The following is a 72089-nucleotide window of genomic DNA, read 5'->3' on the forward strand; positions in this document are numbered from 1 at the left end:
CAACACACTACCAAATGATAAGATATGATAAGCTCAGTGTAGCCTTAGTGTCTACTCTCAAAATCAATGTCAATAATGCAATCAGTACGTGAGAGTGTAAGTGACAAGATTTTTGTGTCAAAATAATTTTCTCAATCACAGTGCGCTAGCAAAGACCACTAGTATGCTCCAAATATCTCAATAGAAGTTTTTATTAAAGTAAACCACAAGACATATTCAACAATGGTTTGTAAAAATAGTTGTTTGATCTTTGTATTAAAATAATGATCTTAATCAAAGGTATAGCAACAAAGATCTTTTGACACTCAATCTCAAAATATATATTTCTCAAATATAAGCGCAAGAGATATTATGAGAATGATTTGTAAAATATTTTAGCAATCAAAATCCAAAGTGAACTCCTTGAGTATTGCAATGACAATGCAAAACTCAAACGCTCAATGAAGTATTCCTAGGGAAGGCTTATTAACAAAGTCTCCTAGGTAAACTTTAAGTTTAGCTCTCTAATAAAATAATCTCAATCAACAATAACTAGAGAGAGTTTAAGCCTAATAAGATGAGCACTCAATCAGACTTATAAAGATATTTGAGCAATAAAATTTGGTAAGAATGAGTGTTGGAGGCTTAAAAATGAGTATAAGAGATTTTCGAATTTCAAAAGATTTGTCCTAATTAAGATTGCTAATTCGATGCTAATTATTTCAAATGAGGGAATATATATAGACTTCCCCAAAAATATAACCGTTCAGAACACATATAGAATTATTATAAATATTTTAATACAATTAACCTCGTTTTATTATTTTAACCACGGTAAAAATATTGGGGCAACCCGAGAGCACCGGTCGATCGAAGGAGGGTTCAGTTGACCGAGCTATGGAAGTTCGGTCGACCGGGCATGATTTGAACTAAAAGTTCGGTCGACCAGACATGGCGCCCCAAAGGCAATTTTTCTTTTCTTCGCAGTTCGGTCGACCAAAAGCTTTTGAACTGAATAGTTTGGTCAACCGGAGCGTTGAGTTCTCACACGTGAAAACTCGATTGACCAGGGTGTTGGCTTACGTTTTAGGTTCAGTCGACCATATGGTCAAATAGTTGACTCAGGGGGAGTTTGGTCGACCGGGTGAGAATGAACTGGCAAGTTCGGTCGACCAGGTAGTGGTCAAATTGTTGACCCGACACTAGTTCGGTCGATCAAGAGATGTTGTACTTGAGCAGTACGGTCAACCAAACATGCAACTTAAGTTCATTTCAGTTCTGTTTAATCATGTGATCACCTATTCCATTTAACCAAACATATATATATATATATGCATGTGTGGGTGTCCTAGGGTCATTCTAGGCCTTTTTCGTTTTGAGCTTACCTATCATACCATATAGGTGATGCATATAATTATTACAGCCCAAGAGCCTATTTACTATTACAAACCCATAATGAATAGATACTTTAAATACAACATAAATAAGATCTTCATGGCCTTTAACTTTTACTCCTTATGCCATCATTTTTATCTAGCGAACAGTATACCTGCACATATCCTCAAACACCCATCAAATACAACCAGTATTTGTCATTTATCAAAACTGGGTGTGACCTATAAGGTCAACACACTTGGATCTTGTACTATTTATATTTGTATGCTTCCTCATTATCTCCATCCCCTCCCACATTTCCCTTTCTCCCCTTTTTTTTCCCTCATTAGCTCCACGCCTTTCCACATTTCCCCTTCTCATTTTCCCCCTTTTTTCATCCTTTAGTTTGGCGCATCACACTTCAAAAGGTTTTTTTTTTTTTTAATCAAATATCTTTTGACACATCGCACAAGACACTTTATGCTGTCAACTATTAGAGGTGCAAGTAAATTCATAATGTTGCTGAAGCCAATGAATCTTACAAATTATGACTTGGCAATGATTCACCAATAATTAATTAAAGGAAGTTTTCATGTGGCATCACTCACACCTCTTAAGAGATAACAAAGTGATAAAAATGCTTTATATGGGACAGAGCCCAACCCAAAACTTCCTAGCAGTCGAGGCATAGACTATCATGGGTCATCTACAAAATTGAGATGAGATCTTGGATGGAGAACATGTGAAGAGATATGTTCAAAAATTAAAGACTTACAACAAAAATTCCCCTGAAAGCCTCCATCAAAATTCCCTCACAATTCTTCTATAAGCGTGGCCTAACCATCGCATGATGGAGTCTGCCAACATATTCTTTTGCAATATGACTTTCGGGGGGGGGGGGGTGAGGGAATCTATTCGCGCCACAATTGCCTTATGGCCAAATCATTGTTTATGATAAGTTTTTCCAGACTTAATAACATAGGAGACAACAGATTATTTTCATAGAAAATATCAAATTTGAAGATCATGTGAATGATGTATTAGTCGATTGTATAGAAGAAGATGAAGGGATTGAGCCCACCATCATCCAAAATTATGAAAACACCTTTGTGGCTGGATGTACTAAAGAGAAGGTGGATTCCTACTTGACTCAGTATGAAGAGCGTAAAATCTCATTTTTGGTCTAGTCTAAAAAATACGAAGACTCTTTAGTGGCCAATTACATTACGGAGGAGAAGGATTCTTACTCGACCAAATATGAAGAATACCAAAAATCCTCTTGGTCAAGGATTTAAAGCTTGTCGAAGAAGGCCAAAATGATCTTGAAAACGTATGCATATAATCTCAAGCATGATCTAAAGGTTGGCAAGATCACAGGTGAAAACATTGAGCCAGGTGATGACTTTCCTTTAGCTTGGCTAAATTTGGTATCAAGTGGTTCTTTTCCATCCATCACTCTCAGTCAGTCGAAACATACTCTAGGTCTAATATGCTAGGCATATCACTTACAAATAATTTGACCGACCGTTGTTCGGCCTAGGAAAGGTAATACACTCTTCACAAAAGAAATGTCAAAAAATAAAAATAAAAAGCAACTTTGTTGGAAAAAAAAAAAAAAAAAGTCATAATTACCTAGTCTCAATATTTTACCTTGTTAAAATAGGGTTTTGAGCACCTAAAACCCTATTTTGACTTATTTTGTAGGTCTTACAATTAAAACTTGGAACCGTTGGCTCATTTCACACACGACTAGTTCCTATGGCTCATTTTACTTAAGAGCGTGGTGGCAATAGTTGGTTTATGAGATAAACATGCATAGTTCACGTTTGGGGTGTCTAAAACCCCATTTTGACTTGTTTTATAGGTCCTATAATTCAAACCTGGAAACTGTTGGCTTATTTGATGCAGGGCTTGTTCTAACGAGTCATTTTATTCCCAAGCATGGTGTTGGTAGTTGGTTTTTGTCCTAAACATGCATATTTCATGTTTTAGGCACATAGAGTCCCATTTTGACTTGCTTTGTGGGTCTTGCATTTCAAAGTTGGGAAATGTTGGCTTGTTTGATGCATAAGTAGTTCACATGGGTCATTTTACTCAAGAGCATGGTGGTAGTAATTGGGTTTTTACCAAAACATGTATATTTCAAATTTTAGGTACTTGGAACCCCATTTTTGACTTGTTTCGTTGGTCCTACGGTTTAAACTTAGGAACATGTTGTGTTTTGTGGCTCATATCTTTGAGTGGTTGATTTACAAAAGGAAGAAAAGCATAAGGGAATTAGTACTGGAGGGAAACCACCGACAATTTAGCTCTAACCATCGATGGTTTGGCTAAATTTCAGAAGACCTGCTCTTCGCTTTTATCCGTCGAAGGTTTCATCGATGGTTTGTCTGACCATGTAGAGAAGGATTTGCTCTTGGTATCTTTCCATTGACGTTTTGACCATAAATCGTCAACACTTTCGCTTGGGAAACCAACGCTGATTTTAAATTTTGAATACAAACGTTAGTGTAGTCGGGTGTTTGGAGGGAAACCTCCGTAGTGTTTTGAATATATAAATCTGGGTGTATCCTGAATGTAAAAAGATCATTGTATTATGTCCTTTGACACCAAGATAGTGAAACTTTTCTGATTGCTCCCGTGGATGTAGACATTACTGGACCACATAAATTCTCATGTTCTTGTGTTGATTTCTATTTGCTGTCATATATATATAAAAACTGTGTGGTGTGTTCCCTATTTGGTTCTTCAATGATTGTTGTGATGTTATTCCACTGTGCAATACGATAGTATACACAACAAATTGGTATCAGAGTGATGGTTGTTATGACATTGGGTATATATATATATAAACATGCACACAAACAAACATATTATGATACTATTTTCTAAAGTTCTATTGTGTATTCTACTTTATTTTTAGGATTTTAACTATGATTTTAATTTTTGAAATTTAAAATTGAAATTTTTAGCACCAAATTATAATTTCTAAAATTATAGTGATTTTGTGATGTAATTTGCACAAGTGTATAAATTATTTACAAATGATTAATATAAAATAATTGTGTATATATATTGTGCCTATTCCTAATAATTTTTTATTTTATTTGCTGTTTGGTGAAAAAGAGTTTAATATTTATATATTAAATTACAAATATCTAATGTCAACTTTTTCGATTCAGTTGACGTAACAATTTGGATTCTCTCAAATTTTGTAAAAATAAAATTATTATTTAGTAGAAGTTTTAAAAGCTAAACTATGTTAGCTAATGATGAACCTAATTGAAACATTTTCCCGTATGATAATTAATATTTTAAGGTCTTGGCATTCAATGTACTAAAAATAGTCCAATATCTTAAACTATAAGTTATACATAATGATGATATCCATACTCTTGAAGAACCGTTGATACCATTTATACTTTTCTTTTTTTGGTTCTGTTGCAAGTGAAAATGCAAGTTACTACAATATATTTATTTAATTTACTAATTTTTAATTTTGTTACTAAATTTTATAATTTCCAAGTTTAGTTAGAAATATGTTGTCAAATTACTTTAATACCTAGAATTGACTTTGTTGATTAAATCACTGCACAAATAATTTTATTAAGTAAAATAACAGCGACATGAAATTTAAAATAAAATACAAATGAAGACCCCCAATGTGCAAAATGTGTATAGACCCACAACCAAATGCTAGGATACAACTTAATGTATATTTTACTTACGTACTTATAGACAAATGTCAAGTTGAAATTTAGTTCGACACCTTGACTTGTTGCTTCTCTATGTTAGATTATTTATTTATTTTTTATTTTTTAATGGAGATGATAGGTTGGTTGATCATTTGATACATGCCCCTAAAAGAGGAACAGACGATGAAAGGGCTCCAAATTGAAATTTTCTTCAATGCTTAAGCCAGTAGAGTTATATAAAGTATTAGAAAGAAAGCACAAGAGAATTAGGGCAATTTTGTGATGACTAGCTTACCTCTCTATCTTATTCTTATTTACCATTATTGTTTCCCATTCAATTATGAGTTTTTCACAATTAATGAATCAAGTGACAATTTTTTCTGATCATCGATGGTTCTCCATATCCTCTCCCTGTCAATCATGAAAATCATGCATTCAACTAGTTTTCAACCCACAATTATTGACTTAGCCTTTAATCTAAGCAATTCGCATCCCTTCTCCTACAAAGGTAGTTGATTTTGGATTTTTTTTTTTGTTATTTAGTTTTTATATGATAATTCAAGTTGGATCTATGGTTAATCAGTCTTTGACCTTTTAAATGTCTAGTTAATTTAGTGTGCTTGCATATAACCATTGATTTTAATGTTTGATTTTTTATTAAAAAATTTTATCATATTGTTTCATTTGCGAACTTATAATATTTTTCTTTTTTGAATAAGATTTTTTTTACCTTTTAAAAACAAAAAGCTCATGCATTACACATTGAGAGTGGCATAGAATATCTTGTTTTGTCCCCTCCGCACTAATATAGCAAAGAAGACAAAGTCATCTAACTCAACCTCATTTTTCCCCACTAGGCCACCACTCACTTAAATTGAGAATAATAGGGCAAGTTCGGTCATTGAAATCGAAATAACTAACCAAGTAGCATTTTAGTTTCAAATATATATCCACAAATAATTGATACATTAATTGACTTGCCTAACCTCTCAGCTCATAGATAACTACTTAATTTTCAAAACTAACCAACGTTAATTTGCACAACTTGACCAATTTTGGTCTTTGATGAGTATGTAGATTGTTGTTTTCACATTTTAAATAACTTAATTTTAGCCCAAAACAAATTCAACTCAACTTGAGACTGTCTCTACTTCATAAAAAATTAGAAGAAATTCTAAATTGAATTAGTTACTAAATAGTTCTAAAATTCTATAATAGAATCAAATCTATTAATTCATACATACATACATACACAAACACACACATTATTTTTTCTTTAATCGTGTGACACTTGGATCTTGTACTATATATATAAATTTCTATGCTTCCTCATTATCTCCACCCCCTCCCACATTTCCCTTTCTCCCCTTTTTTCCCTAATTAGCTCCACGCCTTTCCACATTTCCACTTCAAAAGGTTTTTTTTTTTTATCAAATATCTTTTTGACACACTTGAGCAAGACACTTTATGCTGTCAACTACTAGAGAAGTAAGTAAATTCATAATGTTGCTGAAGCCAATGAATCTTACAAATTCTGACTTGGCAATGATTCATCAATAATAAATTAAAGGAAGTTTTCATGTGGTCACTCACACCTCTTACAAGATAACAATGTGATAGAAATGCTTCATATGGGACAAAGCCCAACCCAAAACTTCCTAGTTTTCAAGGCATAGACTATCATGGGTCATCTACAAATTGAGATGAGATCTTGGATGGAGAGCATGTGAAGAGACATGTTAAGAAATTAAAGACCTACAGCAAAAATTCCCATGAAAGCCTCCATCACAATTCCCTCACAATTCTTTTATAAGCATGACCTCACCATCGCATGATGGAGTCTACCAACATATTCTTTTGCAATATGACATTGGAGGGGGGGGGGGGGGTGAGGGAATCTATTTGCACCACAATTGCCTTATGGCCGAATCATTGTTCATGATAAGTTTGTCCAGACTTAGTAGCATGGGAGACAGCAGGTTATTTTCATAGAAAATATCGAATTTGAAGATCATGTGAATGATCTATTAGTCGATTGTATAGAAGAAGATGAAGTGATTGAACCCACCATCATCCAAAATTATGAAAACTCCTTAGTGGTTGGATGCACTAAAGAGAAGGTGGATTCCTACTTGACTCAGTATGAAGAGCGTAAAATCTCATTTTTGGTCAAGTCTAAAAAATATGAAGACTCTTTAGTAGCCAATTACATTACGAAGGAGAAGGATTCTTACTCGACCAAATATGAAGAATACCAAAATTCCTCTTGGTCAAGGATTTAAAGCTTGCCAATGAAGGCCAAAATGATCTTGAGAACGTACGCATATAATCTCAAGTATGATCTAAAGGTTGGCAAGTTAATAGGTGAAAACATTGAGCCAGGTGATGACTATTTTTTAACTTGGCTAAATTTGGTATCAAGTGGTTCTTTTCCATCCTTCACTCTCAATTAGTCAAAACATACTCCAGGTCTAATATGCTAGGCATATCACTTACAAATAATTTGATCAACCGTTATTCGGCCTAGGAAAGGCAATACACTCTTCACAAAAGAAATGTCAAAAAAAAAAAAAAAATGCAACTCTATTTTTTTTTTTTAAAAAAAGTCATAATTACCTAGTCTCAATATTTTACCTTGTCAAAATAGGGTTTCGAGCACCTAAAACCCTATTTTGACTTATTTTGTAGGTCTTACAGTTAAAACTTGGAACCGTTGGCTCATTTCACACACGACTACTTCCTATGGCTCATTTTACTTAAAAGTGTGGTGGCAATAGTTGGTTTATGAGATAAACATGCATAGTTCACGTTTTGGGTGCCTAAAACCCCATTTTGACTTGTTTTGTAGGTCCTATAATTCATACCTGGAAACTGTTGGCTTATTTGATACAGGGCTTGTTCTAACGAGTCATTTTATTCCCGAGCATGGTGTTGGTAGTTGGTTTTTGACCTAAATATGTATATTTCACATTTTAGGCACATAGAATCCCTTTTTGACTTGCTTTGTAGGTCTTGCATTTCAAAGTTGGGAAATGTTGGCTTGTTTGATGCATAAGCAGTTCACATGGGTCATTTTACTCAAGTCCATGGTGGTAGTAATTAGGTTTTTACATAAACATGTATATTTCACATTTTAGGTAACCCCATTTTTGACTTGTTTCATTGGTCCTACTGTTTAAACTTAGGAACATGTTGTATTTTGTGGCTCATATCTTTGAGTGGTTGATTTACACAAGGAGGAAAAGCATAGGAGAATCAGTACTGGAGGGAAACCATCAACAATTTAGCTATAACAGTCGATGGTTTGGCTGAATTTCAAAAGACCTGCTCTTGGCTTTTATCCGTTGAAGGTTTCATCAAAGGTTTGTCTGAACATGCAGAGAAGGATTTGCTCTCGGTATCTTTCCGTTGACAATTTGACCATAAACCAACAACACTTTCGCTCGGGAGACCAGCGCTGATTTTAAATTTTGAATACGAACGTTAGTGTAGTTGGGTGTTTGGAGGGAAACCTTTGTAGTGTTTATAAATACATCAATCTAAGTGTATATTGAATGTAAAAAGATCATTGTATTATGTCCTTAGGCATTACCGGACCACATAAATTCTCATGTTCTTGTGTTGATTTCTATTTGGTATCATATATATAAATTGTGTGTTGTGTACTATATTTGGTTCTTCAATGATTGTTGCGTTGTTATTTCACTGTGCAATATGATAGTATACACAACAAATTGGTATCAGAATGATTGTTGTTATGGCATTGGGTATATATATATATATATATATATATATACATGCACACAAACAAACATATTATGATACTATTTTCTAAAGTTCTATTGTGTATTCTACTTTATTTTTAGGATTTTAATTATGATTTTAATTTTTGAAATTTAAAATTGAAATTTTTAGCATCAAATTATAATTTCTAAAATTATAGTGATTTTGTGATTTAATTTGCCCAAGTGTATAAATTATTTACAAATGATTAATATAAAATAATCATGTATATATATATTGTGCTTGCTCCTAATAATATTTTATTTTATTTGCAGTTTGGTGAAAAAGAGTTTAATATTTATATATCTTAATAAGTTATATATTAAATTACAAATATCTCATGTCAACTTTTTCCATTCAGTCGAGGTAACAACTTGGATTCTCTCAAATTTTGTAAAAATAAAATTATTATTTAGTAGAAGTTTTAAAAGCTAAACTATGTTAGCTAATGATGAACCTACATGAAACATTTTCCTCTACTATAATTTATATTTCAAGGTCTTGGCATTCAATCTACTAAAAATATTCCAATATCTTAAACTATAAGTTATACATAATGATGATATCCATACTCATGAAGGATTGTTGATACCATTTATACTCTTTTTTTTTTGGTTCTATTGCAAGTGAAAATGCAACTTACGACAATATATTTATTTAATTTACTAATTTTTAATTTTGTTACTAATTTTATAATTTCCAAGTTTAGTTTCTAGAAACATGTTGTCAAATTACTTTAATACCTAGAATTGACTTTGTTGATTAAAACACTTTACAAATAATTTTATTAAGTAAAATAACATCTACATGGAATTTAAAATAAAATACAAATGCAAACCCCCAATGTGCAACATGTGTATAGACTCACAAACAAATGCTAGGATACAATTTAATGTATATTTTACTTACGTTCTTATAGACAAATGTCAGGGTGAAAATTAATTCGACGCCTTGACTTGTTGCTTCTCTATGTTTGATTTTATTTATTTATTTATTATTTTTTATTTTTTTTACGGAGATGATAGGTTGGTTGATCATTTGATACATGCCCCTAAAAGAGGAACAAACGATGAAAGGGCTCCAAATAGAAAATTTCTTCAATGCTTAAGTTAGTAGGGTTATATAAAGTATTAGAAAGAAAGCACAAGAGAATTAGGGCACTATTGTGATGACTAGCTTACCTCTATGTCTTATTCTTATTTACCATTATTGCTTCCCATTCAATTATGAGTTTTTCACAATTAATGAATCAACTAACAATTTGTTTTCATCATCGATGGTTCTCCCATATCCTCTCCCTAATTTCTTGAGTCAATCATGAAAATCATGCATTCAACTAGTTTTAAACCTACAGTTATTGACTTAGCCTTTAATCATATAATTCCGTTATCACTTAAAAATTTGCAAACCCCACGTGGAATGTCATCTGGTCATATAACTTTTCTATTTTCATCTTTTTTAGTATAAACTTAACTTCATTAACTCTAATTTTTAGTCTTTTCCTCAGTTGTCAATTCTGAATTTAAATCTTCTATTTGGTTTTCATGAAACAACTTACTAAAGTAACTTTATCATCTTTCTTTTATGTCTTCTTCCTTAATCAAGACAATTTCATCCTTAATTTTTTTATACATTTACATTATCTAAGTCTTTACTCTTTCTTTCTCTAACTCTAATAAAGTTTAAATGCATTTCTTTCCCCCTTTTTATATCTAATCTATCAAATAAATTATTAATTGCATCCTTTTTAAAGGATGCAATTCGCATCCTTTCTCCTACAAAGGTAGTTGATTTTGGATTTTTTTTTTCATTCTTTAGTTTTTATATGATAATTCAAGTTGGATCTATGGTCAATCTGTCTTTGACCTTTTGAATGTCTGGTTAATTTAGTGTGCTTGCATATAACCATGGATTTTGATGTTTGATTTTATAAAACTTATGGAATATAGCTATTATCATATTGTTTCATTTGTGAACTTATAATATTTTTCTTTTTTCAATAAGACTTGTTTTACCTTTTAAAAACAAAAAGCTCGCACATTGCACATTGAGAGTGGCATAGAACATCTTGTTTTGTCCCTCCGCACTCATATAGCAAAGAAGAAAAAGTCATCTAACTCAACCTCATTTTACCCCACCAGGCCACCACTCACTTAAATTGAGTATAATAGGGCAAGTTTGGTCTTTGAAATCCAAATAACTAACCAAGTAGCATTTTAGTTTCAAATATATATCCACAAATAATTGATACATTAATTGACTTGCCCAACCTCTCAGTTCATAGATAATTTAATTTTCAAAAACTAACCGACTTTAATTTGCACAACTTGACCTGACCAATTTTGGTCTTTGATGGAGTATGTAGATTGTTTTAAAATTTTAAATAACTTAATTTTAGCCCAAAACTAATTCAACTCAACTTGAGACTATCTCTACTTCATAAAATATTAGAAGAAATTCTAAATTGAATTAGTTACTAAATAGTTCTAAAATTCTATAATAGAATAAAATCTATTAATTCATACATACATACATACATGCAAAATTTTACGTTGTCATATTTGATGGAACTAGAAACTTTAGTCTGTGATAGAGAAGAGTGAAAGATCTACTTGTGCAACAAGGGATGGTGAAAGCCTTGTATAATGTTTAACCGGAAGGCATGGATGATGTAAATTGAAACAATTATAGACAAAGATGGTATCTACTATCAGCTGGTTATGTCGAGTAGATGATGTGATGTATTACGCCATAGAAGAGGATTCTCCTACGGCAATATGGCAAAAGTTTGAAAGCCAGTACATGTCCAAATCTCTTACGAACAAACTTTTTCTTAAGCAGCATATTTATTGGCTTAAGATGGTGGATGGTTCTGATTTGAACCAATGCATCCACGTATTTAATCAAATCATAAGTGATTTAATGTGAGTTGATGTGAAATTCAAAGAGGAAGATAAAACGCAGATGCTACTAAATTCCCTGTCAGCGTCTCACACATATGAGACCTTGGTTACAATTCTTACATAGGGCAAAGAGACCTTGAATATGGAAGAGATGACAAGTGCATTGTTTGGCTTTCATCAAAGAAAGAAAGTCAGTGATTAAATTGAAATTAGGAATAGCTTCCCAAGAGGGGGGGGGGGGGTGAATTGGTTTTTAAAAATTTCTTTTAACTTCTTTTAAGAATCCTTAACTTCTTTAAACACTTAACCAATTCTTTAAATTGTTTGTTTAATACCAATCACACAAGAACTTAGTTCTTTTGCCCAATCAATAACACAATTAAACAACCAATCAATTAAACACAATCTTCAAACCAAACAATCAATTTAATTGCCAAATACAAGTTAAACATCAAACAACCAAACCAAGATATAAAGTTTTTAGCACTTTGGTAATATAAAATCTTGAAATTATTTGTTTGTATATATAAGCCCCGTGATTATGAATTTGAAAACCTTGTGAAGAATGTAATTTAATATTCAACAATCCTTTCACAAACTTTTGTAGTAAGCCCTAGATATAAATTTTAATCAAGCCCTGTATATATGGATTTGCTTAATATGATGTTCAATACAACATTCAATCACTCTTTCCAAATATTCAAAACTCAAATAAATTTTCAGTTAATTTATCTTTGAGTGTTTAACCAAGAAACGTACTCCCGTATGGTTTCTGCAAGATATGGTTTCACTAACGTACTCCTTTTCAGTTTCCGCAACCCAAATCAAAATTAATCTTTAAGTTTACTTGATTTTCAAATATGTGTAGTATATTTGATTTTCAATTTAAATCATCCATGCAATTTTAAATATGTACTGAAAAATAAAAAATAGGGAAAAAGAGATTGAGATGAAGATTTTTACGAGGTTCAGCTTATACCCAGCCTACGTCCTCGCCTTTGGCAAACCACCAAAGGATTCACTAAACCTGTTCCGTTGACAGGTGGAACAAAACTGATTACAATATTTCTTGGTTAAGGCTAGAGCCTACCTTCTCCAAACGATATTCCCTCGTTCGGTCACTCCTTACATAGGCTAGAGTCCGCCTCTCTAAGCAATATCCCCTTGCTTAGCCAACAATCCAAACACCTTGGAACGTCAATGAACTACAAGAAACACAAGATAAAATCTACGTACAAGTATACTCTCTCAAAGAGCAAGTTAGTACAATTTCAGCACTATATACTTCAATGTAAAATATCAATAGGAAATAGAATGAAGCTCAAGTGTAGAATTCACCAATATCCTTTTTAGAAAAGGATTAGCAGTAGGAATTCAAAGGAAGAAGGATCAGAACTTCAGAGTTCTCAGCAAAAGAATTTTTCAATGAGTGAGCAAGAGAACTTAGGAAGAACAAGAGTACTTTCAGCTCCTCAAAACAGATTTTTCAATTCTTGGGTTTTTTTTTTTTTTTTGTTTTGCAAAACCATGTATTTATAGGCTTTCAAATTTTCAAAAGTTTCCTTAAAGAATTTCCCTATTTATTAGAAAATTTAAGGTTCAAACAGCTATAATTTAAAACATTAGAATTTTAAAAATTTGTTCGTTGAACAATGTTTAAATGTCTGACAACAGTGACCCCGTTTCAGTGTTTTGGCCATAACTTTTTTCTGTATAACTCCAAATTAGGTTCTTGGTGTCAAAAGAAAGTTAAGAGAAAATCCTACAACTTACATGTTTACCACTCTTTAAAATAATGAGTTCACCTCAATGCGGCTGTATAAAAACTGACCGCATTTGGGAAAAACTCTTTTTGGTACTCTTTATTCCAAAAATGATTCTAACATTTTTAAAATAATTTTTGACCTTATAAAAATATTATTCAGGTATTTTAAAAAGTATCTAGGTCTAAGAAGTTAATCTAAGAGCTTCAAAATATTTCAAACGATATTTTAAACATTAAAGCACTTATATGAGACTTCTAAAATATTAACATTCTAAGTTCTTGAGTCTTCATGCTTTGTCCTTGGATTGAATCCATCTTTTCTTCAAGCTTCCATATTCTTTAAGTTTTCTTACTTTACCTTTATTTGGATCTTTTGACTTTAATATGCTTTGACTTTCAACAACTTATTCATGTCCTCATGTTCTTCAACAAGTAATTCATGTCTTGGCTCATTTAAGCTTCATTTGATCCTTGTGAACACTTTGACCTTACTTTCATCATATTTGATCCTTGTGGACACTTTGACCTTACTTTCACATATATGAACCCTGAAATATCATTACTCACACAAATACATTAAATTTCACTTGTTTGTTAGCATCAAAACAAGATAACAAGATTTTAAGCCTTGTAAGGCCAACAATCTCCCCCTTTTTTATGATGACAAACAAGGAGCAAAAATTTGAGTAAGCCTTAAAAAAAGGCTCCCCCTTTCAATAAGCTTCATCTTAATAAAATCAATATTAATTTCATCGATCATGCTCATCACTTTCTTTTGGTTTTACAAGCTTTTTCAATCAATGTTAAATACTTAAATACTTCTTTTAAATAGATATAATGTTCATGCTCAATTATGCCCAATATTTTTGCTTCACAACTTCTCTCCCTTTTGATATCAATCAAAAATAAAAGAAATGATTTAAATTCAAATACAAATCATTTTGAGCATATTAATAACCATGTATACCAAACATATGTACACACTCAAGTTATTGTTTTTCAATATAGCATGTGTAGTGTGTAGTTCACCGCATTTATTCAAGATACCAACTAATATTAATTTGATGGTTTTTATGATACCAATTTAAAATTTTAAAAAATAATAATAATTCATGATATCAATTGATTAATGATTCATGACACTCCCCCTAAATTCAATACATTCAGTTTTGTTATTAATTTTGCTTTTATCATCTCATGTAAAATATTTAATCATATCACATATCAAATATCAATATCATGCTAAAATCATCAATGTCACATCATGCTCATAGACATAATCATGCTCATGAATAATTTGACTTTGTGATACCAAGTAAGCTTTTAGATTTGACATCTATTGAAATTTTTAACATGTGAAACCAAAAATACTTTATAGATACCAAAGCTTAATATCACATAATGTATAGTTCATGGATACCAATATAACTACTATTATCTTTCATAACTCATAGATAAAGAGTAGTATGTTTATCCATGTGATTCATTTAAAATCATGCATGTTCAACAATTATCCTTATATAAAAAATTTATACTTAAGCTCAATAATCTCATTCTCAATTTTCAACATAATGAGCCATACTTTTCAATATAAATCAAGTCAAGTTAATTAATACACATGTAGCATATTAATACATCACTTGTAGGCAAGTAAGCATGTAGCATGTAACATCAAGGCGCTTATATAATAAGCTTAAATTTGATATTTTCTTTATATTTTCTTAAGTTAAGCCTTGTAAAAAGTCATCCTATGATTTTGGCCAATAATGCCATTTTCTCTTTTATATATGTGTGAAGTCATTATTTCATTTTTGGTACCCATATTTTCTTGAGTCCAGAGGATTTTTCAAGGGAGGTTTCTTTTATTTTCCATACTTGTTTGGTTTTAACACTTTTCCTCTTAAACGGATATTCAAACTTTATATGCCTCTTTTTCTTGCATTGATAGCATATGATGTTTGTGTAAGCATTAGAAAATGTGCAAGTATAGTCTTTGGATTCTTTCAAGAAATATCCCATATAAGAATTCTTTTTCTTTTTATTTTCAATTCCATTGAAACCAATGCCTTCTTTATTTAAAGACATTCTTTGTAAGCCAATCATTTTATCAAGATTTTCTTTTCCTTTAGTGAAGTTATGAATGATCTTATCTTTTTCTTCAATCTGACTCTTGAGATTTTCTATCTCTTTCTTGTTATCAACTTTCTTTTGTGATTTCTCTAACTCTAGAGAAAATTTTCTTATTCTATCCTCTAATTCAGAAATATACATATTTTTCTCATATACGGTAGAGGATAGAGATCGAAGGTCTTCTATCATTTGTTCATTCTTGATTTCTAGTTTCTCAATTTTCAAGTTGTTTTCTTTTTCAGTAAAATTTTTGGATTCTATTTCTTTCTTTGTTGATTCATACTTATGTTCTAATTGCTTGAGTTTTGAGTCTTTATCTCTTTCAGCATTCTTCAAGAATTCTAACTCTTTCATTAAACTTTCATTCTTATTCTTCAATGAGGTGTTTTGTTTATTTGCTTTCATCTGCATCTTATGTACTTTGAATAGATCATTTTGAAGTTCATCGTAAGATGGCATACCCTCATCACTTGATTCATCACTACAAGAATTATTTGAAGATTTAGTTGAGGAGCTTTCTTTGTTATCCCATGTCATAAAGCACGTGTAAGCAACCTCTTGGTCACTTATTTCATTCTCCGAACTACTTGTACTATCCCAAGTAGTGGCTTTCATGGCCTTCTTCTTTTTCTTCTTAGATTCTTTCTTTAGTAGTGGACATTCCGGTTTGATATGTCCAGCTTTGTTGCAATTGTAACACGTAGGAGTTTTATTCTTTGATTTCTTACTAGCTTCTTCTTCTTCTTCTTCTTCTTCATTTGATTCAGATTTTTGAATTCTTCTCTTGAATTTGTTTTTCCTTCTTAGTATCCTTGCTAGCTTTTTAGATATAAAGGTTGCTTCATCTTCAACCGTCTCTTCACTACTAGAGTTTTCTTGTGAAGTTTTAAAGGCTATTTTTTCTTGGGCTTTGGTTTTCCCACTCTTTTCATTCATTACCATTTCGTATGTGAGGAGAGAACCTATAAGCTCATCTAAGGATGTATTTTTTAGATTTCTACCTTCCGTGATAGCAGTAGCTTTTGGTTCCCACGTAGAGGGAAGGCCTTGTAGAATTTTTCTTATCATCTCATAAGTAGTGTAAGTTTTTCCTAAGGCATTTAGGGAATTTATTATATGAGTAAACCTAGTAAACATATTTGTAATAGATTCATCCGGGTTCATCTTAAAGGCTTCATACTCGCTTGTGAGCATATTAACCCTATTATCCCTAACATCTGTTGTTCCTTTATAAGTAACTTCTAGCTTATCCTATATTTCCTTAGCTGATTTATAAGTCATTACTCGATTAAATTCATTAGCATCTAAAGCACAATATAACACATTCATAGCACGAGCATTAACTTGTAGTATCTTATAGTCTAGGTCCGTCATATCATTTTTCTCTTTGGGAACTTGTTTTCCATCAACTATCTTAGTGGGAATTTGGTCACCTTCCATGACAACTTCCCATGCTTTCCAATTCATAGTTTGAAGATATATTTGCATTCTCTTTTTCCTAAAAGTGTAGTTCAAACCACAAAAGATAGGTGGCCTAATTGAAGATTGTCCTTCTCCAAAGGGAGCTACGCCTAAGTTATCCATTTAGATCTTTTTTATAGCTACTATTTAAGATTTGCTATAACCCCGCTTTGATACCAATTGAAATTAGGAATAGCTTCCCAAGAGGAGGGGGGTGAATTGGCTTTTAAAAATTTCTTTTAACTTCTTTTAAGAATCCTTAACTTCTTTAAACACTTAACCAATTCTTTAAATTGTTTGTTTAATTTCACCAATCACATAAGAACTTAGTTCTTTTGTCCAATCAGTAACACAATTAAATAACCAATCAATTAAACACAATCTTCAAACCAAACAATCAATTTAATTGCCAAATACAAGTTAAACATCAAACAACCAAACCAAGATATAAAGTTTTTAGCACTTTGGTAATATAAAATCTTGAGATTGTTTGTTTGTTTATATAAGCCCCGTGATTATGAATTTGAAAACCTTGTGAAGAATGTAATTTAATATTCAACAATCCTTTCACAAACACAATAAAGCTTTTGTAGTAAGCCCTAGATATAAATTTTAATCAAGCCCTGTATATATGGATTTGTTTAATATGATGTTCAATACAACATTCAATCACTCTTTCCAAATATTCAAAACTCAAATAAACTTTCCATTAATTTATCTTTGAGTGTTTAACCAAGAAACGTACTCCCGTATGGTTTCTGCAAGATATGGTTTCACCAACGTACTCCCTTTCGGTTCCCGCAACCCAAATCAAAATTAATCTTTAAGTTTACTTGATTTCCAAATATGTGTAGTATATTTGATTTTCAATTTAAATCATCCACGCAATTTTAAATATGTACTGAAAATAAAAAATAGGGAAAGAGAGAGTGAGACGGAGATTTTTACGAGGTTCGGCTTATACCCAGCCTACGTCATCGCCTTTGGCAAACCACCAAAGGATTCACTAAACCTGTTCCGTTGAGGGGTGGAACAAAACCGATTACAACATTCCTTGGTTAAGGCTAGAGCCTACCTTCTCCAAACAATATTCCCTCGTTCGGTCACTCCTTACATAGGCTAAAGTCCGCCTCTCTAAGCAATATTCCCTTGCTTAGCCAACGATCCAAACACCTTGGAACGTCAATGAACTACAAGAAACACAAGATAAAATTTGCGTACAAGTATACTCTCTCAAAGAGCAAGTTAGTACAATTTCAGCACTATATACTTCAATGTAAAATATCAATAGGAAATAGAATGAAGCTTAAATGTAGAATTCACCAATATCCTTCTTAGAAGAGGATTAGCAGTAGGAATTCAAAGGAAGAAGGATCAGCACTTCAGAGTTCTCAGCAAAAGAATTTTTCAATGAGTGAGCAAGAGAACTTAGGAAGAACAAGAGTACTTTCAACTCCTCAAAACAAAATTTTCAATTCTTGGGTTTTTTTGTTTTGTTTTGCAAAACCATGTATTTATAGCTTTCAAACTTTCAAAAGTTTCCTTAAAGAATTTCCCTATTTATTAGAATATTTAAGGTTCAAACGGCTATAATTTAAAACATTAGAATTTTAAAAATTTGCCCGTTAAACAGTGTTTAAATGTCTGACTGTAGTGACCCCGTTTCAGTGTTTTGGCCATAACTTTTTTCTGTATAACTCCAAATTAGGTGTTCTTGGTGTCAAAAGAAAGCTAAGAGAAAATCCAACAACTTGCATGTTTGCCACTCTTTAAAATAATGAGTGTTTGATAGAGAAAAATTTACCTCAATGGGGCTGTACAAAAACTGACAGCGTTTGGGAAAAACTCTTTTTGGTGCTCTTTATTCCAAAAATGATTCTAACATTTTTAAAATAATTTTTGACCTTATAAAAATATTATTCAGGTATTTTAAAAAGTATCTAGGTCTAAGAAGTTAACCTAAGAGCTTCAAAATATTTCAAACGATATTTTAAACATTAAAACACTTACATGTGACTTCTAAAATATTAACATTCTAAGTTCTTGAGTCTTCATGCTTTGTCCTTGGATTGAATCCATCTTTTCTTCAAGCTTCCATATTCTTTAAGTTTTCTTACTTTGCCTTTCTTTGGATCTTTTGACTTTAATATGCCTTCGCTTTTAACAACTTATTCATGTCCTCATGTTCTTCAACAAGTAATTCATGTCTTGGCTCATTTAAGTTTCATTTGATCCTTGTGAGCACTTTGACCTTACTTCCATCATATTTGATCATTGTTGGCACTTTGACCTTACTTTCACATATATGAACCCTGAAATATCATTACTCACACAAATACATTAAATTTCACTTGTTTGTTAGCATCAAAACAAGATAACAAAATTTTAAGCCTTGTAAGGCCAACATAAATAACTGATATAGAGGGAATTGTTATGAAAGGTAACCATGAATGTGGGAGAGGAAAATTCAGAAATGGATTGAAAATCCTAATCTTAGTCCAAGAAGAAAAAATAAATTCGGTGTTGTGAGTGCATCAAAAAGGGGCACATTAAACCAAATTGTCCAAAATGGAAGAAAGGGAATGCTGAAAATTAGAAAGGTATTTCAAAATCAACAAATATAGTTGAAGAAGGGAATTCCGATTGTAGTGACGGTGATATACTTTCAGTTTCATGGGGGTCGGATCACCTCACGAACTCATGGATCCTTGATTCCGCGTGTTCTTAGCATATGACTCAAAATACACTACAAAAAAACTAGGTTTTAGTAATGAAAGTATTAGTGACAGTTTAAATTCTGTCACTAAAAGTGTTGTATTAGTAATGGATTTTAAAAACCGTCACTACTAGTGTAAGTATTAGTTACGGTTTTGATAACCTTCACTAATACTTTCATCACTAAAAACTAGTTTTCCCGCTCAAACTATAGCGGGAAACCACTTTTCGCGCGGAAACTATCTCAGGAAAATATTAGCAACGTTTCTTGGGGTATTAGTGACAATTTCAATGCGTCACTAAAAGACACTTATTAGTGACGTTTAGTTAGCTGTCACTAATTGTATTGTATTAGTAGACAAAGTCAACAATATTAGTGACGATTCATAGAAACCGTCACTAATAATGCATTATTAGTAACGGTTCTTTTCAACCATCACTAATAGTCCATTATTAGTGACAAATTTTCTAAACCATCACCAATAGTGTTTTTTATTTAAAAAATATAAAAATAATTTATTTAACTATATTAGTGATGGTTTAGAAAAATCGTCACTAATACTCTGTTATTAGTCACGACTTATGAAAATTGTCACTAATAGTCTATTATTAGCGACAATTTATGAAAATCGTCACTAATAGTGTTTTTTATTTAAAAAATATAAAAAAATTTATTTAACTATATTAGTGACGGTTTAGGAAAACCATCACTAATAGTCAATTATTAGCAACGGTTTATGTAAACCATTACTAATAGTATTTTTTATTTAAAAAATATAAAAAATATATTTAACTATATTAGTGACGTTTTAGGAAAAATCATCACTAATACTCTATTATTAGTCATGGTTTATGAAAATCGTCGCTAATAGTCTATTATTAGCGACAGTTTATAAAAATCGTCACTAATAGTATTTTTTATTTAAAAATATAAAAAATTTATTTAACTATATTAGTGATGGTTTAAAAAAACCGTCACTAAAAGTGTTTTTTATTAAAAATTATAGAAAGAATTTATTTAACTATGACAGTTTAGAAAAACCGTCACTAATACTCTGTTATTAGTCACGGTTTGTGAAAGTCGTCACTAATAGTCTATTATTAGCAACGGTTTATGAAAATCGTCACTCATAGTATTTTTTATTTAAAAAATATAAATAAATTTATTTTACTATATTAGTGACGATTTAAAAAATCTATCACTAATACTCTGTTATTAGTCACGGTTTATGAAAATCATCACTAATAGTGTTTTTTTATTTAAAAAATATAAAAAAAAAATTTATTCAACTATATTAGTGACTATTTAGGAAAACCATCACTAATAGTCTTTCATGAGCGACGGTTTATGAAAATCATCACTAATAGTATTTTTTATTTAAAAAAATATAAAAATAATTTATTTAACCATATTTGTGATGGTTTAAAAAAAATCATCACTTATAGTCTATTATTAGCGACGGTTTACAAAACAGTCACTAATAGTATTTGTTATTTAAAAAATATAAAAAAAAAATTATTTAACTATATTAGTGACGATTTAGAAAAATCATCAAATTGTCACTAATAGTGTTTTAATTTATTTAACTATATTAGTGACAATATTTCTAAATCGTCACTAATACTCTGTTATTAGTGACGATTTATGAAAATTGTCACTAATAGTTTGTTATTAGCGACAGTTTATAAAAACCGTCACTAATAGTATTTTTTATTAATTTTTTTTAAAAAAATATTCTTATTAAAAATTTAGAAAATCAATAGTTTGGTTAAATGTGTAGAATATTTTTCTAAAATTTTTTATTTATAGATTTCAATATAATTACAAAAAATATAACTTGTTTTCAATTTTTTAAAAATTATATAAAATAAATTTTGAAATCATTTATTTTGGAGTGTGGATTTGAATTTATGTATTAGAAAAATTTTTACATATGGTTAGTATAAATAAAATCCAAAATCTGAACTTCATTGTCCCATTCACAATGTAAGAGTTAGAAATCTATAAAATAATTAAAAAAAAAATTTCTAAATTTTATATATAAATTTGAAAATTTTGAAATAAAAAATATTTTCAACAACGAAAAAATGAAAAAAATATAATTATTTACGTAAGCATATAGTGTGAAAATTATTTATCGGTTTTTATTTATCTCATAAATGTTATAAAAATGCAAAATTAGTTAGTTTATGTTTTTGTATATTCTTGAAAAACTAAAATGGAAAACAATTCAGAATGGATCAAGAACTTCAGGACAATTTTTATGGCTTGAATTTAGTTGGGAGAAGGTGGAATTCTTATTTGTCTCGCTAAGATCATTACAAGCTGGAATTTCCATTAGGTACTACAACTAGTGGAAAAGTCATATGTTGACTCGAGCAAATGTGATGAAGTATGTGTTTATAAAGATAAGTAATCTTAAGACTTCACCATCTGATCAAACAAGAATGCACAGGAAAGGATGAAATGCCTCTGTATCAAGGAATCTTAGCAATCCTAGTGAAGGACCTTCCAAGATAAAGGTAGAGCCGGTAAGTGAATGGAGCAATGAGGAGGAAGATTTCTCTCCGGATACAGAGGTTCAACCCAGTGCTAGGGTAACTCTAACGTGAAATCAAAAGTGGCACCAATGGTTCCACCAGAAAAGGGTGAAAGCAGTTGTCGATCATGACCCAATCGTATTAAGGAGTACTCTAAAACTGCCACTATTTTAAGACTACTAGTGACGATCTTGTTGGGAGAAACAACAATACTCAAACTCTCTCCTTAATTTCTTGAGTCAATCATGAAAATTATGCATTAAACTGGTTTTCAATCCATAATTATTGACTGAACCTTTAATCTAAGCAATTCACAACCCTTCTCCTACAAAGGTGGTTGATTTTTGGACCTTTTTTTTTTTTTTTTTCTGATCTTTAATTTTATATAATAATTCAAGTTAAATCTATGGTTAATCTGTCTTTGACCTTTTAAATGTCATTGTAAAGACCCAAAAAAATAATAGTAATTAAATAAAGAGGAAAGGAAAATTTAAAGGAGATAAAGCAGGGTTCATCAATGAATGCCCTCGCTTCGTCAACGAACTCCCTCATACGATTCATAGACGACATTAAGTGCCTCGTCGATGAAGAGATATCGAGAGGGGGACATGCAGACCCTTTGGTTTGTCTACAAACTCAATATCCTCATTGATGAACTTCCTTTTTCGATTTATCAAAGAGTCCACGTGTCTCGCTGACGAAGCCACGTGGCCAGCCATCTATTTAAGTGCAAAAATCAAATTTTTAACGGGAAATTCAGCTGCTCTTCTCTCTCTCTCTCTCTCTCTCTCTAGAATTAGGTTTCTCTCACCTCCCTCTAAGATTCTGGCTCTATTTCTCCCCGGTTCGATGATTAGAAGCTACCACGATGATCCTGGGGAGATTCTTTACAACTTAGCCAGAGTAGAATTTCAATTTGAGAAGTTTAGGAACCATCCCAAAATCAGGGTAAGTACATTATTTAATGGTTATTTGGCTTGTAGGTTTTTATGAACCCATATTTGGTTTTAGATGTTGTTATATTGGTGTTTGGGATGATTGAATTTGAGTGTTGTGAGTTCAGGGTTTTGGGGCTTATACTGCAAGCAAGTTAGAGAACTAGTGGGTGTTCTTAGGAATCCAAGTAAATGGTAAATAGTTTATAAATTCAAGAAATGTGAGTATGAAACTATTTTGGGAAATTCAGTTGATTAATAGGAAAATATGTATGTGTATAATTTCAGGATTGTGAAATTATAAACGTCGTGGGCGTAAGTTAGAAATCAGTAAACGAGCCTAGTTTGTCAGCTAAGAGAAATATGCTATGTTAGGAATTTTAGAAATTTTATCAGTAATATATATGTGTTTTGGGGTATATTCTATGGAGTACAAATTATCTTTATTATCAGAAAATATAGATTTCAGTACAGGGGTTTTTATTTAGTTGTGTGGCATGAGTTAATATCAAAATAGTTCAAAATTTATGCAGTTTTTTAGAAAATCATGATTTACAGTATTTTTGCATAAAAATATGCTTTACCAGATTTTATAGAATTATGAATTACAGTGTATACACAAATAGATATTTTACAAACAAATATTTTATGGCATTAACAGAATACGATGATTGCCAAAATTTCAAAACTATAACATTCAGATATTACAGTTTATTCAGCTCAGATATTACAGATCAGATATTTCAGTTTATTCAGTCAGATATTACAGATCAGATATTACAGTTATTTCAGTTAGATATTACAATATTTTCATATCAGTTTTACAGTGTTATGGTTATTTTGGAATCATGATGAAACAGTAAGATAATTATATATACTAGTATTATATAGTATCAGACCCTGATGAATTATTTCAATCAAATTCAGTTAGCAGAGCACGGTATCATTGCTATTTCAGATCTGAGAGCAACCACATATCTCAGATAGTGTGTGGATTTCCATCAACCGTGCCTTTGGAGGGATTGCAAGCTCCCCAAAAATATGGGTTGAGGTGGCCGGTTTGACAAGGGAGAGATTAGTTACCGTGCCTGGAGGGATTGTAGGCTCCCCTGTAATTTGGGTTGAGGAGTTTGGTTTGATGATTTATAGAGTTTCAATTGACTTATCCTGGTGGGCTAACCAGAGTTAAGTCTCGCTTACGGTCCGCACAACCCTGTCATGAGGGGTTAAATCATGACATACAGTTTTGCAGGGTAGTTTTCACAGATACATATATATAGATTTACAGGATAACAACATATATATTATAATACTAGAAGTATGATTAAATAGAAAGCTCAGATATTATAGATATATTCTAAGCCACATAGGTGTGAGTTATATTGTGTATTATGTTACAAGCTATCTCAGTTTCAGTTATTTATCAATAAATTATTTATGAATACTCAGTTGCCACACACTAGTAATAGAATATTTCTTTTTATTGAGATTTGTCTCATCCCTGTAATTTAACATTTTTCAGGTGATCCAGCTAGACGAGCAGATCAGACTCGGAGATAGAGAGGTTATTTACACTGCCTTGTCTGTAGGGTAAGTGTTTTCAGGAAGATGCATTTTTGGGTAGATTTTAGGAGTCTTGGTTGTTGTTGTGGAAGGTTGGGTATCTATGTATATGTATATTTTGGGGAAAAAATACAGAGTTCTAGTATTGTAATAATGGTTGTACGGTTTTATGTTTTCCACTGCGTAGGTGTTTTCCAGTAGTCATTACAGGGGTATTAGAGTAAAAGGATTATTAGTATATATATTTTAAAAAAAATGGTATGAAATTTTAGGTCGTTACATTTTGGTATCAGAGCTTCGGTTGTTATGTTCTGTAGACTCAAGAGTATAGAGGAACAATACTAGAATATAGGAATGGAATTTTGAGAAGGATAGAGTAGAATATCAGCGAGATAATGTTGGGGAATTAATATGAGAATTTAGGGTTCTGTTCTGCAGTCTAGAAACAGGAACTTCGGGGTGGTTTCTGTGTTTTTCTTGGGTGACGATTTCAGGAAAACCATAGTAAATTTTCGTCGATTGCTATTTCCATCTGGTAGGACTAGACCTTAAATTAGTAATAGGTAGTATGATGGCATTTTAGTTAGATTAAAGTTAGAATAGTATTATGAGGTTTGGATTCTTAAATTTTTTTTTATTATTACAGGATGGACCCTGGAGGTAGTAGTGCTCACGCTAGCAGCGATGATGGAGCAAGGCCCTTTAACATAGGCGGTAAGGACTCAGATGCTGTTTTACGCAGCGTAGCTTAGCAGGTTATGGATGAGATTGTACAGAGCTCCAAGAAGCATGGAGGTCCATCTGCAGCCCAGGGTTGTACGATAGAGAAGTTTACTAAGATGAACCCTCCAGCGTTTTTAGGAGCAGCTGATCATGCAGTTGCTGAGAATTGGACGCAGGAGATAGAGAAAGTACTGATGGTGCTTCATTGCACTGACAAGCAGATGGTCCTCTATGCTACATATAAGTTGATAGGAGAGGCCAAGAGATGGTGGACGACTACTAGATTACTGGAGAAGTAGAGATCTATACCAGTGGTTCGATGTGATATTGGGTATGGATTGGCTGGCTTCTAACCATGCTAGCATAGATTGTCATCGAAAAGAAGTGATTTTCAGACCCCCAGGTGAGCAAGAATTCAGATTTATAGGATCACGGGTGCACACCTTGCCACAGTTAGTATCGACAATTTAGGCGAGGAAGCTGCTTCAGGGTGGTTTCCAATGTTATATTGCATATATAAAGGATATTCCAGAAGAAGAATTAAAACAGACTGACATTCCGGTAGTTAGAGAATTTCCAGATGTATTTCCAGAAGAATTACCTAACTTACCATCAAACCAAGAAATTGAATTTACTGTGGATCTTCTACTAGGGTCGACACTGATATCTAAAGCATTGTACAGAATGGCTCTAGCTGAACTGAAAGAATTAAAAGATCAATTGCAGGAGTTGATGGATAAAGGGTTTATCAGACCTAGTGTGTCACCTTCGGGAGCACCAGTATTGTTTGTGAAAAATAAAGATGGGACTATGAGGATGTGCATTGATTATAGAGAGATAAACAAACTGAAAGTCAAGAATAAATATCCTCTTCCTAGAATTGATGAATTATTTCATCAATCCAAGGGACCCAGGTCTACTCCAAGATTGATTTATCGATCAGGTTACCATCAGGTGAAAGTTAAAGTAGAAGACATCACGAAGACAGCTTTCCGAACCAGATATAGGCACTACGAGTTCCTAGTAATGCCGTTCGAATTGACTAATGCACCGACAATGTTAATGGATTTAATGAATTGGGTGTTCCATCAGTATTTGAACCAGTTTGTTGTAGTATTTATTGATGATATATTGGTCTACTCAAAGAGTTCCGAGGAGCACGGGAATCATCTGAGGTTGGTTTTGTAGGTACTGAGAGAAAAGAAATTGTATGCTAAATTCAAGAAATGTTAATTCTGGTTGAGGCAAGTTACTTTCCTTGGGCATGTGATCTCTGGGGATGGCATATCTGTTGATTAGAGTAAAATAGAAGCAGTGGTGAATTGGGTGAGACCGGGCAATGTTCAAGAGGTCAGGAGCTTTCTAGGTCTGGCAAGGTACTACTGACGCTTTGTAGATGGTTTTTCCAAATTATCAAGTCCATTGACATGACTCACGAGGAAGAATGTGAGTTTTGAATGGACCAATGATTGTGAGCTGAGCTTCTAGAAGTTAAAGCGGCGGTTGGTCACTACACCAGCAATGTCTATTCCATCAGTAGAGCTTGAGTTTGTTATACACAGTGATGCATCCCAGAAGGGACTTGGGTGCATGTTGATGCAGCATGGAAAGGTTATTGCCTATGCTTCTCAGCAATTTAAAGAATATGGAAAGAACAACCTAGTACATGATTTGGATTTAGCTGCCATAGTGTATGCTCTAAAGATCTGGAGGCACTATCTTTATGGTGGAAGATGTGAAATCTTCACTAACCATAAAAGTTTGAAGTATTTTTTCACTGAAAAATAATTGAATATGAGGCAAAGAAGATGACTAGAGCTCATTAAAGATTATGATTGTACGATTAGCTACCATCCAAGAAAAGCAAACGTGGTAGCTGATGCGCTGAGTCGAAAGTCAGTGAGTACAACATTGTCAGTAGAAGAGATTCAACATCTGATTCGGATGGATTTGGAGAGGTTAGGCATGGAGCTAATAGAGGATGGTCACCAGGCATTTATTGCCAACCTGGTAATACCGCCTACCTTGCAAGAAAGAATTAATGCTGCCTAGAGGAATGATGCAGAATTGGTTGAGCTAATAGAGAAAGTATAGGAAGAATAGGGGGAGGAGTTCAGTATATTAGATGATGGAGCCCTATGGCTCCGTACCATACTGTGTGTGCTTAAAGATTACTATAAAAAAAGTGGGTTTTAGTGACGAAAGTATTAGTGACGATTTTAAAACCTTCACTAATAGTGTTGTATTAGTGACGATTTTAAGAACAGCATTAGTGATGGTTTTAGCAGCCGTTACTAATACAACACTATTAGTGACGGTTTTAAAACTGCCACTAATACTTTCGTCACTAAAAATTGCGCGGTAAACAATTTTCGCACAAAAATTTTTTCAGGAAAATATTAGCGATGATTCTCGGGTATTAGTGACGAATTCAATTCATCACTAAAGTCACTTATTAGTGACGATTAACAAACCGTCACTACTAATATTTATGAATATATGAAAAAAATTTAGTTAAGGGTATTAGTGACGGATCCCCCAATCTGTCACTAATAATGGGGTATTAGTGATGGTTTTGAAACCATCACTATTACTGTTTTTATTTTAAAAATATAAAAAGAAATTAGTTAAGGGTATTAGCGACGGATTGGTAGATTCGTCACTACTAATAGGATATTAGTGACGGTTTTGAAATTATCACTAATAGTGTTTTTTATTTAACAAATATAAAAAAAATTTAGTTAAGGGTATTAGTGACGGATTGGGAGACCCGTCACTAATACTTATTGTTTTAAAAAAATAAAAAATTTTAAGTTCAGAGTATTAGTGGTGAATTTATAAATTCGTCACTATTGATCCATTATTTGTGACGGATTTGAGAACCGTCACTAATACTTCATTTTTTAAAAAACAAATAAAAAAATTTAAGTTCAGAGAGGTGACGATGTTGTATATTCGTCACTAATAAGAGACCAATAGTGACGAATTCGTAGATTCGTCACTAATAAATTTTTTTTTTTTAAATTTCAGTTTAGAGTATTAGTTATGAATTTGGTAATTCGTCACCATTGGTCCCTTAATAGTAACGAATTTCTAGATTCGTCATGACTAGTCCATTATTAGTGACGAAATGTGGGCCGTCACTAATGCCATGTTGTTTATAAAAAAAATAGACGGAGAGTAGTAGTGATGGTTTTGAAACCGTCACTAGTGCCCAAAAACCCCTATGCCTTTCCAAGGGATATTTTCCCTCCCTCCTGCTCCAGTTGGCCTCTTCGCCTCCGCCTGCTCCCGCGAACCTCTCTGGTTCCCAGTCTCTCGCTGCTTTCACTTGGTGCACCTTGTTCGCCGGACATCTTTGTCTCGTGCTCTCGCGAACCTCCTAGTGGACTGCCAACCTGGTACACCCTCTCCTAGTCTCCCGCTGCGACCCCCATCGAACCCCTTTCCCTCTCGCTGTTCCTAGCTGACTGACGGTCTTCTCGCCAGACATCCTGGTTCGGAGCCCTAGCCAACTCGCGATCCCTATCGAACCCCCTCTCCTAGTCTCTTGCTACTCCCAGGTAATACTAAAAATTTATTTTCTATCTTTTCCTTTTCTTTTTTCTTTTTTTATTTTGAGTAATACATTGTAGTTTATCTCTTAATTTATTTATTTATTTTTATTGAAACAAGAATGAAGAAAAAAAATTATTGTTTAAAAACTTATAAAACTATAAGTAATGAGTTATAAAAATTTTAAACTATAAGTAATGTTTAAACAAGAATGAAATTTTTAGAAAGATAACGTATTATGCATGTTGTAGGACTAATTACTCTTAGTGTGTATTTTAAAAATTTTGGGTATCCATTTCAAATTTTGGGCAATTCTATCAATTTATGCTTGCAAAGCTAGGTTAGAATTGTGATCTGTTTCTATGCATACACGAACATTATTCTGAACTCCAAAACATTTACCAACTGTTGTAGCCTCATGGATCTAGTATTGTCTGTGCTTGCTTGATTAATACAAGTATTTTTTTCTTTTGAAAATTGTTTTTCAAGTGTTTGGTTACTCTAGGGAAAAAAAAAAAAACTACTGGGTAAAAAAGACTTTCACAAACTCTAGTTGCAATCTGACGGGGTGCATACAAAGCAAGTTTAAATCCCACAAAGAGAAGGCCTATTCATTTTTCATAATTTGCCATATAACTTGTCATTTTTCATCATCATATTGGAGGCTAAAACTATTTTTATATTTGAGTGAAAAACCAAGTTGTTTTTGTGCTATAAAATTTATTTTAATTTCTATATTTTAATTAGTACAATCAAAAATTTATACTAATTCATATTTATATAGATACTTAAATGTAAATGATCCTATTAAGATAACAATTGTGTTGGGTAGGACCATTTTTGTATCTCTTAGTCTTAGGCATGAAGAAAATTGTTCTTCCCACTTACAACTTGAATGGACCATAGTTTTTCTTATTATTATTTCATGAAACAAATGAATTAAGTTTCAAATTATATTTTTGAATAAAATTTGACATAATATTTTTTTTCTTAATTAATTAAACTAGCGATCGCACACACAAATACAATTTTATTATACTTTATATAATCAATTTCCACATTTTACCCCGCTATTGCAATATGAATCATCACCCATTTAATACCCATGTGACCTTCATTTTCTAATATACTTTTTTCCTCATCTATTCCTCCTCTGCTTATTGATCTTATTCTACCGATCAATCTTTTAGTCATTTTCTATGCAAGCAACATGATCACATGCATTTCATGGAGATTTTGCAAGTGGCAATCAAAGTTTTTAATGAATATGAGCATATTTCTTTCGCTTGTAGCAAGTGAAGCATGCATAAACTACACTTAGAGTTTGAGAGCCATCTTTGAGTTTTCAAAGTTTATGCTCAAAGTTACTTTAGAAATGATTAATAGATATGTATTATTTCAATTTATATTGGTTTTAAAGAATATGTATATAAAAAATTATGTTGAGTTTTCTTTCCCTATTTATTTTTAAATGTACATAAGTTTAAATCTATACTCTCAAATACTACCTAAAACTTTTATTTTATAAGCTCGTACCTATACAAGCCTTCAGCAGAAAATTTTAGCGTAGCACATTCAATAACTAAACTCGAAAGTTTTCAGAATATAATCTTTAAAAGGGTAGGAAAAGAATAATACAAAAAGATTATCACGTTTGCATTGATAATCTTATAATATCATAAGAATTACAAAATAAGAGGATTTTATGCCATCAAGGTTCACATGCTTAATATCTCATCATTCGCAGTTGGTCAATTGTTAGATTTAAACTAGTTTTATGGCATTATACAATCTATATCTTGATCTTTTCATCATGGACATCATTAATTGTTGTAGCTATAATCTCAATTGACTAGCATTTATGATATCCATTTATATATATATATGGTATGAATTAGCGTGAAGGCAATGCATTGTATATATGAAATCAAGGTCTAATTCAAGTTAAAAGTAGTTAAATGACAATGAAAACAAAAAAAAAAAAAATCAAATCAAATTAGATAATTAATATAGTAGATTGGTTTATATTTTTAAATGTCTAATAAATAGTTCGGATGGAGCTTTATTTTCCAAATTGAACTACTGAAATACATGCTTGTGTTGAACGCCAACTACATGGTTGATGCAGTATATTGTGAATTGCATGTTGGTAGTGGAATTATGTTCTCGCATGCTCAAACTCACTGGTATCTGCATGATGCGTATTATTGTGATTTGTTTGCTTAAATCTATCAAGTTTTAGTATAGGAATTTTTTAGGAAATGTTCAATTTACAGACGACATGCTACCGAAATTTCGTTAAAGTTTGTCCATAGTAAAACTATGTACAAAGAAATATAGCATGATCAGTTAAAACTTAAAGTCATTCTAACTCGCGTCTCTCATGTGTTGAAATTCGTAAGAAAAGAGACAATCTTAAGCTTATAATTGAAAATAAAAAAGACTTGACTAAGAACAACAATCGTAAGTATACAGTGAAAGGTCAAGAACTAAATGGAAGATGAAGTAAAATGCCAAATTAATTACTGCCATTTTATGTATTCATTGAAGCTTAGACCCATCCAAGAACGGTTACTATACATTCATTCCTAATCGTACATGTGAGACAAATCAATTGTTATATTTCAATTGATTATTAATCATACTATGTTGACTAATAATCATTTGAACATGTTAATTATTTGTTTCACTTACAATTAGTAATGTTTGTATTTCAACCATTCTTGGATTGTCTAATGTAGACAGTTCAGGAAGTTGTATTTACATTATTGTCATCGTTCACGCTTTGTCAATTGTCATTATATATTTCGAGTGCGTCTCTACTTGTGTTCTCTGGGTGCAAAGTGGGGTGTTGTGACAATTTCTTAGTGATGGAAAACTAGCAAAATTTTCACTTCCCCCATCTCGTGTACTTGGAGAGCCATGGGGAGAAGTTGCCGAAATTTATAATGACTACGACGAAGGAATTTGAGCGATTGATCGCAATGAAAATGCAACATTCCTGAATGGGATAGGATCCGTATCCTTTAGAGTATGATGATTGATTATAGGATTCACGACGCATGCATGATAAACATTATGAGAATATAATGAACACCATTTACTTGAACATGTTATAGGGTAGTTAATGAACATGGATAAGAGTTGGATGAATGCTCGGGGTAGGTTTTTGCCAGAATACGTGAAAGGGGTACATGATTTCATAGAGTTCGTGCCTCCTCGTGCAGACAAAGCCAGTAGAATAAGGTGTCCATGCAAGAAATGTGAGAACATAACATTCAAATACATTGATTTGGTTCATTCACATTTGTTAGACTTTGGAATGGAGAAAAGGTACACAAGATGGGTGTTCCACGGTGAAGATTACGCAGTTCAGACCGATAATGATGACGATGAAGATGAGGGGGCAAATATAGTAGGTGGTGATACACGTTCGGAAGGGTTAATTGAAATGTTAGGTGACTTGCAAAGGGGGATTGCAGTGGACACGGGTGATGTCAGTGTGTCGCGTACTGGTGATGAAACTACTTCAGCGGGTACCATACCTTGCGATCCTAGTACGTTGAATCGATTCGGTAAACCATTTGCTAATCTCATAAGGGATGCACGGGTGCCCCTATATCCAAACTGTAAAAAGTTCTCAAAATTAGAGTTTCTGATAAAGTTGTTTCATGTAAGGACAATGCATAGGTTATCTCAGAGTGCATTCAACATGCATTTAAGTCTCATTAAGGTAGCACTACTTGATGGTGAAACACTTCCCAAGTCTTTTTATGAGGCGAAGACATACATGTATGAATTGGGTCTCGGTTACACTCTAATACATGTGTGTAGGTATGATTGTGTACTCTTTTATGGTGAACATGAAAATGCGAATGAGTGTCCAGAATGTGGTGAACCGAGGTAGACAACTAATCAGAAGAAGGGTAAAAAGATCCATAAAAAAGTTTTGCGATATTGTCCATTAATCCCATTGCTGCAACGATTGTATATGTGCAAAAAGACTGCTACAGATATGAGATGACATCAAGAGAAACATCTTCAAGATGAAAACACCCTTAGCCATCCAACGGACTCCGAAGCATGGGCCGAATTTGATAAAATGCATCTGTGGTTTGCTAGTGATCCTCGCAACATCAGACTTGTCCTTGCTTCAAATGGGTTCAATCCTTTCGGTAACATGACCAACTCATATAGCATGTGGCCAGTTATGATGATGCCATACAATATGCCGCCATGACAATGTATGAAAGAACCTTTCATTTATATGTCTCTGCTGATTCCCGGACCGAGAGCACCTAGTAATGATATTGATGTCTGCCTACATTTTCTAATTGACGAGTTGAAAGAATTATGAGAAAAAGGAGTGGAAACATTTGATGTGAAAACCAGGACAACATTTCGAATGCATGCTGCAGTCTTGTGGACAATTAATGATTTCCCCGCATACGGCAACCTGTCAAGTTGGAGCACAAAAGGTTACTTAGCATGCCCAGTATGTAATAAGGATGTTGGGTCCTTATCCTTGAAGCATGGCCGAAAGTTATGATTTATGTGTCATCGTCGTTTTCTACGAACTGGACATCCTTGGAGGACTCGTGGCATCAGAAGCTTCAATGGAAAATCTGAACGAAGGTCATCGCCAAAGCGGCTAAGTGGGGAAGAGATATTAAACCAGCTAAGGTTGATCAGAGATGTGAAATTTGGGAAACCACCGACTAGTAGAAAAAGAAAATGCACTGAGTGGGAGTTAAATTGGACAAAGAGAAGCATCTTCTTCGAGTTGCCATACTGGAAAGATCTTCTACTACCCCACAACTTGGTTGCCAAGCACATCGAAAAGAACATTTGTGAGAATGTCATTGGTACATTGCTTGATATAAATGGGAAGACAAAGGACACTGCGAATGCTCGTCGAGATATGGAAGACATGGGAATACGACCTGAGCTGCACCTGTTTCGTGGTGGGGACAAAATTCTCATGCCATTAGCTTGTTACACATTTTCAAAGGATGAGAAGAATAAATTCTTCGAATGGTTGAAATCAGTGAAGTTCCCCGATGGATATGCATTGAACATAGCTCGATGCATAAAGACGAAGGAAGGGAAGATGCTAGGAATGAAAAGTCATGACTGTCACGTCATTCTACAATGGGTTCTACCCATTTTCTTTCGTGAACACTTGATTGAAGATGTTCGCTCGGTGATGATTGAGTTGGGATTCTTTTTTCGGTAGTTGTGCTTAAAAAAATTGAGCGTAACATAAACGTACTTAAATGGTTAGCGGATGACATCGTGATCATACTATGCAAGCTAGAGAAAATTTTTCCGTTAGCATTCTTCGATGTGATGGTCCACCTAGCTATCCATTTACCAAGGGAGGCCATAATTGAAGGAACGGTTCAATATCGTTGGATGTATCCTATTGAGAGGTAAAGTATAAAGTCCTTGTATAATGATCACGTGATTTCCTTGTTTTTTTTTTCTTTATTGTGTCTACAAGTCTATAATGCTACGTAAAATGCACAGGTTCTTGTCCACTTTGAAGGGGTATATGCGCAATAAGGCACGGCCAGAAGGTTCAATCATTGAGGCATACATTGACAGTGAATGTATTGCATTTTTCTCAATGTATCTACATGATATTGACACAATGTTCACTCATGATGAGCTAAATGTAGACGTTCATGCTATTAATGCCGAAGATGAAGAACCTAGAAGCTTTATATTTCAAGAAAATGTTCGGCCTCTCGGTGCACGAGTTTACGATTTCATTGATATGGACGTCCTAGAAAAGGCTCATTTTTACGTCCTCAACAATTGTGATGAAACTGTTCCATATATCGAGTACGTGGTTCCAAACTCCTTACTTTGCATTGTATTTACATATGCATAATTATATACTTACTTGACATTAACATGTACTACTGTTGCATTAGAGAACATAAAGCTGAACTCCTGACCCAAAATGAACGGAATGTTGACGAAAAACATAAGAAGGAATTTATCAAATGGTTTGGGAGTCATGTAAGTAACAAAAACTGCTTGAGTGAGAAGCAATGTATGTTTTCGCTATTGACAGTTTATTCTTCTAAACGCCTGTTTATTTAATAGATGAAAGTCATGTTTTACAATAAGGAACCAACGGCAAGTGAAGATTTGTACGTGTTGGCACGTGGCCCCAATCAACGAGTTAACCACTACAGCAGTTGCATTGTTAACGAGTTACAATTTCATACAAAGTCCCTCGAATTGCATAGAAGAACCCAAAATTGTGGGGTTGCGGTGCTAGGCACAGAAGGAGATGAAGAAATTAATTACTTTGGTGTGTTGGATGATATTATAGAGCTTAGCTATGGAGCAATAGAGTCGTCCACCTTTCAAGTGTACCTGGTGGGACATTGGCAATAAAAAGACTGGTATAAAAATCGATGCCTACTTCACCAGTGTCAATTTTAGCAAAACCTGGTATCAAAATGACCCTTTCGTGCTTGCGACGCAGGCAGAACAAGTTTTTTACCATAAAGACACCAAATTGAAAGGTGAATGGCATGTGGCCCAAAAGATTCCTCCCCAAAGTTTGTATGCTATTGCAGAAGTTGCAGATAGTAAGATGAGTGCCAGTGAGACTGCATTCCAAGAAGATGAGCCATCTGTCTACGCAACAGTGCAATCTACTACAGATGTTGTCGAAGAAGGCACTGATCCTATACCATTGCATAGGGATGGTGCCAGGGCAGAACACGTAGGGACTACTGACATTACAATTGAACCTTCTGTAGATGTTCACTTCATCAACGATGAGGAAACTGCTGGGGAAGATGAAACAGGGGTCGAGTACTGTAGTGAAGAGGAAGACACTTTAGAAAATGAGGATGATACCGATATTGAGGACGTATAGGGGGGTAAGCATGTTATTTTTGTCACTATGTATCTGACATGTGTAATAACTTAAAAATAGATGTATGCTGCATCCATCTAATATTCGTACTTCTTATATTTACTTGTCTATTAATTTGCAGATATGGCACCAGGAGGCCGACGTTGGATAAATCCTTTCAAGCACACGAGTACATCGCATGAGGATGATCTGACATCCTCCAAACCGGCGGACCCCATTGGTCCTGATGCGGCGACACCATTGTTTGAGCCATCAGAACCTCGGCTAGACATGGATACCACTTATGCGATTGACACGCAAGGTGAGTTGTCGACCGTCATGAGCAGTGTTGGAATGGATACGATTAATTTATTTACATGTCAACTGTTGATGATAGTTATTCACGTGTATGATTATAATGTTGTAATTAAATTAAGTCTACTTTCAACATCTACTGCCACGGTCAGGTCAGACCGTGGTGCAGCAAAGAACATGTCACTGAAGAAGCACCTGGATAGGACTAAATAGCGGATTCGGATTGACATTCCTCCAGGATTTACCACCGCGTTGAACAATTGGTGCACCGCGTGGACGAGGGACCTCGGTATTATATGCCGACAATATGCTCCAATCACCGCATTCAGCTGGCCGCAGGTGACTCAGGAGCAGCGCAAGGTTCTTTACATGCGCATTTTGGTTAGTTCCCAAACCCTATAAAAATGTTTTTAATTTAAATGTTTTTTTACTTTTAATATACTTGCCAATTAACAATTGTCTAACATTGTCATTGTATTACTTATATATGCAGGAGGAGTTTGATATGGACATCCTCGAGGATGACCATGTGAGGAGGGCGGTCGACGTCCAATTGTGTAATAAATTTAAGAGCTATCGCTCGAAAATGCACTCCCATTTTCGAGCGATGGGAGATGAAGTAGAAGTACAGCCATACGATAAGATATCCCAAGAAGATTGGGACGTGGTGTGTCGCCATTTACTCGACCCACGCTATCAATTGATGTGTTTGTATTATAATCACTAATTTTTCACAATGATGTCATTAATATGTCACCATTACATCTTCCTTGTAGGCCATATGTGAAACAAATGCTGTGGACAGCAGCAAACTCCCTACGACGCATTGCGGTGGATCGAGGCTATTTGTAAATCATCGCCAGGTAATTACTATATATAAAATTATCTGACCATTACATGACATAATACTAATGATGTCTTATATGATAATATAGCGTGATCCCGAGACTGGCGCAGAGTAGCCGCTGCCGGATCTGTATCAGAGAACACACCAACAGCAATCGGGGGAGTGGTGCGAGGGTGCGCAGGACAGACATGTAAGTGAAGCAAAATATTTAGTTTATTACTTTATTCAAAACATTAAAGTTGTAGTCTTACTTATTCCTTTTTATCATTTTCATGATTGAAATTAGGTATAGATGGTCGAGCTGAGGGATGCACCTGTTTCAGATGGGAGTCAGCACATGACAAATTTCGAGATCACTTCCCAGGTGCTTGGGCAACGAGTGGGGGACTGGGTGAAAGGTCTTGGAAGTGGTTATATCGCCCCAACAGCATCATCATCCATGGGTGCGGCAGCTCGTGCAGAGATGGAACGACAGTGTCGAGAGGTCGAGTATGACAAGCCGGAGATGGCTCGACAGATGTAGATGATCGCTATGGAGAACGTGGAATTGAGATCAGAGGTCTCCAGCTTTCGAGCCCAGATGCAAGCCATGATGGATAGGCAAGTGCGGTTAGAGGAAAGGATGCACCAATCTGAACCAAATGATGTGGGTGGCTCCTCTGATTAATTATAAGGTATTATGATCGTAAATTGAGTTTCATGTTAAATCATGCTAGTCTAGAATGCCTCCTGTATGGCGGATGCAGTTGATGTGTATTGCATACTAGTAGTGGATATAGGTTCTCGTGTGCCTTCAACTTCTTATAAATGATTTATTTGAACCTATCAGGTGCAGGTTTTGTGGGAAAACTTCTAATTTACAGATGGCATGCTGCCGAAATTGCGTTAAAATTTTCCCAAAAAAAAATAAAAGATAAGCTTAGTTTAATGTTAAAATATTTTTGAAAGTATGAGTGAAACTTAGGAATCATAATAAATGAGGTAATGTAGACTTAGTTTATTTAGAATGGACATTCATTTATATGTTTTTGGTCCGGTAAGCTTAAAGCATTCATTACCGTGCCGAAATCATTGAAAATATTATATACACTTGGCTGAAGATTTGAAAATTTGAAAAAGGCATACGTTGAATATATACATAACTCACAGGGAGCATCAGTTTCATAATTATTTAAATTAAATGCTCTCATTATCTCATAACGTTCATATCCAAATGCTTGGATGAATAACAATGCTACACTGAACCCAATACTATCCACTGTTCTCTGCTATTTATATTCTGAATTTAAAGATATGGTTACATGTATTACTGTCGTGAATATGCTACATGATTGCATGCTAGTCTAGAATGCCTTTTGTATAGCGGATGCAGTTGATGTGTATTGCATGCTGGTAGTGGATATAGGTTCTCGTGTGCTTTCAACTTTTTATAAATGATCTATTTGAACTTATCAGGTGCAGGTTTTGTAGGAAAACGTCCAATTTACCGACAACATGCTGCCGAAATTGCGTTAAAATTTTCCCAAATAAAAAGAAAAGATAGGCTTAGTTTAATGTTAAAATATTTTTGAAAAGATGAGTGAAACTTAGGAATCATAATAAATGAGGCAATATAGACTTAGTTCATTTAGAACTGACATTTATTTATATGTTTTTGGTCTGGTAAGCTTAAAGCATTCATTGTCGTGTCGAAATCATTGAAAATATTATATACACTTGGCTGAGGATTTGAAAATTTGAAAAAGGCATACGTTGAATATATACATAACTCATAGGGAGCATCAGTTTCATAATTATTTAAATTAAATACTCTCATCATCTCATAACATTCGTATCCAAATGCCTAGATGAATAACAATACTACATTGAACCCAATACTATCCACTGTTCTCTGCTATTTATATTATGAATTTAAGATATGGTTACATGTATTACTGTCGTGAATATGCTACATGTTCATGCTAGTCTAGAATGCTTCTTGCATAGCGGATGCAGTTGATGTGTATTGCATGCTAGTAGTGGATATAGGTTCTCTTGTGGCTTCAACTTCTTATAAATGATCTATTTGAACCTATCAGGTGCAGGTTTTATGGGAAAATGTCAAATTTACCGACGGCATGCTGCCGAAATTGCGTTAAAATTTCCCAAACAAAAAAAAAAGAAGATAGACTTAGTTTAATGTTAAAATATTTTTGAAAAGATGAGTAAAAACATTTGCCATGTCTAAGCAAAAAAAAAAAAAAAAAAATTGCCATGATCTAGTGGCTTTTCAGTTGTTGAGTGAACACTATAAATCCCTTGGACTATCTTTAGTTTGTAGAATGCTTATTCCTAGGAATAGAGATAGTTGTAATAGAAGAACTTGATAATTTGTATTAAAAATGTATTATAATGAACAAGTGAAAATTTATACTTTCTTATCAATCATAGTAAAGAGTAGACAAGGAATGACTATAATTTCATCATAGATATACCTTCCATATTCCATGTTGAGTGGAAGATGATGAATAAATATGAAATGACTATTATCTCTATTCTTAGATATTTTCTTGTATTCCGTCCTATTCGTAGGAATAGCTATTCAGTGAACCAACAAAACCTCAATGTATCTGGTGAACTTTTATGAGGCATCTCACTCATCATCTGATGTCAGTTGTTCTTATGTGGTGAGGTGCCCTATTTTTGTTAGTTGTTTGTGGTTAGCTTGTGAAAGTAGCTTGGGCTTGTTTAGTTGTTAAAAAAAAATTTTCATTTTTCATTTCTAGATTTAAAATGACCAAAATATAACCTTGTTTTGAATTAATATAGATGTCTTCAAAACAGGGAAATGTGTTGACATTTTTTATTTCATTATATTTTGAAAAAAGAAAAAAAAAATTATTTTCCAACACTTAACTAGCTGTTACATTTTCTGATACTCAACGATGAGGGGGGTATCTTTTGCATGGAAAATTTGTCAAGCATCAATTTATACTACTGAATGTTGTTGTATTTGTTTTGATTTTTCTTTTATGTTGGGCATCTTGGCTAAATGCATTGGTTAAATGGTTTTGCAGATATATTTTGGAGGGGAAAAAGCTGGAATTCTACATGAAGAAGATCCAGAGGAATAAGGGAAAGAAGGAAAAGGGAGCAGGTACTGCCTAAAGTTTTGTTGCCTAGAGATCGTTTTCATTTTTCTCAATCCCATATCTCATTTCAGGCATTGGACTCTCAAAAGATTTCCATATGAATTTGTTTGTTCATCTGAACTTTGTTTCTTGTGTTACTGTTCAATGCCTCATTAGAATATATCAGACAACATTGTCTTTTATAGTTTTAATTATTATTTGAACAAATGGAGTTTTTGTATTTTAATTTGAATTGGTACTAGTATTTGTATTTGAATTTTGAATATTTTTAAATAATTTTTGTTATCTGAACATATGTTATTTCTTCATTTTAATTGAATTTGTATGAAATTTTGAATGGTTTCAGTTTATGTATTTGAAAATGTAATTATAGATTTTTATATAAGAATTCATTATTAAAAAAAATTAGTATTAAAAGGTTTTTTTTTTTTTCTAATTATTAGAAAAGGATTCAAATTCATCACTAATACCCTACTATTAGTGACGAATTTGAATCTTTTACAAATAACTTACTTTTAGTAACGAATTTCGAATTAGTCAATAATACAATGCTAGTAGTGACGAATTAAAAATTCATCACTAATACCATACTAGTAGTGACGAATTTCTAAGTCGTCACTAATACTCTACTAGTAGTGACGAATTTCTAATTTGTCACTAATACTCTTCTAGTAGTGACGAATTTCTATTTCGTCACTAATACACATACTATTAGTGACGAATTTGAGCTGAGCCGTGTTATACTATATAGTGACGGTGGGTTTTAGTGACGGATTATATCCGTTACTAATATTCCATTATTAGTGACGAAAGTTATATTCGTCACTAAAAGTTAGTAGTAACGGCACATATAGAAACTATTTGAAAACCGTCACTAATAGTCATAAATTCGTCACTAATAGTATTAGTGACGAATTTATGACTATTAGTGACGGATTGTATCTATTACTAATACCCTAATTTTTTGTAGTCGATGCTGAGATTAGGAGAGCTATCTTAGAGGAGGCATATAGATCCCTATATATAGTTCATCCTTGCAGTACTAAAATGTATCGGGTTCTCTAGGAATCCTTCTGGTGGAGTGGCATGAAGAGAAAGATAGCGGAATTCGTAGAGTAGTGTTTGACGTGCCAGTAGTTAATAAAGGCTGAGCACCAAAGGCCAGTAGGACTGTTGTAGCCACTCCACATCCCCGAGTGGAAGTGAGACCATATATCTATAGACTTCGCTATAGAGTTATTGCCAACACTACACAGACAGAACGTTATTTGGGTGATTGTAGACCGATTGACAAATACTGTCTACTACCTACCTATTAAAGTCAGCTACCCTATGAATAGACTGACAGAGATATATATATTCAGGAGATAGTTCAACCTCATGGAGTGTTAGTATCTATAATTTCAGACCGAGACATGTTTTTCACGTCACGGTATTAGAGAAGCTTACAGGAGTCTTTGGGGTCTCAGTTATTATTCAAAATAGCTTTTCATCCTCAGACTGATGGGCAGATAGAGAGGACGATCTAGATACTTGAGGATATGTTACAAGCATGTGTGCTGGATTTTGGGGGTAGTTGGACCCAGTATATGCCGCTAGTTGAGTTCACATATAATAACAACTATCAGGCCAGTATTGGGATGACACCTTACGAGGCATTGTATGGTAGGAGGTGTCATTCTCCAATATACTGGGATGAAATGGGTAAGAGGCGAGTTTTGGACCATAATTAGTGCAGCAGTCGTACAATAAAGTCTGACTAATTAAAGACATGATTAGTGCACCTCAGAGTCGGTAGAAAAGCTGCGCAGATACTAGCTACCAAAAGTTAGAGTTTGATGTGGGAGATCAGGTGTTTTTGAAAGTGGCACCACTAAAAGGAATTATGAGGTTTGGGAGGAAGGGTAAGCTGAGCCCTAGGTTTATTGGTCCATTCGAGATACTCGAGAAAATGGGTCCACTAGTCTACAGGCTAGCATTACCACCAGCACTATCCAGGGTACATAATGTATTTCATGTTTCTATGTTGAGAAAATATGTCCTAGATTCCTCCCATGTGATCAGCTATGAGGAGATAGAGCTCAAAGATACACTAGCATATGAGAAAATATCAGTATATATTCTAGAAAAAAAAAAGAACAAGAGTTACGTACCAAAAGAATTCCATTAGTAAAAATCCTGTGGAGGAATCACGCAGTGGAGGTTGTCGCGATGTCTCGGAGCGCGTGTGGCCCGGGATGGAGAAATAAAAAAAAAAAAGTGGTTTAAATTTTTGGAAAAAATAGGAATGAAGTTGCTACTAACCTTTTAGTGTGGTTAGAACACTAAATTACTGCCCAATTAAGCGTAGATTCGGTATACGTTACCAAAGCTGGGGTCGGAAGTTTGGTTACGCGAGGGGAAAGTACAAGCACCCCCTATGCGCTAATTCTTACGAACGGTACCTAATTAATTATGAAATTATCCCTAAGTAAATTTAAAAAGTCTTTAAAATTGCTCATTTTTAGTGAATTCCCAAATACACATGCAAAATAAATAAATAAATAAATAAATCATACAAGAATATGCGTAATATATATATTCCCTCATAATTGAAGGTACATGAAGTTTAAAAAGCTTGTACCTTTTTTAATTGCAATCATAGGGATGAAAATAAAAAATATTTAATAAAATACACTCCCAAATTTTGGAAATCGTATAAAATTTTTAGTTGGAAAATACTAGTATGAGAGGTTTCAACACGTGATAATAGGATAATACACTAAGATATTAAGCTACCATAATACACTTATAAGAATACATATCTACTATAATATTACAAATACCAAAATAAGTAATAAAATACCATATACCATATATATTAAGATACTAAAGATACTATATAAAAAAAAGTAATACCATAAATATTAGGATACTAAAAAATATACACTAAATAATAAATATAATCATAATAATAATATGTAACATAGAATGAAATACTAAAAACGACATTGTAGACACCTTATTTTTGCCCTAACCAAATATTATTATTTCATTATTATTATTATTATTATTATTATTATTATTATTTGTATATTTTATTTTATTTTATTATTACTTTCTTATAAGTGTTTGTATTATTATTTATTACTAGTAGTATTATTAGTATTACTTTGCTATTTTTATTTTGGATATATTTATTATTATTATTATTATTATTATTATTATTATTATTATTATTATTATTATTATTATTATTATTATTACTATTTTACTATTATTGCTTTCATTATTATTCTTATTATTACCCCCATTATTATTATTATTATTATTATTATTATTATTATTTTTTAGTATTTTCATTATCGTTATTATTATTATTATTTTATTATTGTTACTTTATTATTAGTATTTTCATTTTTTTTATCATTCTTATTATTACCTTACTATAATTATTTTTGCTATTTCCATCTTTTTTATTATTATTATTATTAATATATTATTATTAATATCATATTAGTATTATTATTATTCCCATATATTTTATTACCATAGAAGTATGAAAAGAATAAAAAAGAAAAAGGAAAGGAAAAGAAGGATTTTTAAGGTTGGAATTTTTATAAATAAGGGGGCGCAGAGAGCCAAGAGGGTGGAGAACCAAAAAAAAAACCTTAGCTGATCTCTCTCCCTGATTCCGTCGGTACCCGACAGCCAACCTCACTCAGCAGCTGCATCCCCGCAAGCCTTCCAGTTCCAGCCATACACCTAGAGAGGACTCTTGCTCCCAACCTCACACCCACTCCAGACCATTCACTCTGGCAACAACCCAGCCATCTTCACGGCCGCCTGCAACGCCTCCAGCCACCGCACCATTCCCAGATCCAGTCTGGCAGTCCCCTGCGTTCCTGCAACCACAACCGAACCCAACCACTCGTTTCCTGGTCCAGAACACCCGAGAGTCTCCATGTTTGCAGCAACTTCGGGCATCCCAGCGGCTCTGCCGCAACTCCTCTCTCCGGCCACACACTAGACAACCCAAGACCTCCGGCCAACCCCCAGTATCTTCGGTGACAACCACAGCTCACCCAACAGCAGCAGCCAGCCGAGGCACTGCTCCCCTCCTGCGAACACTCCCATCACCTCCAGTGGTAAGCCTCTGCTGTATTTGCATACACACACACACACACACATGAATATATATATGTACATAGGTTCAGTTTGTTTTCTAAAGTTAAAATTTTTATTTTTATTTATTTTTATTTTTTATGCAGGCTGTATATGCACACACTGACCTTTATTTATTATTATGTAGTTAAGTTTTTATTGTTATTATTTATTCTTTTTATTTTACTTGTTATACTTGTTAGATAATCAATATATTAATATTATCTTTAATATCCTTTTTTCAATGGTAAATACTAATTCATTTATTCTTCTTGGGTGCAGGATTTTTGTTCATATTTAAATTTTTACTGTTTTTGTTTATGCATATTAAATATTAATTGATTTATTCTTTTTGGGTGCAAGATTTTTGTTCATATTTAAATTTTTATTAGTTTTGTTTATGCATATTAAATACTAATTGGTTTATTTTTCTTGGGTGCAGGATTTTTGTTCATATTGAATGTTTGCTTGATGTTTAAATATTATTATTGAATTTGTGTTATTTAAGTCATAACTCTTATGGGTATGTTGTAATATTGTTGTTTATTGGTATTTTTGTCATGTATATATTTAGGTAATATGGTAATATATTATTTCATATTATTTTTATTATTATGGTTTATTATGTTATAAGGTTGTAATGCATATATAATTTAGGTATATTAAGGTTTATTATATTGTTTCTATTATCATGTATATGATATAATTCATTATTTTGTATTGTAAGTAATGTAATGGTTGACCATATAATATTGTATTATTATCATGTTAATTGTTTAGGATTGTATATCGAATTCGATTTGATTTATTACTATAAGTCTAGAAGTTACCATACTCATTGTTTACATATTGGTAATAGCTTGAATAGGTTTCCATAAGTTCATTATTTGTTTGTCTTTAATTTGATATGTTTCATCAATTAATTGTTGATATACATGTGTATTGAATCTTTAACTGAGTGTCAATATTAAAGAAAATAAAATATGTATATTATTATTTCCATAAATATTGTTATTATTCCTATCATTATTTATTATTATCCTTATCACTTATTACTTACTATTATTATCATATTTATTATTTACTATTATTATTTATTCGTTGTTATTACTATTATATTTACTACGTATATTAGTATGGTATTATTATGATATTATATACTACTATTATAGTGTAGCGTCGCAATATTAATATGATATTATTAGTATAGGACTATTATTATAGTAATATTATTGTCAATATTGTCATCACTTTTAATTATTACTAATGTTAAATATTTTTAGTATTTTGGTTCCTTGGGTATATTTATATTTTGTATCATGTATTATGATATTTATTTTTATTATTTTATAGTATTATTTATTTTCATGTATATTTATCCCTATGATTTTAATGCGGGGGTATGAGCTTTCGGGCTTCACGTACCTTTAGTTCTGAGGGAATATGTAAATATTTATATGTTACGTATGTTTTTGTATTATATATTTATTTATTTGTTCATTTCGTATGTGTATTAGTAAATTTACTAGAGGAGTAATTTTAAAGACTTACTAAATTAACTTAGGGATAATTCCAAATTAATTAGGTACCGTTCGTAAGAACGGGCGTGTAGGGGGTGCTCGTACCTTCCCCTCGCGTAACCAACTCCTGAGCCCAACTTTGGTAACATAGACCCATTCTACCCTTAACGGGGTAGTAATTATGTGTTCTAACCACACTAAAAGGTTAGTAGTGGCTCCGATATTCCTATTTTTCCTTAAAAATTTAAAACACATTTTTAATTTCGCCGCCCGGACACACGTGCTCTGCGACGTCGTGACAGACATAATATTTAAATATAACCATATTCTTAATATAAACACTAAATATGAATAATAATAACCCTACATGTGAACATTAATTATGACAAGAACCCTAAACTCTAATATTGGATATAACCCTATTGTGAACATTATGTATAACATACCTAAACATATAAATATCAAACAATAACGCCTTTAAGTAAATAAGTACTATAATAATAACCATTCTATATACATAAATATTAAACATGCATTAATAACAAAAACGACCCTAAATATGAAAATTGAATATAAAAATAGCTGTAACAAAAACCTGCAACATGAAACTAGACATATAACCACATATTATAACATTAAGGATCCTACAATAATAATATTAATAATTCAACGAATAGAAAAGGTTAAACTATAAATATAAAAAACAATGACAATTAACCTATATAACAAATACAATAAAAAGCATACCATGAACATTAAATATTAACATAAATACAAAGAAAAACCTACAAGATGAATGGTAATCATTTAATACACACACACACACACGTATATATATATATATATATATATATATATATATATATATATATATATAATAAATACAACCTGGATATCTTACCATGGGCTGACGGAGATCGGAGCAGGGAAGGATGCCAGAGACGACGATGATGATGGCTGGGAGATTGGGGTCGCTGGTGTTGCTGGGTGAGCTTGACGGGAGCGTGGAGTGGCTGGCGGGTGTTGCAGTGGCAACGAGCACAGCCGGTCGGAGCAGAGAGTTCAGCAGGGACTGGTCTTCTCTGCTGTTCTTTTTGGATGGAAGCAGGTTGGCGGCTGGAGGTTGGCAGCAAAGGTTGGAGGATGGCTTGGGTCTGTCGTTTGCTGCTGTTAGGTGGCTCACAGCGAGGACGACGGGGCTGCGAGATCGCAGCGTGGTTGGCCGCACGGAGCGTGGGTGAAAGGTGAATGCTTGATGGTAGAGATGCCGGCGGTGGTCGGAGGCTAAGTCTGGGGTGCAGTGGAGATGGAGCAGCTATGGCGGTGGTTCTGGTGTGTTGTAGTGCCTGCTGGTTCTTCGTGGCCGTAGGAGAGTGTAGGGAGCAGAGGCAGAGACGCAAAGGGTGGCCGAGTTGGTGAGGACGCTGGTGTCTGCCGGCGATGGGAGAACCGTGAGTGCTCGACGGCGATGGCAGGGTTGGTATGACAACGGCGACGGCGAAGACGGGCTGGATTTATTCGGCTGTGCAGCGAGCGTTGCAGAGGGGAGTCCAAAGGAGGCTGTGTGGTTGGGTGGTGTTCTCGGTAGCCGTGCAGCACGGCAGTGAGAAGGACTGAGGGAGAAGGGGAGTTTTAGGGAGAGAGCTCAGAGAGGGAGACAGAGTAGGGGAGGAACTGAGAGTGCTGTGTGGGTTGAGAAACAAAGGGAGAGGGAGAGAGTGAAAATAGAGGGAGAGTTGAGGAAGAGAAGAAGAAAGGGAGAGATTGAGAAGAGAGGGAACGAGAAGGGGAGCAGAGGGTATCAAAGATAGAATTTTTTTTGTGCGCCCCCCCGGGCTGTCTCTTGTGTGCGTGAGTATGTGATTATATAGAAGAAACGGGGGGTCGAGGACCTAGGGTTCCCCCACCTCTTATCCTTTTTTTTTTTTTTTTAATAATAATAATAATAATAATAATACTAAATAATAATAATAATAACCAAAATGATAATAATAATAATAATAATAATAATAATAATAATAATAATAATAAAAAAACATGAAAATAATATTGATAATAATAATAATGATGATGATAATAATAATAATAATAATAATAATAATAATAATAGTAATGGTAATAATAGTAAAATAATAATAATAATAATAAAGTAATATTTAGAAACAACAACAACAATAATAATAATAATAAATAAAAACAAAAATAAGAAAAATAATAGTAAAGTAGTAGTAATAATAATAATAATAATAATAATAATAATAATAATAATAATAATAATAATAATGATTTTGTTGTATTTGGCCTGGGCAAAAATAAGGTGTCTACAACTGCCCCTCTTTGTAGGTTCTGTTGTTTTAATATAACGGTACGAACTCTCCTACGATTTTGTAGCAACAAGCCTGCAAAGATAAAAGACGCGGATTTTGGACTGAGCCAAATATAACAAAAAGGACAAAAATGACTTGGGAAAACTGATTTGTATTGGGTTTGAGAGCTCATGAGGATAACTTGCGCTGGGTATAGGAACCCGAACGCTTATGGAGGGTGACTTGCACTGAGTGTAGGAACCCGAGCGTTCACAGAGGGTGACTCGTGCCGAGTGTAGGAACCTGAGCATTCACGAAGGGTGACAAGCACCGGGTGAAGGAACCTAAGAATTCATGGAGGGTGACCTGCATTGGGTGTAGGAACCCAAGCATTCACGGAGGGTGACATGCACTGGGTGTAGGAACTCGAGCATTCACGAAGGGTGACTTGCATCAGGTGTAGGAACCCAAGTGTTCACAGAGGGTGACTCGCACCGAGTGTAGGAACCCAAGCGTTCACGGAGGGTGAATTGCGCTGGGTATAGGAACCCGAGCGTTCACAAAGGGTGACGTGCACTGGGTGTAAGAACCTGAGCGTTCACGGAGGGTAACTTGCACCGGGTGTAGGAACCTGAGTGTTCACGGAGGGTGACTTGCATCAAGTGTAGGAACCTGAGCGTTCATGTAGGGTGACTTGCACCGGGTGTAGGAACCTGAACATTCACTGAGGATGACTCGCATCGGGTATAGGAACCTGAGCGTTCACAGAGGGTGACTTGCACCGGTTGTAGGAACCTAAACATTCACAAAGGGTGACTTGCACTGGGTGTAGGAACCCGAGCATTCATAGAGAGTGACTTGCACCGAGTGTAGGAACGCATGCATTCACAAAGGGTGACTCACATTGGGTGTAGGAACCCAAGCGTACCTGGAGGGTGACTCGCGCTAGGTGTAGGAACCCGAGTGTTCACGGAGGGTGACTTGCACCGGGTGTAGGAAATCGAGCATTCACGGAGGGTCACTCGTACCGGGTGTAGGAACCCGAGCATTCACGGAGGGTGACTTGCACCGGGTGTAGGAACCCGAGCATTCACAAAGGGTGACTTCCACCGGGTGCAAGAACCCGAGCGTTCATGGAGGGTTACTTGCACCAGGTTTAGGAACCCATGCATTCACGGAGGGTGACTTGCATCAGGTGTAGGAACCCGAGCATTCCCGGAGGATGACTTGCACCAAGTGTAGGAACTCGTGCTTTCACAAAGGGTGACGTGCATCTGGTGTAGAAGCCTGAGCATTCACGGAGGGTGACTCTTACCGGGTGTAGGAACCTGTGCTATCACGGAGGGTGACTTGCACCGAGTGTAGGAACCCAAGCATTCACGGAGGCTGACTCCCATCGGTTGTAACCCGAGTGTTCACTCAGGGTGACTCACACCGGGTGTAGGAACCCGAGCATTCACAAAGGGTGACTTGCACCAGGTGTAGGAACCCAAGTGTTCACGGAGGGTGACGTGCACTGGGTGTAGGAACTCGAGCGTTCACGGAGGGTAATGTGCGCTGGGTGTATGAACCCGAGCTTTCACGGGGGGTGACTTGCATCGGGAGTAGGAACCCGAGTGTTCACAGAGGGTGACTTGCATCGGGTGTAGGAACCCAAGCGTTCACGAAGGGTGACGTGCACTGGGTGTAAGAACCTGAGCATTCACGGAGGGTAACGTGCGCTGGGTGTAGGAACCTGAGCATTCATGGAGGGTAATGTGCCCGAGGTGCAGGAACTTGAGCGTTCATGGTGGGTGACTTGCATCGGGTGTAGGAACCGGAGCGTTCACGGACGGTGACTTGCACCGGGTGTAGGAACCCAAGCATTCATGGGGGGTGACTTGCCCCGGGTGTAGGAACCCGAGCTATTTACCCTAGTATTCAAATATTAATTAAACAAGTTTTACTTGGACAATGATGAAAAGAGATGCATGACAAAACGAGTATGACATGAATGATGTTATATGATGCATGAATATTGCCATTGGTGATGCTAGAGTGCACATATATGTTACTATATGTATGCATATTGCTAACTTATGATGCTAGAATGCAGTGATATGTTACTATATGTATGCATATTACTAACTCATGATACTAGAATACAGTGATATGTTGCTATATGTATGCATGTTGCTAACTTGCGATGTTAGAATATTGTGATATGTTACTATATGTATGCACGTTACTAACTTGCAATGCTAGAATATAGGAATATGTTGCTATATGTTGCTAAGTTGGGATGCTAGAGTGCAGGGATATGTTGCTATATGTTTCTATGCAATGCATGATGTTGGCATTACAAGGCTTAAAATCTTGTTATCTTGTTTTGATGCTAACAAACAAGTGAAATTTAATGTATTTATGTGAGTAATGATATTTTAGGGCTCATATATGAGAAAGTAAGATCAAAGTGTTCACAAGGATCAAATGAAGCTTAAATGAGTCAAAGCATGGGTTTAAAGATAACATATTAAACCTTGAAGATTATGAGGACATGAATGAGTTGTTGAAAGCCAAGGATATTAAAGTCAAAATAGCCAAAGAAAGGCAAAGTGAGAAAGCTCAAAGAATATGGAAGCTTGAAGAAAAGATAGACTCAATCCAAGGACAAAGCATGAAGACTCAAGAACCTAGAATGTTAATGTCTTAAAAGTCTCATGTAAGTGCTTTAATGTTTAAAATATCGTTTGAAATATTTTGAAACTCTTAGGTTAATTTCTTGGACCTAAATACCTTTTAATATACTTGTAAAATATTTTTATAAGGTCAAAAATTATTTTAAAAAGGTTAGAATCATTTTTGGAATGAAAAGCACCCAAAAGAGTTTTTCCAAATGCTGTCAGTTTTTATACATCTACATTGAGGTGACTTTTTCTCTATCAAAAAATCCTTATTTTAAAATGTGTGTAAGATAAAAGTTGTAGTATTTTTTCCTAACTTTCTTTTGACACCAAGAACACCTAATGTATAGTTTTATATAAAATGTTATAGTCAAAACACTGAAGTGTGGTCACTGCTATCAACCATCTAAACACTATTCACGGGAGGCACTTCAGCTGTCTGAATAGCACACAGAATCACTTCAGACGTCTGAGCTTGACACTTCAAATGTCTGAAGATTTTTTGGGATAAATTTGAAACAGGCAATAGCTGTTCAGATGTCTGAACTCAACACTTCAGACGTCTGAACACTGTTCAACGAGAAAATTTTTAAATTCTAATATTTTAAAATATAGCCGTTTTGAGCTCCAAATTTTCTAACAACTTGGGAAACTCTCTAAGGAAACTTTTACAACATGGAAACAAGTTTGAAAGCCTATAAATACATGGTTTTGCAAATCAAAATACATCCAATAATTGAAAATTCTGTTTTGAGAAGTTGAAAGCACTCTTGTTCTTCCAAAGTTCTCTTCCTCACTCATTGCAAATCTCTTCTGCTGAGATATTCTGAAGTGCTAATTCTTCCTACTCTGAATTCCTACTGCTAATCCTCATCTAAGAAGGATATTGGTGAATTCTACACTTCAGCTTTATCGTATTTCATATTGATATTTTATATTCAAGTATATAGTGCTAAAATTGTATTAACTTGCTCTTTGAGAGAGTATACTTGTACGCAGATCTTATCTTGTGTTTGTTGTAATTCTTTGAAGTTCCAAGGATTATTTGGATCATTGGCTAAGCAAGGGGATATTACTTAGAGAGGCGGGCTCTAGCCTAAAGGAGTGACCGAATGAGGGGACATCATTTGGAGAGGCGGGCTCTAGCTTAGTGAAGGAGTGTTTGAGCGTGGGGTATCACTTGTAAAGGTTTTGTTCTACCCGTCAACGGAACAGGTTTAGTGAATCCTTTGGTGGTTTGCCAAAGGCGAGGACGTAGGCTGGGTATAAGCCGAACCTCGTAAAAATCTCCATCTCACTCTCTCTTTCCCTATTCTTTATTTTCAGTGCATATTTAAATTGCGTGGATGGTTTAAATTTGAAAATCATATAAACTAAGTATATTTGGAAATCAAACAAACTTAAGTTTTAATTTTGATTTGAGTTGCGGAAATCGAAAGGAAGTACGTTGGTTACACCATATCTTGCGGAAACCTTACGGGAGTATGTTACTTGGTTAACATCCCAAAGATAAATTTACCAAGAGTTTATTTGAGTTCTAAATATTTGGAAAGAGTGATTTGATTCATTTATATAGGGCTTTACATCAGCAAGCATAAATTCTCATTCACGACAGGGCTTGATTCAAATTCATATTAACAACAGGGCTACACACAAGCTGAGAATTCTTATGATTGTTTGGTTTGATCATCATGGTAAATTGATTAGTTTGGTTGAAAAGTTGATTACTTGTTTGGTTAAACAATAAGTGTTGTGGTTGAAGATTGACTGTTTCCTTAGTTCTTGTTTGATTGATAAAATAGATAAACAAGTAAAAGAATTGGTTAAATATTAAAAGAAATTAAGGACTTTAAAAAGAACTAAAACGAAAGTTTTAAAAGCCAATTCACCCCCCCTCTTGGGAAACTATTCCTAATTTCACATGAAATATATGGTAATGCATGAAATGTATGGTAATGCATTAAATGCATGACAATGCATGAATCTTTTCCCCCAATGCTGTGTCTCTTGTGTGCATGAGTGTGTGATTATATAGAAGAAACGCCCACTTATCCTTTTCTTTTTTTTATTTTTTATTTATTATACTAAATAATAATAATAATAATAATAATAATAATAATAATAATAATAAGAAAAACAATAATACTAAATTATAATAATAACCAAAATGATAATAATAATAATAGTATAATAGTAAAATAATAATAATAAAAAACAAAGATAATATTGATAATAATAATAATAATAATAATAATAATAATGGTAATAATAATAAAATAATAATAATAAAGTAATATTTAGAAACAATAATAATAATAATAATAATAATAATAATAATAATATTTAAAATAATGAAAATGATAATAATAGAAATAATAATAATAATAATAATAATAATAATAATAATAATAATAATAATAATAATAACAATAATAATAATGATTTTGTTGTATTTGACCCGGGCAAAAATAGGGTGTGTAGAGAGTTCTCATGGGAGTTAGGGGAGGAGATATGACAAAAATACCCACAGTTGTTTTGTGGGGATCAGTAGTAGTCAGGGGTGATAATTTAGAGAAAATCAGTATTACTTGTTTCAGTGTAGAGTAATTAAAGTATGAATGTATATTAGATTATAGGATAGATAGTGTTTTTGGTTTTGGGAGAATTTTATTTCTATGTATATATTTGTAATCTTCCAGAACCCTAGTTGTAACCACGATATTCCTCCACCATAAGTGAGGGTAAGTAATAAAATAAGTAGCTAGTTTTCCTCAGAGGGCGGTGTACAACACAAATAGCAAATTTCGAGGAAAATATTTTATAAGGAGGGGAGAATGTAAAGAGCCAGAAAAATAATAGTAATTAAATAAAGAGGAAAGGAAAATTTAAAGGAAATAAAGCAGGGTTCGTTGACGAATGCCCTGGCTTCACCGACGAACTCCCTTATACGGTTCGTGGATGAGGTTCAGTGCCTCATCGACGAAGAGAAACCGAGAGTGGGACATGCAAACCCTTTGGTTCGTTGACGAACTCATTATCCTTGTCGACAAACTTCCTTCTTCGGTTCATCGATGACTCCACATGTCTCGTCGACGAAGCCACATGGCCAGCCATCTATATAAGTATAAAAATCAAATTTTTGATGGGAAATTCAGCTGCTCTTCTCTCTCTCCCTCTCTCTCTCTAGAATTAGGTTTCTCTCACTTCCCTCTAAGATTTTAGCTCCGCTTCTCCCCAGTTCGACGATTAGAAGCTACCACAATGATCCTGGAGAGATTCTCTACAACTTAACCAGAGCAGAATTTTGATTTGAGAAGTTTAGTAACCATCCCAAAATTAGGATAAGTAGTTTATTTAAGACTTATTTGGCTTGTAGGTTTTTCTGAACCCAGATTTGGTTTTAGATGTTGTTATACTGGTGTTTGGGATGATTGAATTTGGGTGTTGTGATTTCAGGGTTTTGGGGCTTATAATGCAGGAAGGTTAGAGAACCTAGTGGGTGTTTTCAGGAATCTAGGTAAATGATAAATAATTTATAAATTTAGGAAATGTGACTATGAAACTATTCTAGGAAATTCAGTTGATTAATAGGGAAATATGTATGTGTATAATTTCAGGATTGTGAAATTATGAACGATGTGGGTGTAAGTTAGAAATCAGTAAACGAGCCTAGTTTGTCAGGTAAGGGAAATATGCTATGCTAGGAATTTTAGAAATTTTATCAATAATATATATGTGTTTTGGGGTATATTATATGGAGTATAAATTATCTTTATTTTCAGAAAATACAGATTTCAGTACAGTGTCAAAAAGGTGGTGAACACGCAGTTGTGCTCTTGGTTTAAGACCTATCGCAGCAAAATGGACAACCATTTTAGGGAGATGGGGGATGAGGTAGAAGCGCACCCATATGATAAGATCTCCCTAGAGGATTGGCGGGTGGTGTGTCGCCATTTTCGCGACCCTAACTATCAGGTGATATGTTTCTATTAATTACAATAACTACTTTTTCATATTTATGTGACTAATAAAAAGTCATTACATCTATTTTGTAGGCTATTTGTGAAAAAAATGGTGCGATTGTGGCTCGAAGTTATTCGCCAATCATAGAAAGGTAATTGCTATAAAACTATCTGACCATTACCTAACAAGTGTTATTTATATTGACACCACTGAATTAATATTAATGAACTTTTATATGATAATGTAGCGTGATCCCGTCACTGGCGAACTGGAGTCGAGGCCGGATCTTTATCAGAGAACACATCAGAGGCCATCAGGGGATTGGTGCCAGGGTGCGCAAAGGAAACATGTAAGTCAAGTAGATTATTTAGTTCATTATTTTGATCAAAACATCACTTGTAGTCTTATTTCTTCATTTTCATGACTGAAAATAGGCAAAGATTCTTAAGCCGAGGGATGCACCTGTTCCAAAGGGCAGTCATCCGATGACGGCTGACGAGATCTGCACTCAGGTGCTTGGGGAACGAACGGGTGGCTGGTTGAATGGTCTTGGGAGTGGATACATCGCCCCAACATCATCATCTTCTTTCAGTGTGGTGCCTCGTGCTGAGATTGATCGAGAGCATCAAGCCGGCCAGGATCAAGCGAAGGAGATGGTTATCTGGATGCAGATGATGGAAGGGGAGAACCAACAATTGAAAGAAAAGATGTCAAACTGGGAAGCGTAGATGAAATTCATGAAGAACTGGAAAGTGAAGATCGAACAAATGATGCGCTAATCTCATCCAGATGATATGAGTGGCTCCTCTAATTAGAACGTATGTAAAAGGTAGTTTGTCTTTGGGGCATATGATTGTTTTATTTTGACTACATTGCACTACACTACACTACACTACACAAACATCCACTATCCATTTTTACTCATTACTTTAGTTTAATAAATGATTTAACTTCTCGACTACATGCTTGGATTGATATATCTTGTAAACTGCATGCTGGTAGTGGACATTAAGACTGCATGCTTGATTGGAATGCCGCCTGCATGGCTAATGCAGTTGTGTGTATTGCCTGCTGGTAGATACTTTTAGACCGTTGCATGTCTTAATCTAAATGGCATCTGTATGATGCAAAAATATTGTGAATTGCATGCTTTTGTGACTTGCGGGTTTGGGAAATTTTCTATTTATAGACGGCATGCTGCAGAAATTTTTTTCACTTTTTCCCGAAATAATCATAGTCATATACCATATGCTCAGATGGTTAATGCAAAAATACCAACAAGTGCCACATTCCAACTTTTCCAACCACAACTTAATGTGGAAATACCCTCTAGAGATTTAGGGCCTTCACCCAAGGGGGGACACAATTCGTACTTGCTTAAATTCCACAATTCACAACTACAACAACATATGTTCCTTCCCCACTAATCCCTCAACTTTTCACTTGAAAATGAGATGTGATGCAGAACCTACTTTTCAGATAATGGGGGTGTTAAGGTATCATATGCCACCTATATGTTCCTTCCCCACTAATTTCTTTACTTGTTGGCTCCTTTGCTGGAAAGGGAATTTCTTAATTTTTTACTGTGATTCGCAGACCAAACAAACTGGTTTTGCAAGGTTTTTTTTTTTTGGGTAAAAGAGAGCGACACCTCCTTTCTTTATTAGAAAATCCCTCACTTATAACAGAGGAAAATCGTGGTTCCAGCAAAACAAGCTACTAATAGATAACCACTAAACAACCTAGAAAAAAAATCAAAACCTTAAGAAAAACCTAAATCCACCCCTATCCATCAACGCGGGATTCCTAAGGGAGATTTGGATTTAGATTGTAATGTTGTTTTCTTTTAGGAAAGGAATTAAACCTTGCTGGAGTGTTTATCTTTATCTTGGTTTTTTTGTGTATGATATTGGTTAGGTACTTATATTCTTCTATATATATGTTCTGGTTACCTACTGCAGCACCGTCATCTAGTTTAATTTTTTAGTGACTTGTTTGGGTGACATACATTATTTCTTTTATTGTAGTGGTTGGTTTTGACTGATGGTGTCCGACTGCATTGAATGAAAAATGGTTTTTTTTTTTAATTTTTTTAATAAGTTTACTTGTTTTCTGTTGGGATAAAAGTATTGAAGTTAATGGATGCCCATGAAAGGACACTCATTTAAATGCCATTTTAAGAAAACTTCAATTGCACTTAATGCGGTAGATGACCGAATTTCTTTTAACTGTATTGAATCTTATATATATTTGGAAATATTAATATTAATGAATGTACAGAACGACACCCATTAGCAAGACCTGTATAACAATTGCTTAGCATTGATTAGTCTTTAATTGATGTTACCATGGGAAATTATATAGTTGCTCAGCATTGATTAGTCTTTGATTGATGTTGCTATAGGAAATAATGCTTTTACGGAAAATGCTTTGCACTTGGATTGCCGTGTTGAGTTGGCAAAAATAGGTGGAAATGGAATAAAATGGAATGAATTGAATTTGATTTTATTGACCCGATGTGTGTGTGTCTGTGTCTGTGTCTGTGTAATTTAATTTTAGGCTTCATTTTATTATTATCATGTTTCATTTCGCAAATCAAAGGTGACATGAATGTATTTCAGAGCCCAATGCCAAAACTCGATTTCAATTAGGGTGTAAGACATATCAAAATGAAAAAGGTTCTCAAGTTAATTAGTACAACATACTAATGTAAAAAGGAGTGATATAGTGTGGAACTTTCCAAAGAAGTAAACATAGGTTTAATTTTAAGAAAGGGTGATCGTGTTTTTGATAGATGAGGTCATGACAAGCTTCTTTTGTTTTAAGTTATGGTAAACCGATACAACCTTTGGATTTCATATTTAAATTTACGTGAATTTGAATAAAATGTTATATAATTTTATATTATATATATTTTTTAAAATTTACACAAATTGAAATCTAAAATTTCTTCCAAACATAGGGTTCGTGACATTTGTAGGCATCAAATAGTGATTTTATTTTTATATTGAGGTAGAGGTTATAAGTTTGTGGTCTGTGGAATCTATAAAAATAAACTTAAAAAGGGGGAGAAAAGTTTTTATATGGGAAATTAAGACCTCATATATGTTTGATTATAAGAAATAATTTTATATTACATTTTTTCAAAAAATTATAAAGTTATAACTATTTTTTATTTTTTATTTTTTATTTTCTAAGATTTGTATTAGAAATAGGAAGTTATTTTTTTTTTTCTAAAACCCTCTATATAAATAATGTGCATTACTACTCCTAAGCATGCAAGAGCATATCTTTAAGTTATGTCATGATTTTTTAGCATGATTGTTTATTCAATGGTTGGTTTTTTTATATGCATGTGGTGCTTATAAAATGAGTACTATTTCAAGGTCACAGGAAAAAAAGAAAAAGATAAATAGAAATTTATGAATTTTGTAGCCTCTAAGTTCAAGGCAAGGAGAAAGTTGATGTGGTGTTCACTTTACATATTTTGAATTTGGATTTGTGCGGATTTGGACAAAATTTAATATAATTTTGTATTCAGATTTATTCAAGTTTATACAAATTAGAATCCAAACCTTAAAATTCAGTCCCAAATAGAACCTTATATTTTTTCTTCTATACATTTCTTTTATTTGATTGAGAAAGGATTTGAAAGTTTTCACAAGTTGTGGGAATCAGTATGTGTTAAACTTATTTGTGGCATCTTTTTTTTTCACACTTGGATAGTAACAAACATCTTGTTGAATTCCTCTAATTGAATAATAATTGTTTGGGTATGTGGTTTTAGTGTTGAGCTACATATATATTGTATATATATAGTATTGTGTTTATTTAATTCTACGACCTGGACATCCTTACAAGATGAAAATACGTGCCCAAGACCTTACACTTGGACATACATCGAGACACTCACACAAGACAATAAATATGGTTACACACTAATGTAGCTCACAAGTACTACAAGATAACACTAAGCATTCTCACTTACAAAATACTTCCATGTTGCCAACACACAGCGCACACTTACAATTCTTTCTTGTACATACAACACACAATTTCTATTGTTTGCGCACTCAAAATTTTTTCCTACGCACAACACACACAATTTCCTTGTGCTTATCTAGCTTCAGTTTAATAGATGATTTAACTTTTGGACTACATGCTTGGATTGATATATCTTGTGAACTGCATGCTAGTAGTGGACATTAGGACTACATACTTGATTGGAACGTCACCTGCATGGCTGATGCAGTGATGTATATTGCCTGCTGGTAGAAACTTTTAGGTTGTTGCATGTCTTAATCTAAATGGTATCTGCATGATGCAAAAATATTGTGAATTGCATGCTTTTGTGACTTGTAGGTTTGTGAAATGTTCTATTTATAGACGATATGCTGTCGAAAATTTGTTGACTTTTTCCCAAAATAATCATAGTCATATACCATATGCTCATATGGTTATAGTGTGCTGAATGTTAAAACATTTTTGAAAAAATGAGTGAACTTCAAATGAACTTTGAACTTCATCTCTATATTTAATTTTGCATATGCTAAGTGAAAATTCTATCAATCATGGACTCATTTGCAATATTTGATTATTATAGTTGTTTTAGAGTCCTATGGAAACCATGTAAACCATAAACATTACATTCTATCTTTTCATAGAACTATATTCTGATATATATATTGTTTATGGGATGTATGAACACGTTACATTATTTAATGTTTATTATATGAAACTCTTGTGCACTCGTAAAATTCATTGCTAGTTGGATTATTGTGAACTGTTTATTGTAAACACCTAGGTTTGGAGCATATCTCTATGGAAAATATCATATTTACAGGATAAATGCTGCCAAAATTTTTCAAAAAGTGTATGCTAATTTTTTTAACTTTCTTAATTTGTAGTGTCTACAATCGTCACAACATCGGCACGATGCCATGCACTACAGTCGAATGCAGCTTTTGACTTTTTTTTGTTATCTGAACAAATGAAATTTCTGTAGTTGAATTTGAATTTGTATAATGTATTTGTAAAAAACATTTGAATTTGTATAATATATTTGTGTTTTATAATATATTTTTATTTGTATTTAAATTTGAATTTGAATTAGAATTAGAATTTTGAATAATTTATGAATTTTTTAGCAATTATGGTTTAATGTCATGTATACGAAAATGTAATTACATATTTTTACAGGAATTAATAATTGGAAAAAATTAATTTAAAATTATTAGTGACGGTTTTAAAACTATCACTACTAATTGTCCAATTTAAGTACTAGTGAAGGTTTCAAAACCGTCACTAATAGTAGGGTAGTAACATTTTTAATATTTTTCACTAAAACCTAATTATTAGTGATGGTTTTAAATTCGTCACTAATAATTGTCTTTTTAAAAAGTTTTAGTGAAGGTTTCAGAACCGTCACTAAAGCCATAGTATTAGTGACGGTTCTCACATTCGTCACTAATACTATATTATTAGTGACGGTTTGAAAACTGTCACTAATAGTTGCCTGTGAGCAATAGTGATGATTTTCAAACTATCACTAATAATAAAACATTAGTGATGAATTTAAAATCGTCACAAATACTATGGCTTTAGTGATGATTTTTTATCGAGCTGGTATATAACTTATAGTGATGGGCTTAGGTTTTTAGTGACGGTTTTAATCCGTCACTAACACTCTATTATTAGTGACATTTCAAAAATTTGTCACTGATAAGTATTAGTAACGTAAGATATAGCGACTAATTCAAAATTGTCACTAATACTCACAAAACCGTCACTAATACTATTAGTGACGGTTTTGTGAGTATTAGTGAGTTTTGATCCGTCATTAATAACCTTTTTTTTCTTGTAGTGATAGAAAGAAGAAGCTCAAGAATTTATCACCAGGGTTCTTTCTTAGATTAAGAAACTCAATAGTAACGCAAAGAATCATAAGCTTTAATCAACAAATTCTCAGTAAAACTTCAACAAGAGTCTTACCAAAGAAAGCTTTTGAAGAGTAGAAAATATTATGCTTGAATGCTGATTGTTTGTATTGGTGTCTTTAATCCTTTGATTTAGCATGTATCTATAGTTAGAAAAAGTTTAATTTTCGTATTCCCCAAGTTACTTGGAATGTTTTCCAAGTTTTCATAAAGTTTGGGGTTCAAGCAATCTATTTTGGAAATATTCCCTCGCTGTTTTATTTTGAATTTTACGAAGGTCAGTCACCTGATCTTTCGAGGTTAGTCGCCTAATCTTATTTTGTTTTAGCAAAAATTCAAACTTAGAATGGGGTCAGTTGCCTAATCTTAGAGGGTCAGTCGACTGGGCATGTTCTGTCTGCTCAATTAATTCAGCATAAAAATGTCAGTTGACTGATCTATTTTGGTCAATCGACTGAACTAGCAAATTTCCACAATGTTTAATTTTCAAGACTTTTATCCTTCAATTTTTGAAAAATTTCAATATAACTTTTAAAAAAGCATTTTTCAAGGTTTTCAAAAATTGGTCTCTATGTCAATAAAAGATTCCTAAGATTTTCATTCATTCATATTGAAATGTTTGAAATACTTACATAAGACTTCTTAAAAACTATGACTCTTCTAATCACTAAATCTTCATGTATAGCTTCCAATCTTCACATTGAGCTTGACTTTTAGCTTCATCTTTAACTTCCTAAGACCTTGTGTCATTGAGTTCAAGCTTTTCAGACTTTGTTAAGCACTTTGATATTAGTCACTTGGGTCCCTTGAGCTTGATACTTGAGTTACCTAAAACATCATCACTTAGCCAAACATGTTAAGTTTTCTTGATTTGTTATCATCAAAATAAGATTCATAAGCCTTGTTAGGCTAACAATCTCTCCTTTTTTTATGATGACAAATAAGGAGCAAAAGTGAGTGAACCTTAATAAGACCCCCCATTACAATAAGCATACTCTTAACAATATTTGAAAGATGAAATATCAAATGTTATTAATTAGAATCAGTTTATATTCATATATCAAGATCAATATATCAACCATGTATAAGTGTTCATGAATGTCAGCAATGTATATGAGTTAATTTGAATCATGTCTCATATCTTAGTTTTGCAATTCTTCTAGCATATCTTATATCTTATCTTATATCATATCTCATAACTTATCTCATATCATGTCTCATTTCTCCTATCTCATATCATGTCTCATTTCTCAGTTTTGCTAAAAAATCTTTCTCCCCCTTTTGACATCAATAAAAAAAAATAGATATTAAGAAATTTAGATAAAAATTAAATCAATAAGCAACCATAAGCATATGATATAATAATGAGTACCCGAATACGCAATAAATCCAAAAGGTAAAAAAAAAAAAAAAAAAAACACATAAATCAGTGTTTATACAACTATAAAGTATAAAATTATGCAGTTCCAGCATCTGCATCATTATCATCTTCTTTTTCTTCGTCATCTCCTTCTTCTTCATCATCTTCTTCGTCGTCTTCATCATCATCACCAGCATCAATTGAGCTTATATCCATTGGAGCTTTGCTATGAGAAGAGGATGAGCTAGCCATGTGATGTTCAATTCGAATAAGCTGTTGATTTAGTGAAGAATAATTGACTTGAAGAGATGCAAAATTATCTTGAAGTGAACTAAGTCCCGATCTCATTTCTCCACTAAAAGCAGTAAACAGTTGGTGAAAAGACAAGAACCAGGATGGTGTAACATCAATCGGAGGAGTAGGTTGCGGGTCTTGAGTTTATGGGTCAGGAGCTTGTCTTTGTCGTCTACCTCCTTTAGGAAACCAACCGTGCTCGTGTTTTTCATACCCCATTTGTTTAAGTGTAGTAGAAGAGAAAAGATCATAATGGGTACGTTTAACAAACAAGTCATTTGGAGATGAAACATGAAGATGAACAAAAAGGAGGTTCAGAATTCCTCCATAAGGTAGAGTTACTCGGCAAGCTTCAGTACGAGAAATCATCCATTTAAGGACTAAGCTCAATAAGTCCAACTTCTTTCCTTTCAGCAAACATCGCATAAAAAAATAGTCCAGGTATGTCATATAGTCATGAGAACCAACCTGAGGGAGGATGTTAAATGTGATGATCTTTGGGCTTGGAGATTCAATTGTTTGTATAATGGAGGATGTCCGAAGTAAATAGGCGCTTCAACCATAATTAGTGGTAAAAATTCTTCGAGAGTAAATCCATGTGCCATGATCCATGTTTGTCCAAAAGGTGGACATTCGAATTCGCCTTGCCGTATATTGAGGATAGTAGCCAGGGTTTGTGGTGTAAGTGCGATGGATTTACCCAAGACTTCGGTAGTGGTTACCGACTCCCCTTTAACCAAATTGGCGTAGAAATTTTTTATAAGTTTAGGAAAATTGCCTTTGGCTTGGTAGGTAATGAAAATTTTCCAACCAAGGTTTTTAAACATGGGTAGGATGTCGGGAAAATCTTCTTTGAAAAATGAAGTATAAAGAATGATGTAGGGCGATGAGTTTCAAAGGTTAATAAGATTTTTTTGAAGTGTAGGTGCACTGAGGATCAAAGGAGACTAAAGAGACAAGAGAAGCAAACCAGGGTTAGTTGACTTGAGGCTTGAAAATTTTAGGGTTTGTGCTCTGTTCATTTTTAAACTCCGTCAGTCAATCGATTGAACTCGAGGTCAGTCGCTTAACCTTTAGGTGCATATCAATGTTTCTTAGATAGTAGCATGTCAGTCAACTGAGATTTAAGGGTCCGCCGCCTGACCTTGCTCATCTTGGAAAATTAATAAAGTCAGAATGGGATCAGTTGACTGAGGTTGAAAGTTTAGTCGCCTAGCCTCTTCTACTTTTGATTTCCTATTTGCTAACTTCTTTAAACAACTTTTCTACTATATAAAAATCCTAGTTCTCTTCTTATAGATATAAATATATCTTCAGGAAGAGGTTTGGTAAAAATATATGCCCCTTGGTCATTTGCATTCACAAATTCAAGTAAGATATCCTCTTTTTGCACATGATCTCTTAAAAAGTGATGTCTTATTGTAGGAATTGCTGAATACTCTAAATTAAAATATTTTAATTGTTGTTTCATATAAAGTGTTTTTGCACAACAATTACCTGCTGCCACATATTCAGCTTCAGCAAAAGACAAAACTATAGAGTTTTGTTTCTTAGAGAACCAAGAGACAAGAGATTATCCTAGAAAGTGAGAAGTCCCACTTGTGCTTTTTTCTATCAATCTTACATCCAGCATAATCAACGTCCGAATAGCTTATCATTTCAAAGTCGGCGTCCTTAGGATGCCAAAGACCTAGGTCAATAGTACCTATCAAGTATCTTAAAATTCATTTTACGGCTATTTGGTGAGATTCCTTAGGGACTGACTGAAATCGGGCACACATGCATACATTAAACATTATATCTAGTCTACTAGCTGTCAAATATAGTAGACTTCCTATCGTGCCACAGTAATACTTCATATCTACTGGTTTTCCTTTTTCATCTTTATCAAGACTTATGGACATACTCATTGGAGTACCTATAGGCTTACTACTTTCCATGTCAAATTTCTTAATCATGTCCCTTATATACTTAGACAGATTTATGAAAGTTTCATTCTTAGCTTGCTTAATTTGAAGTCTTAGGAAGTAATTTAATTCTCCCATCATACTCATTTCAAATTCATCGTGCATACATTTTACAAAATCCTTACATAAATCTTCATTTGTAGCAGCAAATATAATATCATCTACATAGATTTGAATGATGAGCATATCTTCATTTTTAGATTTAGTAAATAATGTATTGTTTACCTTTCCTCTAGAAAATTCCTTTGTCTTGTAAAAGTCCAATCAACCTTTCATACCAAGCCCTAGGGGCTTGTTTCAACCAATATAAAGCTTTTGTTAACCTAAATACAAGATCAGGGTTATGGATATCCTCAAATCCTGGAGGTTGTGCCACATAGACTTCTTCATTTATGAATCTATTTAAGAATGTACTCTTCACATCCATTTGATAGAGTTTGAATTCCTTGTGGGATGTATAGGCTAATAACATTCTTATAGCTTTCATTCTAGTTACGGGAGCAAAGGTCTCACCATAGTATATTCCCTCTTCCTAGTTATATCCTTGACCCACAAGTCTAGCTTTTTTACGTACTACTATTCCATTTTCATCTTTTTATTCCTAAATACCCATTTTATTCCAATTATTGAATGATCATCGGGTTTAGGAATTAACTTCCATACTTTATTTCTTTGAAACTCATTTAGCTCTTCTTACATAGAAACTATCCAAGAATCATCACTTAAGGCTTCTTCAATGTTCTTAGGTTCTTCTTAAGATAGGAATTCATAATGATTACATATATTTTTTAATGAAGATCTAGTGGATACACTACGTGAAGGTTCTTTTATAATTTGATCTTTTGGACTATTCCTTGCAAATTTCCATTCTCTATGTAGTTCAGAATTTTATAAAGATTCATCATTTGAAGTTGGTTCATTTGTCTCATCCCTGACTTCTTTTATTTCTAAGTCTTCTAACTTTTGTGTTGTTTCAACTTCCTCAATATTTATAGTTTTTTGTTGACTCTATAAGTTTAATCCTGTTTTGATAATGACAAATCACTTGGTATTTTACCTGTGCATTGAGATTTTGAACAGGATCATGACTTAGAATGCACGGATGGTAAGTACGCTATGGAAGCCACAAGGAAGCCGAAGAGTAAAAGGATAAAGGCAATCCAGATTCTCAGTTGTAATTCGTATTAGGTTTGATTGTATCTGAATAACTCATAAGATATGATGCGAAGCTCAAAGTGACATATAAATTGACCTTAGGATGCATTTTTTTCATGACATGACATACATTAACCTTGGTTGAATCAGGCTGAATAACAGGCAGCTCATCTCATTGATGATTCCCCTGGTCTCGTCGATGAATAGCTGAAGGCCACTCATCACCGAGCACTCTACTTTCGTCGATGAGAAAATACTGAGACCATGAAAATATCAGACAACCCAGTCATCGACGAATCCCCTAGTCTCGTCGACGAACTCATGAAGGATACTTGGTGACGAATGTATCACCTCGTCGGTGAGTACGTTGCACAGAACGATGTTCCAGCATGGACACGGATGGAAATTCTTTATTTTAAATGATCCAATGGCTAGAAATCTTCTAGATGGCAAGAACACTTATAAATACAAACTCTAAACCCTAGGTCATCACCTTTTGCATACTTCTTGCGAGCTTTGAACTTATTGCTAAACTTTTGCCTGCACTCCAAAGCATTCACATCAAGTTTGGGCATTTATCACCATCATCTTTAAGATCCAAGTGCTTACATTCATATCATCCTATGGAAAAAAAAAAAGCTTGTTTTATTTTGAGGTTTGGTTAAAGTTATTATTGAGCATTCAAATTTATTTTTATATAAGTTCATCAACTCTCATATTTTTATTTAAAATATTTATTGGGAGCAAAAATCATAGAGTTCTATATATTTGTGTAAAAAAAATCCTTTCAATAAAGTTCTTCTAGAGTTCAGATCTTTGTGATATTTAAAGCTATATATTTTTATACAAAGATTTTGTATATTATTATTCTTGCAAAAGAGTATTTGAAAGTAAATCTTAAGATCTCCAACATACATATTTTCAAGAAATACTTTTTGGAGAAATATTGAATAAGTTTTTAGATCTTTGAAGCATTTTATACATACATACATACATACATACATACATACATATATATATATATATATATATACACACACACACACACACACATATGATCTTTGTATGAAAATATATATATATATATATATAATTTTTTTTTTTCATATAAAGATCATATGTTTTATACATCATTGGAAAAATCACATATTGCATTTGAGCTTCATATTATACCTTGTGAGAGTGCTAAGGACCGAATGTACTCATTAGCTTATTGAGAAGTGTTTGAGCATTCAGAAATTCATTATTCAATATTTGTATTAACGGTTTGGTTTGTGAATCATGAGGAGGAAGCTACGCCTTTTGTAAGCAGCAGGCTGTAAGGAGGAAGTTGTGCCTCTTATAAGCAACATATTGTAATGGGAAGCTCTATCCCAAGTTAAGGAGCTGTATAATGGAATTCTTAGGTAGTTTACGCAAGGCGAGGACATAGGCTAGGTTGACTGAACCTTGTAAAAGTCGTGTTTGCATCTCTCTTCCCTTAACTCTTTTAATTTCCATTCGCACTTAATTATCAGTTTGTTGTGTATGTTAAGTAATTAGATAATTCTGTTTGCTTGATAAAGTCACACATTAAATCGATAAGCTAAGAAATATTGAATTGTTTGTCATCTAGTTTGTGCGTGTGTGGTTGTAAGTTTTTTTTTTTTTTTTTTAATTAGGACTTAAGAGACCTAGATTTTAAAATACCCAATTCACCCCCCCTCCCTCTTAGGATTACACATAAATTCACATTTGGTATCTAGGCGAGATTGCACTAGACTTAAACGTTCTTTTGTAAAAGATCACGATGACACACATCAGTGTATCCGCATTCGGTGAGGGACACTCATCCACATGACCACCCATTTTTTGTGATGTTAAGTACACATACTAGAAACAAAGAATGCGAATCTTTCTTCAAAATGCTGATTTTAAAGTATGGAAAGTTGTTTACAGAGGAAATCATATTCCTGTGAAAATTGTAGAGAAAGAAAGTATACTTAAGACTGAAGATGAATATACAAATGAGGATACAGATGAGGACAAGAAAGCTTTTCAAATAAATGCTACTACAATGAATCTATTATACTATGCTTTAGATGTAAATGAATTTAATAGGGTCATAGCATGTACAACTGCTAAGGAAATATGGGATAAATTAGAAATCACATTTGAAGGCACTAAAGATGTAAACAACAGTAGAATAGACATGCTAACAAGTGAATATAAAGCATTTAAAATGTCTTCTACTGAGTCAATCTAATCTGTGTACACCAGGATCACCTACATCACAAATTCATTGCATGCTCTTGGTAAGAATTACCCTACTTATGAAATGATCAGGAAAATTCTTAGGGGTCTACCACCGGTCTGGGAGGCAAAGTGTTGACTTTGGTGTATTCCTAATAGGGGGGTTGAATTGGAATTTTAGACTTATTCCTAGGTTAAACCAGATATTAGCAGTATTTCACAACCTATGGTCTTTCTATGCAATCCCAATCAAATATTTAAACAATTAAATGCAAACATTCGAGTGCTGAAATTCAAAGTGTGGAAATTAAAAGTAGGCATAAGAAATGTTATCGAAGTTCGGCCAATATTGCCTATGTCCTTGCCTCTAGCTCACAAGCCCAAGGATTCCACTACGACTCACCTAACGGGTGGAGTGACAATGATTACAACCAGGTCAAATTTTCAAGGCTGACCTCAACCTTTACACACTCTCCTTACAGGGTGGAGAAGGCCTTACCGATCCTTACGGGCTGGATCAATGCCCCATCAGGCCACGCCTAGAATACAATCAGATAAAATTTTTCGAACAATGAAAAGTTCTTCTAATACAAGCAGATTTGTACAACAATTTAGCACTATATAATCAATGCATACCAATAATGTAAGAACTATAAGCTTGGTGCTATATGTGTGCAATCAACACTCAAAGTAAAGACTATATTCAATTAATCATAAGAGTGTATGAGCAAGCTAATCTTTGAAACTATTTATAGATGTAAATCTCAATCACAATTTAGAGTTTCAAAGATTTCTACCAAGAGTATTCTAAATATCTCTAAAAAATATTTTCTCAATACTCAAGCACAAAGAGATATTCAAAAGTTAGCTTATGAAAGATTTTTACTCAAACAAAAATACAAGCTTAATGTGTCTTGCAATGAAGATGCAAAGACTCACTAGCTACAAGATTTTTCCCACACACAAATTTATTAAATAAAATTGGGGGAAAAATCTTTACTCAACTCTCAATATGAAAATCAAACAAAAAAAAATACAATGAGAGTTTCTAGCAAGATAGAACAATGTATAATCACTCAAGGAGCTCTCACAAAGATTGATTTAGCAAAGGAATGATTGTATAAGAAAGTATAGGCTTTGTGTAAAAAATAGGCTTTGAAAAATTTCAGAAGATTTTTCAACTAATCAAAATGTTAATCACCTACTAATTTGAGCAAATGAACTTGTATTTATAGACTTGGCCAATTTTATAACCAGTGGGGATACATAGGGAATTATTAAATCTGTTTTAAAAGAGTTTAAGAAAATTAACCACGTTTAACCTCATTTAACCTCGGTAAAAATTAGGCCTACCTGAGAGTTTCGGTTGACCGAGCCATAGGTTTGGTCGTCCAAAAACTCACATACAAAAAAGGTAATTTTTGAAGTTCGAGTGCCTAAATGAGGGATTGATTTGCTGACCAAGGGGATTTTCCAATCGATCGCACGGTCTCAAGTTTGGTTTACCGAACTCACATATTCAATCGCCCAAGGGTGATTTGAACGCTAATATTCGGGCACTCGAGTTGTTGGAAAAGGATAGGGTACGAGTTCAGTCGATCGTAGACATTCAGGTCATTTGAGTTCGATCTCTCGAAGTCAGGTCAACTTTTTGACCAGTCAACAGTTTGGTCGACCGAGGCAATTTGACTTGCTTGGTTCGATCGGCCAAATCCCTTTTAATTTTAAATCTAAGTCATATATTACCCCTGTTATCATAGATGTGACTTATGAGAAAATAGAGGGGATTTTTCTAAGTGATTGTGCAAGGACGTAGAGTCTATCTATGGCCAGAGCTTTTTAACTTAGCCTTAAAAAACTAGCATCGGTCGACCATCATTTAAGCTTATATTCCCTACCATGCATGACATGCATTAATTATTACAAAATTAAATATTACAGACCTGAATGAATGAAATAAAAATTATAAACAATAAACAATTCGGTCTTTATTTTTCTTCGAGTCTCCATATACACCATATGATATTTCCAATTCATGCACGACCCAACCTGCACACAAACTCAGGGCATAAATTGGATACTTTGTATTTTTCATAATCAAAATGAGATAAGACTCAAAAAGTCAACACAAAGGCTATAGGCATAGCAGAAGTACGCAACCTAAAAGCAATAATACTAGATGAGTTGATCGGGTCACTCATCACATACGAATTAAAAATAAATGAAAGACAAAGTGAGTACAACAAAACTAAGAAAGTAATAGCCCTCAAAGCATCCTCCAGCAATTCTAGTGAAGAGAGTTGTTCAGAATCAGAAGACAATATGGTTCTTCTAACTAAGAATTTTGGAAAGTTCATAAAAAAGAATAGAAAGTATACTAGAAAACTCCAGAACTAAAAAATAGAAAAAGGAGAGTCAAGCAGAAGGAAGCAAAAGGATGATCCTCCGACATGCTATAATTGTAGAGAAGTTAAGCACATCAAGTCGGACTGTCCTTAACTAAAGAAGGTGTCCAAAAAGAAGAAGAAGACATTAAAGGTCGGATGGGACACTCATAGTACCAATAGTTCAAACTCTGAATCTAGTGACGACCAAATTGCAAATCTGTGTCTAATGGCTCATGAAGACCACAAGGTACAATTATTTTGCTCAGCTTCATCATATTATTATAGTGATTCTGATAATGATGATAGCATGATTTCAAATGATGAATTGCAATAGGAATATTTGTATGCTCTTAAAATGCTTGAGAAAATGATTAAGAAAAATCTTGATTTGAAATTAAAACTAAAGGAATTTTCAAAGGTTTTGGAAAGACAAAATGAATATCATGCATCTTTGATAAAAGAAAAGGATTTGAAAATTGAGGAGTTAGAAAAAAATTTAGAAGATAAGTCTAAAATTATTTATAAATTCACGGAGGGTCAAAATAATTTTGAAAGGCTTCTTGGAGCTCAAAGAAATTCCCTAGATAAGGAAGGTCTTGGTTTTAATGGAAAGGAAAACCTCAAACAAAAACATCTTTTCATGGGATACTTTGCGAGAGAGTCAAAATATTATGTTCCAACTAAACGCACTTATAGATATACTACATGTTTTAAATGTAAGAGGTTAGGTCACATAAAATTTGACTGCCCTTTTAAGAACAAAGATGTTAAAATTAAGAAATTCTGGAAAGTCAAAGGAGAGTCAAGCACTAACCCCCATGGACCCAAGAAAATATGCTTACCAAAATTAGTCAATTGAATGTCCATTACAGGTGTGCTTGAGATCATCCTCTTCAAAGGATAAATGGTATATGGATAGTAGATGCTCTCGACACATGATCGGAGATTAAGGCAAGTTTGTGTTCATCACACCTAAGGATGGAGAATTCGTTACCTTCGGCGACAACGAAAAAGGTAGAATCATTGGAGTAGGTAAGGTTGGTAAGGAACCTTCCCATGTTATTGATAATGTGTTATTAGTAGATGGTCTAAAACATTACCTATTAAGTATAAGTCAGTTGTGTGATAAAGGTTATAGGGTTTCCTTTAAACATGACAAATGCACTGTAGAGAATAAATCTGAAAAAAAAAATTATTGTTTATTGTTGATCATCATGAAAATGTCTACACCACTAGCTTTGATAATCTTGCTTCTCAACACGTACCTTGCTTTTCACCTATAAATGAAGCTAGTTAGCATTGGCATAGGAGATTAGGATATGTAAACATGGACTTATTATCTAAACTTGTTAAAGGAGAATTAGTTAAGGGATTACCTAAGACACAATTTACGAAAGATAAAATATGTGATGCATGTTAACTAGGAAAACAAATAAAATCTAGCTTTAAGAAGAAGAAAATTATCTCCACAACTAGGCTACTTCAAATGTTGCACTTAGATCTATTTGGTCCTAATCCAACTCAAAGTCTAGGTGGTAAATTATATGCTTTCATCATTGTTGATGACTATTCTAGATTCACATGGGTATTGTTTCTTGCACATAAAGATGAAGCATGTCAAAACTTTATTAAATTATGTACAAAAATTCAAAATCGAAAAGGGTTATACGATCACACACATACAAAGTGATAGGGGTAGAGAATTTAACAATAAAGATATGGAAGAATTTTGTGATTCACAAGGAATATCTCATAACTTTTTGGCACTTAAGACACGACAAAAAAATGGGATAGTTGAGTGAAAGAATAGATCTTTACAAGAAATGGCTAGAACCATGCTTAACGAACATGAGTTGCCTAAGTATTTC

The 72089-nt window shown here is 33.7% G+C and overlaps 1 protein-coding gene across 1 annotated transcript; it reads right to left on the reverse strand.

The window, feature by feature from the left end:
* Positions 1 to 36996: 36996 nt before the first annotated feature.
* LOC131158689 (uncharacterized) lies at positions 36997 to 54800 on the reverse strand. Its single transcript, XM_058113556.1, has 4 exons — positions 54729 to 54800; positions 46860 to 47466; positions 37638 to 37796; positions 36997 to 37010 (listed from the first exon to the last, which is right to left on the reverse strand). The coding sequence occupies exons 1-4, from the start codon at positions 54798 to 54800 to the stop codon at positions 36997 to 36999; spliced, it is 852 nt and encodes a 283-aa protein (XP_057969539.1).
* Positions 54801 to 72089: the final 17289 nt, after the last annotated feature.

The sequence above is a fragment of the Malania oleifera genome, chromosome 6, assembly GCF_029873635.1.
Source record: "Malania oleifera isolate guangnan ecotype guangnan chromosome 6, ASM2987363v1, whole genome shotgun sequence".
NCBI lineage: Eukaryota > Viridiplantae > Streptophyta > Magnoliopsida > Santalales > Ximeniaceae > Malania > Malania oleifera.

Excerpts from the sequence above, each read along its gene's own strand:
- LOC131158689 (XM_058113556.1), bottom strand. The coding sequence starts at position 54,800 with ATGGTTGTCCATTTTGCTGCGATAGGTCTTAAACCAAGAGCACAACTG. Across the intron at positions 47,467-54,728 it reads TTCACCACCTTTTTGACACT|CCCGTCTTCGCCGTCGCCGT; the intron begins GTACTGAAATCT and ends GAATAAATCCAG. Across the intron at positions 37,797-46,859 it reads CCGATCTCCGTCAGCCCATG|ATTGGTGCATCCTTTCCTCT; the intron begins GTAAGATATCCA and ends CATTTGGTTCAG.